General features: G+C 34.7%; 2 long non-coding RNA genes across 2 annotated transcripts; one reads left to right on the top strand and one right to left on the bottom strand.

The window, feature by feature from the left end:
* The first annotated feature begins 39,107 nt into the window (after positions 1 to 39,107).
* On the top strand, positions 39,108 to 42,983 carry LOC149794424 (uncharacterized). Its single transcript, XR_016423028.1, has 3 exons — positions 39,108 to 41,295; positions 41,984 to 42,154; positions 42,864 to 42,983. It is a non-coding gene; the product is annotated as an uncharacterized LOC149794424 (long non-coding RNA).
* LOC149794423 (uncharacterized) lies at positions 42,191 to 45,211 on the bottom strand. The gene is made up of 2 exons (XR_016423027.1): positions 44,513 to 45,211; positions 42,191 to 43,188 (listed from the first exon to the last, which is right to left on the bottom strand). It is a non-coding gene; the product is annotated as an uncharacterized LOC149794423 (long non-coding RNA).
* Between the last annotated feature and the right edge of the window lie 26,878 nt (positions 45,212 to 72,089).

Genomic DNA, 72,089 nt, shown 5'->3' with positions numbered 1-72,089 from the left:
TTTCTTTTTCTGTAATAGTTCATCAAACTTCTGTATCGATCTCCACCGCAATTTTTACAAATCTGATATAATCCTCTAACACCGTTGTTACAACCAACACAACCTCGTGGACCAGCATGAGGATTTTTCTTTATAAGATAATTATGTTTCTTGCAATATTCTCCACGGCACCTTTTGTTGCATTTATCTGTTGTTCCTTGACGCAGCCACGCACAGTTGTTCATTATATTAATGATATCTGTTTAATTAAATTTAATTTTATCATCACCCCTGTTACCCAAATATTTTATCAATACCCACACGATATCTTGTTCTTGGATCATGTAAATTTATTGTTATAAATCCATGCGGAGTAGCTTGCGCTCGTGAGAAGAAATTTTTGAATTTAATTATATCCATGTCACCACCACACCAAGTTTGATGAATATTTCGCAACGTGTGTGTGTCTACGCCATTAAACACAACTAAAATGTTGCAGTTGTCTCTGATCACTTTTGGTATTTGTGTATATCGTTGAGTAACATAGATCACGTCTGTATTTTTGTGTCTACCTCGGGAAAATATTCTGGCTGGATTTGATTGTTTATCTAGCATCACATCGTCGTATACAACTAAATTATTAATAAATCCGTCTATGGAATCTACGGATGGTGCTTCATCAATATCGGTTATAAACTCTATAACATCATTATCTTCATCCAGTAATCGCGCGTTTTCATTGAAATCTTTAAGTACATCATAACATCGTTGATCATCAACGGATGGTGCTACTAAATACAACTTATCCCATTTCAACCATCTCATTATCAGATTAAGTAATAATTGCGTCTTACCCGATCCAGATGGTCCTATGATAATCATTCTGATGGAGTTCGGTAGCGCAGGATGATGCTTAACTGGCTCTCGCTGCCGAGTTGCTGAGAAATCAATTATATCCATATATATTATAACATGAATTTATATTGTTTACGCTGTAAAGTTAAAACTCCAACTATTGATTTAGCTACAGTTACAACAAAAAACAAAAAAATAGCGTACGGTGGAAAATGTTCTATGTGCTGTAGAAAGAAATTTTCATTTTTACCTAATAAGCGCGGTGGTGATATTGCTAATTTGATGTCAAAGTTTCCAGGTGCTCCATGGGCTAAATACAGTGGAGAAAAACATCTACCGGGATATAATTATTGCGGTCCTGGTACTCGACTCGATATCAGGCTCGATAATCAAGATCAACCAAAACCAGGCGAGGAACCAATAAACGCTATTGATCGAGCTTGTCATGCTCATGATGTAGCTTATAAAAGTAAAACTCTACAAGATAGGCATATTGCAGATGTAAAATTAATTCATTCATTAAATTCTATAAAAAATAAAAATATTAGAGAATCATTAGCTAATTGGTTAGTAAGATCCTCGATGAAAGGTAAATTAGCGATTGGGGCTGGTAATTAATAATGGAATCAATTTATTATTCGCCGAGAGGATACTGGAGAGGCAAAGCAGCAATTGGTAAACTCGCTGATGCAGCGGCGGTTAAACATTCTACTGCTAAAACGTGGTTATCTAAACAAGCAATATGGCAAATTTATCTACCACGTTCTAAACAAATTCAGTACTCGTATTTCGATGTCAGTGTTCCTAATGAAGTTCATCAAGCTGATATTCTGTTTTTACCGCATGATACTGTGCGTGGAAAAACGTACAAGTACGCGTTAACCGTAGTTGATGTTGCAAGTAGATATAAAGAAGCAGAGCCGCTATCGGCGAAAACATCATCTGAAGTAGCCGATGCGTTTGAACGAATTTATCAACGGGGACTTGGACCACAAGGTGGTCTACGATGGCCGCAGCTACTACAGGTTGATCCTGGCAAGGAATTTCTTGGTCCAGTATCATCGCTGATGAAACAACATAATACCAAAATACGACGAGGTCATACTGCAATTCACCGTGATCAAGCAATTGTTGAGCGATTTAATCGAACACTTGCTGAACGGTTATTTGGATATCAATACGCGAGGGAATTTATTCAGGATAAAAGATCTCGCGAATGGGTTGCAAGATTACCAATCGTGATAGCTGCATTAAATAATGAGATCACACGAACAACCAATATGAAACCCATTAGCGCGGTCACAAAAAAAAATATACCAACACAACGAAAAGATGCTGGAAAACAAAAAATATTAGGTGATGTCACAGTCAGATATTTATATGAGCCTGGTGAACTTGAAGGTGGTAGCGCGAGAGCAACTGATCCTATTTGGAGTGTTACCACACACAAAATATCTACCGTGACAAGATCCACTGGAAGAAATGTAGGCGTTTCCAGACCTGCAATCTACAGATTAGATTCAGCTGCTCCTCAACGTGGATTTACACGTGAACAACTACAAATAATTCCCGCGGATACACAACTACAGCCGCGATCACTTCGGTGATTTCGATCACTTAACTAGCACTAGCGCCTCTACGTCGATTACACTCAAGACAGGTTAACATGGTATTTTCTCGTGTATGACCGCGACTATTATCTTTTCTATCTACGGTAAATTGTCTTGAATCATTACTCGAATACCGCCATAACATTATACAATTACAACTTGCGCAATGATTGTTCTGCTGTTGTTTTAACTTAATAATAAATTCAACATCAAGATCAAAGTCACGTTTATTTTTTTTTTGTCAGATTGTTTGTATCCGATTAATTTTTTTCTTATTATATCATCATCGATGATGTTAAATTTATCAACGATTTCAGGAATTATAATTCTACGTAATTGAGATATATTTCTGACCCTCGATACCGCCAAATAAACTAAATTTGACCACTCGATGCGATCGTCTACAATCCAAACTCGTGTATCAGAAATAGTTAATCCCTGTGACGAGTGGATTGTCATAGCGTATCCCAACACCCATGGAGATTTGTCAGCGCGTAATGCATCTTCGACCACACTGATATCAACGGCGACAATATCATTTAATACGAGATTCTGTTTCCTTGACTCTGTCTGTCCTGGAATATCAACATTAATATTCTGTTTTCGTGTATCTGATGGTCTATAACACAACGGAACGGGTAGTTCTGAATATTGTTCTTTATGCAGCTGAAATAACTGTTGTTGTAAAGTGTCTCTGATTATTTTTCTACTTGCTACGATCAAATCGTTGAGCCTCCACGAGTTCAAAAAATCACTCATTGATGTCTCTGAGATCACTCCACGTATTATTTCACACTGAATTTTGTTTGATTGTAATCTGATTAATTTTTTAAACTCCTTCAAATTTGCATCAAGAGCTCTATGATCATCATCTATTTCTTCGTAATAATCAACGAAATTTTTTAACCAATCATGTGGAGATGGTCCAACAAAAGGCGGCGGTTGACCATGATCGCCACACATTATTATAGCGGTATTTTTCGTCAACAACCAATCAAGAAACGTTTTTAATGTATTCAATGACACCGTGCATATCTCGTCCCAAATAATTATTTTAGGTATATATTTTTCTCCCATCCGTTCAGGAGTCCATGTATCTCCGCGCCACCGAAAGAAACTATGATACGTGCACGATTGTACTTGCCGCTGTTTCATCTCACGTGCGAGTCTATGTGTGGGTGTCAGCACGATTATATCTGAATTTCTAAAAACATTAATCGTTCGAGTTGTTTTGCCGCATCCACCAGGTCCATTGAGATATACTGTCTTATATCTCGTTATTGGATCACTCAACGATGGTGCCTTCGACATTTCGGATATTTTATTACCCTCACGATAAAAATCTCTCACTGGAACATCTGCTGATTCTACATAATTGTGTAATAGTTCCTTTTTTATTCTCCACGAACCCCATCGTTCATCATTACTTGTAAATTTCATAACAGGTTCTAAATATTTACTTGAAATATAAAACGAATCTGTTGCGACTCTGACTGCGGTCTCAGGAAATCTATTAATCATCGATAATAAATTTATAGAAACACAAGCCAACATGGAAGATCTTAGATGAGTATATTGCGGGGATACGTCATTTATGTAACTAACGATCGTACCTAATTTTGTTCCGTCGGATAAATAAACACTCTCTCGATTTACAAATATATTTTTCGCCGTTGTATCAGCGATTATAAAATCGTACTCGGCATCATCTAAAATTAATCGTGCGTGATGTCTTTTATAATCATATGCACCACCTTGAGTAAATTTACCTATAATTTTTCTACCGAGATCTTTTGCGGTTTTGAGTTTATTAGGAATATCATCTTCGGAAATATCAGGATATTTTTCCTTAAACTCGCTAATAACTTCAGAATCTGACATGGGCAACCAAACTTTGGTCTGTGCATGATATGATATAATTGCCTCACTGACCACCAACGATGTCAGTATCGCACAATCTAGCATATATCGCAACAAAACTATAGGTGCCCAACGTTTTTCACAAAAATGTCTGCCAAACCAAACATAACAAATCTTGTGAAGATTTTCGTTAAACTCGAACGACTCAATACAGGCGAATCCAGTCAGATCAAAATCAGGTAATGGTCCATTAATTGCCACTCGCGTCATCTCGTTTGTTGGGTGACCAAATCTTTCAAAGTACACAGAACAATCTCCGTATCCCAGAAAACTTCCTGGATAACATGCAACCATATCAACCGAAATAACATCATTGTAATTGTATTTGGTATTCCATAATCCGCCATGTCCATATTCGACGCAACTTGCGCGTACGTCCTCGAGTAAATCAAATCGTGTTGGTTTCCATGAATTTCGTTCTCTGGCGAAATGAGCCGCAACAGATGGAACGGTAAAACAATTAGTTAGTAATTTGTCAGTATTTTCCGTGTGCTTGCACTGTAAAAACGTCGCGAGATTTTTCATCTCGTCATGGAGGGATTCTGTGCGATATATTTCACCGTTCGGTTTGACAAACTGATCAAATTCACCCTCCTCATTACTTTTAAATAACCATACCGATACAGGATCGGTTTTACTTATTTCGTTGATAAAATCAAACATACTATCTGCCACAGAATTATCTGTGTGATAAAATCTAACAGTTCGATCACGTGGAAATATTGTTACTGCGTTAGTCCATGCGTGCGCGTTATGATCGATAATATTTATTGGAGCTCCTTTCGATTTATATTTCGACTGGTACAGTACTTCTCCCGTTATTGTCGCCACGGCTATTGGAAATTTTAATATTTTTCCTAACTCAGCAACATCTTTTATTGTAGCACCGGTGTCCTTAACTGAATCAGCCCACGAGTTTATTTTTTCACGCCTTAAATCAGTTAATCCATTTCTACGCATCGCGTTTGTAAAGTGTTCTATTACTCGTTCAGCCACACAATTTAACCTTGAAAATTTCATCGGCGCTAGTTTATCAACGTTGGGTTTTTTATTTATCTCATAAATTCCATAAATAACCGCCGTTACAGGATATGCTCGCTCATAATACGGTTTGTCAATACCAGTCAATAGACCCGGTCTGGAATTTTTACTTAATATGATAGTTTTATTATTACCAAGGACAGGATCATATTTGTCACGGATAATCCAACTATCTGTTTCTGTTAATACAATAAATTTTACTCTGAAGAAATATTTTTGATTGCCCTCGTATTCAGCGATGTAGTTAATGATAGTTGCCGCTCGTTTGTCATTCATTGTGGCGTCCGTGACAGCGTCCTTGACTCCGTCAGTGCGTATAATCTTGAACGTTGACCATGTATGAGATGCACCATCCGTGTAAAATTCTTTCTTAGCGTCGTGAATTTTCGAGATCAAACTTTTATTTTTCGGATCAACCAGATCTCGTACTGGCAAGTCAGAAGATAATCTGTCAAGGTTGAATTTATACTTAACAGGCCTAGTTTGGGATAATCTCTCAAACTCGTTCATATAATTAAAACAAATATTTAAATAAAGAAAATTATATATATATATATATATATATATATATATATATATATATATATATATATATATATATATATATATATATATATATATATATATATATATATATATACAATGTCCCAATGCAGATGGTTGATGATCGGCTCAGTAAATCGATGCAACAAATCCTGTAGAAAGGAATTTTGTTGGATGCACTCACAAAACATACGACGAGGAAGTCTAGGACCAATACCATGTCTACGGTGTGGTATTGGAGTGCGAGGAAAGACAGAATTATGTGGGAAGTGCGGCGGAAAACGGTTCAGAGAGCTTAAAAGATATTATGACAAAAAAAATAATAGCGGTGAAAACGCTATAAAATCCGTGAGGGATTATATATCAAGATTTCAGACAAACAATGATTTAAACATATAATATTATTATAATGGAGCAAAATATATTTGTCCCACATCCTGTCATAACAAACTATGAATCAAATATTAATGGTATCATCAGACACTGCAAGTTGAAGAAACAAGTTGGTTATATTACTAATGCTGGTTATCTAATGTTCACATGCGGGGGGGAAAAAAAACATTATCTGTGTCATAGATTTACGTATGAATGTTTCTTCGGAGTGATCAATGATGGTCTTGTTATTGATCATATTGACGGGGACACTCAAAACAATAATTTATCCAATTTACAAGCTATCTCTCACAGCGAGAATAATACACGCGGTAATACAGGAAGATGTAAGACAATCGGAAAGAGGGCGGTAATTTCGTCAAACATAGAAACCGGTAAAATAATTATGTTTCGTTCAATATCTTCTGCTGCGAAATATTTTGATATTCACCCGCAATCAGTACAAAAAGTCGCAGAAAATATATATAAAACAGCTTTATCGAAAAAATATAAACAGAAAATTATCTTTAAGTATCAATAACTATCATCACCACATTATTAACTATCATCACCACATTATTAACTATCATCACCACATTATTAACTATCATCACCACATTGAATTAATTTTTTAATTTATGTCACAGTAGGTCCTCCATACACTACTGAATTTTTGATTACATAAGGGGAGATTACTTTGTAATATATAGTTTTCTTCGTAGATGGTTGGTTTTTTATGATCGTAATTAGTCAGTTTAACTAATTACATCGTAACTAATTACACCGTAACTAATTACTCGTAGAAGTATTATTTATGTTTTTTAAATATTTTCCCATCATACAACACATGATAATGTTATTGATCCGTAGGAAGCTGTGTGTGAAACAGAAACCGTTGCTCATTGTAATCGACCTGCAGTTGTGTGTTCACTGAACTTACATTCTGGAAAGTTCTTTGACTGGTGCATAAATGCCACTGTTATTATTGATTTTTAGTCTGCTTAGGAAACCCGCTACAAATACAGAAACTATTATTCAGAAACTGTTATAAATACAGAAACTATTATTCAGAAACTGTTATAAATACAGAAACTGTTATTATTCAGAAACTGTTATAAATACAGAAACTGTTATTATTCAGAAACCGCTACAAATACAGAAACTGTTAAATACAGAAACTGTTATTATTCAGAAACCGCTGTTTAGTGTAAATATTGGTTCCTTAGCTATATATTAACTTCCGAAACATATGTTCGTAACAATGTTTGATAGCTCGATCAGTATGGTATTGGACTGTGGCGCTCGCGGTCCAGGATCAAACCCCCATGGCTGACAATTTGTCGGTGGTGTACGCATAATTGCGATTTTTATAATAGTGGGGGGAACCGCAAGAACCCCTCCGCTCAGCAAAATTCACCCACAATATTGACTTGTGGTTGATACCTATTTTTCGTATCACCCACTGGATTAATTATTATGGGTGGGTTTTTGCTGAGCGTACCTTAATTAAGTTATATGTTTGTGCTGTCCCAGAAACTTCCCGATGAACTCGAAGGGGTTCTGGGATATTTTTTTATTTTAAAGATTTATATATTACACAATGAACCATGAAAATATCAATGATGTAATTGTCGCTATTAAAAAATTGAAAAAAGATGGAATTAATATATCTGATGAACTTAATCCTGAAAAAATATTTTCTGACTTTGAGATTTTACAAGAACGTAAAACCATGGGGACACACACACTATCATCTGAATACAGGCTCATGAAACGGATTCAATCGGCAATGTTTCAGTCGCTAGCTACCGTAGAAGATGATCATGTGAAGGAGTTCGTTCCTCTTTCTACCGCCGTAGAAAGAATTAAATCGTTATTATCCCACGAGTATGAGGCAAAGAAAACGATTAGTACCCGTATAAGACTATTAAGAAAAATAATGTTAGATCGTGAAACGATCCAAGGTAACTTCGTTACTGGTGAAACGATCCAAAGTAGTAATTTTGAAGATGACTGAGATCTTTGATCAGAAATATTATTTCTGAATTTGATGCGTTAGTAATTTGTTTTTTTTTTACTGAAATTTAACAAATTTGTACAAATTTCTTAATTTTGACTACCATTTACCCCATCAAAAACATAAAATTGTACAAATTTCTTAATTTGAGTACCATTTACCCCATCAAAAACATAAAATTGTACAAATTTCTTAATTTGAGTACCATTTACCCCATCAAAAGCATAAAATTGTACAAATTTCTTAATTTTACAAATTATTTATTTCTGAATTAATTTATTTATTTACTGAATTAATTTATTTTTTTACTAAAATCAAGAAAAATGCACAAATTACTTGATTCTGACGGGGTAGTTGGTAGTCAAAATCAAAGAAAAATGCACGAACTACTTGATTTCTGACGGGGTAGTTGGTAGTCAAAATCAGGAAAATTGAGCAATTTCGTTGTATTTTAGTAAAAAAATAATAAAAATCTCAGTAAAAATAATATTATTAATAAATAAAATTAATTTATAATAAATAAAATTTGTTAGGAACAATTTGACAAGGTTAGAACTACTTGATTTTGACGGGGTAGTTGGTAGTCAAAATCAAGTAGTTCGTGCATTTTTATGTTTCTGAGGGGGTAGTTGGTAGTCAAAATCAAGTAGTTCGTGCATTTTTATGTTTCTGAGGGGGTAGTTGGTAGTCAAAATCAAGTAATTTGTACAATTTCAGTAAAAATCAGGAAAATTAATAAATATTATTTTTTTTTGTGATAGAAATTTTAATTTTACTTTCATCGACTAGCTTTTTTAGTTGCCTGGGCCGATTAATTTGTACCAAACACAAATTTGTGCTAGTAATAATAAAATATTTTTTTAAGTTGATCGAATTTGATTCTGATCTCTGTTACAAATGTTCTTCTAACTGTTAAGAAATCCTCGCGTGTAAAAACCCTCCACATAAAGATCTACGACAAAAGTCCTTAGACAGAAATCCTTACGACGGAAGTCCTTACGACGGAAGTCTTACGACTTTACATACAGATTTATTACAAGCTCTTCTTCACGTATGTCAATCAAGCGATTAAGGTGGTCTGTGAGTTTAAAATTGATTCGTGTTAACATATTATTGTGACACCGCAGATACACGGGATTAGTTGGTTCTTGCACGATTAAATTTCCAGGGGGAACTTGTGGTGTGAACGTGTATAGGATGTATCCTTGTTGAGCCTGATTTGATCTTCCGAGATCTATTTGATAGCTGCCATCGATTACGTCACAAACCAGATTGACCGCGACCGTCGGTGTTATATTAACGATCCGCGGGGATACGTGTCTTCCGCCGCCATGTGGATCATTATCATATCTGAGAACAGTTGAAGGTGGTGGCAGTTTTCTCCATGCATCGAGTATTTTAGGAATGTTTTCGTTGATAATTCTGTCTATTTCATCCCTTTCATATTTTGGAAATATAAATTCGATACTTCTTATCCCCTCTGAATACTCTTTTTCTGATATTGCATAATGATCAAGAAATGGTCTTCTAGGACGGGGGAAGGAAAGAGCATGTTTAGATGCTACTTCAGAAAAAACATCATTAATATAATTAAGATCTGATATTACTTGATTTAGATGCTGTATTGACTCAATAATTTGTTGTTTTATATCCTCAGAATAATGTTGCGATAACGATGAAAACAGATTTTGTATTTTGCCGATTGATTGCTGGAACTCAAAATTAATGGGATCAGTATACAGTCTAAAAACATTTAAGTAGGTTATATCATCACTGAAATTATAAACCCGATACGCATCACCGGCTCTATTCCATGGAAATTTTTTTCTATATTCTGGAGTTGTTATAAACCTAGCTTCATCCGTGATAAAATCACCCCTCGTTGGTTCGGGTGGTCCTTCATGCACCGGGGGAATTTCAGGCCATCCTAGCACGGATCTGATTGAAGATTGATAAATATCAACTGCATAATCAGGCGAGTTTATTTCAACCGTCGAGGACAACGTCGGCTCATGAACGTTTATTGATATTTTTGATTCTTTTCCCGTTATTGATTTTATTCTACGCGCAAATTCCTCACTGATCTCTTCAATCTGGTAACTGCCAGTTGGTATTCCAACAACAACCCAGTCAGGTGTTTTATCGGGTTTGTTCTTGTTAGTAAATACAAGCGAATTATTTGCTGGTGTATCATGAAATGATTTTGATCTGATATTTGGCCAGCTGTAATATACTCGTAATTGTGCTAGTGCTATTTCTTTTACTGGAATTGCAGTAGGAAAATTAACACTAAATTCAGGATTAATTGAACTTACCGAGATCATCGTTATCTTTGGCGGAGTTGTGTTGGTCACGATCTGCTGGAGTAATTCTGTCATTATTGATACTTGTATCTTTAATACCTTCGTCGTATATTTTGGTCATCATTGAAAATTCGAAATCAGATATAATTCCATCACTGAGACTCGCTGATAACAACGAGGATAATTTCGAGTATGCTACCGTCGCTGTATGTAATTTTATTTTGTAATCGGATAATTTTTCGTTCGTACAAGTACATATTTTTTTTGTGATGATACCAAGCACACCTGCAATAGTTGTTGCTGCTGAAATACAGATAGTTACAGCTACTGGTGCCATCGTTGTCAACGCTGATAATATTACACCGGTTCCAGCAACAACAGCGGATACTGAATAAACAATCACATCAACGATAACCAATCGTCGTCGATATTTTTTTACTTTTACTGTATATTGATCGACTTGATCTTTTAGCGCCGCCTGCCATTCACGCGCTTGATTGTATCTGTATTGTGCACCGTCCATATATATTTTTATGCAGTAACCAATTGAGGTGTTTCAGCTACAAATTCCAAACACCACCAGAAGGATGTTGCGGTTAATTTCTTATCAGCTGCGTCCAGAATAAATATTTCTTCGGTTCCGATATTTAATACAACAGATACAACTCCGGAAAACCTGTCGGTGGAATGACGCCATGGAAACGTTGTAAATATTTCAAATTTTGCAGCACTAAACACAGATAGCCTGTACACGCCAGTGACTGTTGCGGTATATTTGATAGTATTATTCTGCTGCGACCATGTTGCAAATCCCGATGATACCGTGCATACGATGTTTGTGATATGCCCGGGAGTTATTGCAGCTGAAATTTTAATCAAATTTGTTTTGTTGACAATCTCAGGAATTCCCGCTACGATGTTTTGCTGTCTTTGTTTGATCGTGTCTAGGTCAGTTTTGATATCAACGAGTTTTATATCAGCGGCCAACGGATTACCAAAAAAATCTTCTGCGATTTCATTAATTTTTCTAAAATTTCTGCGAAGATTTGTGAACGCGTTTACGTGAACGTCATACTCGGCCCGTAGCGTGGATAGTTTTCCATCCACGTCGTCGACGTATAGTTTGTTTGCGACGTCGTTGTCAGATTTTGGAGCTGTTACAGCTACTATTTTGTTCCCGCTCATGCTAAGTCCACCTGTCATTGTGTCACCGGTGTTTCTCACGCGATCAGCAACACTTTTTATAATTTCATCTCTGATGGTTTTAAGTGACATACTTGAATCTCTGATTCTACCACCGTCAGTAAACACGGGAATATTATCTGCAACTGCACCGAGTACTCGCCGGACTATATCATTCCATTTGATATTGCTGGTTTTTAGTTTACCATATCGATCCTGAAAAATAACAACTTCATCTGGGTCAACTCCAGCCAGGTTCATGATATCAGCGAGGTCATCTTTAGTCGCATACTTTGACAGATCAACGTCGGATTTTATTTTCTTACTAGTAGAAGATCTTCCGTAAATGTCAACCATTATAATAAGATCCGTTGTTTAAAATGCTTTACGCGCAACAAATCGGTTGCTTGTATAATCGTGCACGACTTTATGTGGCGGCCTGGATGATTTTGATATAGCGTCGAGTACATTAATTACTTCACGGCCGCATATTGGCGGATCTGTCATTGTTTGTGTGGGTAGCGTTGAATACCAAACTTTATAACCTCTAGTTGTTGCGTGGAGTGGTGCGACATACTTGATAAATTCAACAGGTGGAGCTAACCCGTACGAATCAAAATAAACAATTCCACGCGGATCAACCGCGTATGATACCCAATGAGTACCAGGTCCGGAACGTTTGTCAAGATTAATAATACCTGTTTCTAGTTTGTTTGGTTGTTTCGGTAATTGATCTCGCATAAAAACACCTCTAAAGGCGGATATTTTTAATTTTTTAGCAGCATCAAGTAAATCAAAATTTGATGCTGGAACGTCTAACGAAATGACCCTGGAAGCCTTAGGCCTCTCCCCCAACGAGATCCCGGCAATCTTAGACCGCGCCCCTTTTTTTTGTATCCCTTTCCTGCTGCTTTCTTTAGTGCCATTTCAGCGGCTGTTCCAACAGCACCTAACGCGGCCGCTTTTGCTACGGCTGGAGCAGCCGCAGCTATTAATGCCGGAATGGCCGCAAGAAGTGGAAATATACCACCCGTTTTAACCATGTCTTTGATGGCGCTCGGGGAGAGATGGAATTGAACTCCAGTTTTTGATTCTAGGGCTTTATTGAAATGTTTAATCTGATTATTTGTCAACGATAATTTGTTTGGACCACCACTAATATGATCTCGTTTTAGTGATATTTTAGTTCCGCATTTGTTGGCGGTTTTTGATTGAAGCTTTTTTACCTGACCAGGAGTCAGAGTAACATTAACATGACTATACGACATTTTTATATAAATAATATTTTTCTAAATAACACGATTAAAGATTTTCCACCGGTGCATCAACGATCCTCATTCGACCACTGCCACCTTCAAGTAACATGGCCTTGTCGCTAAGTATGACCGCGATCGCTCTGTAGAAGCCGGGAACAATTGGTGGACCGGGTATATCAGGAGGAGGGTTAGTAACATGAGCTCGAAAGTGTATATCAACAACAGATTGTTTGGATAAATCAAGATGTTCTAGTGAAAAATAATAAATCGGATATAGACCTGTAAAATCTAGTTGTGATATTTGCAACCCGGTATCTATATTTTGATCACGTCCCATGAATGACATTAAACGATGATATGCGCGCGCTACATGATTTTGAACAAAATTTAGTTGTATATCCTCGGCTGGTTCTTGATGTCCATTTATCCGTAAGGAAACTTCATTAACTCCAAGGTTGTCAAATATCATATGTGAACGTTCTTGATTATTCGTCCGAGCATTATCTTGTAGTGCAATAAAAATATGTCGTGGTGCAGAAACACCCTGTTGTGATGCTATATGCCATGTAAATAAACCATTAATATTGCTTTGAGCAGCATCTGTGGTTACTGTTAACCATGATAGCAATGATTTACCGCCTTGATCCATAAAAGATAGTAATTTTTGTTCCTCAGTAATAGATGGAGTCATTACTGGCATCCATAGTGAAAGTTTTGATATATTTACTTTACCCTCGGCAACACCAGCACCTCGCCAGATTGCATCATTATCATCACCTTTTCTTACGAGCACAATTGTGTGTTTAGCTCCAAAGATGACTTTTCTAACATTTCTGCAGAATCCAAAGATGTGAGATAATGGAATTGCACATGAAAAATTTCTATCACCTCCTGACAGCGCTGCTTGGCGTGTTGCAAATCCTAAGTTGAAAGTCGTGCTATCACCTTTTACAATATCAAAAGCAGCAGCTGGTCTGGCTGCGTGTTCAAAGTCAACTGGTTGTGGATCAGATGCAGTATCTTGCGGTGTCCGTATTTTAGCATACCTGATATGATCAGCGTTGTCGGTGATATCCTTAGCAAACATCATTGTTGGACCAGCTGATCTTGTAAAGTCGTCAGAATATCTCGCCAGACCAATTATTGTTGTAGCAACGTCGACATCATTCTGAACTGATTCAATATTTTTTCCATCAATCATATATGTGGCGCCACTAAATAATGCCATAATCCCGTTGTTGACAAAACCAACACGTAAATTAGCAGCATATGGCGTATTAGCTACAACATTCGTTACAAGTCTACCTTCTACTTCAATAAACGCTTCAGCGGGCAAGAAATATCTACTTGTATCATGAACCTGTAATTCGAATCTCCCCCGCTGATTTGGTAGTCTTGCGTCATAGGAATAAAATTGATAATCACGTACTGACTCGTACTTAAGGACAGGTGCCTCCATATCAAATGCTGGGTCTGATTCGCGCCTGAACATTTTTATTATAGTTACCATTTTTCCAAATGATGATCATCGTCGACGAAGACCACTTCCTGCTATTAAATTTGCTGTTATATTTTTTTCTGCTTCTTCAGATATCGCCGCTAGTTTTTGATTTGCAGCCTGATTTATTATTTTACTTACGTCTGCGGGCATCACCTCAGTACTTGCCAGTTTCACCGGTGGTTGTTGTTTTCGTCGCAATAATCGTGCTAGTCTTTCCTTGATCGCCGAGAACGCCTTACCAGCAACATTGACAATTGCACCAGGAGCTTTATCACGAACAATATCAATAGCCTTCATCGATAATTGTTTTGCAACAGGTGCTACTTTTGGAGCTATCCTCGTGAATAATCCCCGAATGACATCACCAAGTCCATCTCCGTAAATAACACTATAGATTGGTAATCGTGAGTTTACCGCTCTAACCTGTGTGGGTTTACGATGATTATCATGCACAATCATCTTATTTTATTTACCATTTATCTAACAACTAGTCATCAACGAGCTCATCAATAAGTTCTCGGTAAACGCCGATATCCATGATGCCACCTTGAAATAGTCGCCGACAAATATCAGCTGCTTCATTGGTTATTTCTGGTGAATTATTTCCAGCTCGTTTTCCTCCTATGAGAACTTCTAACCGTGACACGTCATTGATGATATTATCAGGACATAAACCAGATCCTGTTTTAGGTTCATCTTGAGGTGTTTTAAATACTGGTGATTGCATTACCGGAGTAAGTACTTCAGTGGTGGCCGGGGGTGAACCTTCTCGAAATCCATGTGGTGAACCTGTCGGTGTAAATGTTACATCCGGTGCAGGAATTTTCTTCGGGGATAGTAATTTAATTAGCTCTTTAGTCCTTTTAATTTCCGACTTCAACCTTTGCTGTGGCGAAGAAGATCGCTGTTGTTCTATTTGTTGCAGAGGTGGAGGAAGCTGATACTGGGAGGACTCTCCTTGTTCTAGTTGTTCCCGTCTCCATCTAAGTTTATTTACTTCTTCTTTAAGTCTTTCAAATTCTGGACCTCTAGCTTGTTTTCTGTTGTAATATACGCGATATATCCATTTAATGAAATTATCATCATTTGTTTTTTCATAACGGGGTTTTAAAATACTAGATTTATTAGATATACTATTTAATATTGCTTCAGGTAATCTCTCTCTTTCAGTTTTTCTAATTTCCTCAACAACTCCTTCTTTAAATTTTGCAATTAATTCTACGTTTTCTCCTGCTGGTTTGGATTTAGATGCAAGTTTTTTTCTCACATCGGCGACTTCGGTACGAAGTTCTTCAATGCCTTCAAGTATTTCCTCATCAACAGGTGGAGGTTGAGCTGCAGCTATGTCAGTTGGAAGGTCTCGTAAAATCTTCTTTGTTTGTTTGGTTCTTCTTGCTATTTTTTCAGCCTGCGCTGCAGTTTGTTCTAATACCGGAAAAATACCCCTTTTCCTCTTCTCATCTTCCTCCGCAATATCTCCCCATATAGTTTTTTCAACAGCCGCTGCAGCTTTCTTAGTAGCTGCAGTGACGGGTTTAAATAGTTTTTTAGTGTCTTCTTCGTACTCAACTTTTGATTCTTGCTGCGCTTGCAGATTTTTTCTAAATGAGTCTCTGACAGGAAGAAATTTTTTAATTGTTTCTAATCGTTCTCGTGCTGTTCTTGCAGTATGAGATTCTGGATGTATCATTTTATTATAACATAATAATTTAATTAATATCAGCAGAAGAGGAATACAGAAGTTTGATGATATATTATAAACACAGAAAGAACATAAATCCCAAAATAGAAAAACCACCATCAGAACTTGAATATTACTTGGAGCGGACACTGAATCATTGGTTTTGCTACGGTGTGATAGCAAAATTACTACAACATTTACATATATACTTTCGGTCTCGACATCCTCCTAAGAACTCTTACTCGATGATGAACATACTGGGCTTGTGGCGTATCACAAAAAATTGTGCTTCTGGCAATAATGCGAGTAATTGTTTACTTGGCAAAATAAGTCGTCTTAACGCATTTGTTCTGATTTATCTGTACTATGCAAATGTTCATTTGGATATTCCAATAGTGTGTAACACATCCAAATAAACTCGTGTTCATAGACAGACAGACCATCGAAGAGACTGTAAAACTACAAATTCGTTATTTGTAAAATAGCAAGCCAATAATGCATTAACATTTAAAGAAGCAGTCTTAACTTTCACAGTTGCGTCCGGTAAAATGAAAAGTATTAGGTTCTTGTAAGTTTACGCAGATTATACTACTTACATACAATATTCTACGTAGATAAGAGGCTGACAAGTTTCCATTCATCACCACCTGGCCTTGTGTGTAGGTCATTTAATTAAATTGTTTCGCATCATGGCCTTGTGTATATCTGCTTAATGAAACGCGATAAACACAGGCATCCACATTCATGCACACATAAAGACACATACATACACAAAGACTGCACACAAAGAAACAATCGCACGCACAAAGACAGATTCCTGCATACACAGAAACACACATACACAAAGAAACAATAGCACAGACCCGAAGGTGCTGATGAATTGCCTGTTTATTTGCTGTGGGAGGGGGGATTTTTGCAGTTGTTTGCATTTGGTAAGGGGGGGGGGGTAAAAATGTCATGAACGTGTAGAACAGCTTTAAAAAAATTTACACATCAAAACTTGGAAAAAGGTATGCATTTTCAAACTCAACAATCCTGTTACTTACTTTGGCTACATATTTTCTAAACTTTCATAATAGCCAATATTTGGGTTTTGGACGGACAATATTTCTAGTAAGAAATCTAAAATTAAAGCTAATCAGTTTGACATGTTTTATACACAGTTTAGGCAAAACCAAACAATTGTTCATTCATGATTCATCTACACTTATTCCACACTCTAGCTGTCTGGACTGAATGTTATGTTTACCATATGCCTTTTGTGTCTTAGTTTTTTCTCATCATGTTTTTATTTTTTCCTCATAAGCTAAGGATTGAAGTGTTTCGAAAGCGACAGGAAAACCATTTCCTCATTCAAACTTTTCCTTTGCCAGTCCAGTGATTATTCTTTAGGTAAATGCAATGATTTGTATGAAACTGATATTTGTTTTCTTTTATTTCCTCAAAGCTTGATTGAGGTCCTTGTGTAGATGTTGATTAAGTAAAACACCATTTGTTCGTCATCTTGTGTAAGATAGAAAATATTTATGTTAACTAAAGTAAGAATATCTTAAGACAAGTATTATTGAACACTAGGCGGTTAATTTTACTATCAAGATAAAATAACAGTACGCCAAAATTATTTTAATGTATTTAAAATTTCATTACAATTTTTTCATAATTTAAATAACTGTACATACATTTCCAAATATTTGTTCAAACATCAATTTTTGTCATAAACCATCTTCATTTACAAAGAGAGATCTAATCCAGGAAAATGTTCTTGAGCACTTAAATGAATTATGTTTTATTTCCCTTCCTTTCTTCAAGCTATTTAATTAATGTAGCTCTCAACAGAAGAAGAAAAAAAACCTCAAATTATCTGCAAGTTGATGCATCGTAACTTGAGCGATGGCGGCCATTCAAGAAACAATTTTCTATATGGAGAAAGTCTCTTCGATATATTTATTTCCGATTTCCCGTTAACCAGGGCAAATGAGGGCAAAATTAAATTCATCTTCAGCATGTGAATATATTGTTACTGACAAACTGGACATATTCAATTCCTTCTTTCAAGTATTTTTTGCCTCCATATTTCAATCAGCTGATCATGATTCGAGAAAATGATTGTGCAAGCATCTTTCGAAAAATTTATGTTTAGTTTAAAGAGAGTGTGTGTTTGTGTGCGTAATAGGATTGAAACCGAATGGATTTTTGGACTGAGTGATAACAACACAAAGTGAGAGAATGGAAGTTTATGAAATGAAAAATAAATATTCACTACAATACATACGCAAGTAGACTCACAAACCCACCCACTACACATGATATAAGACTACCATACCGAACACGTTATAAGAAGAAAACAGATTCATGTATTTAAAAAAATATATGAATATGATTTCATCCACAATATAATTAATGAAAAAGATATATTGAAAAAGATTACGATTCACAGAAACATATGATACGAAGAAAAAAGTATGATTCACACAAGCATATGATACAAAGAAAAATAAGTATGGTTCACACAACCATATGATACAAAGAAAAATAAGTATGGTTCACACAACCATATGATACAAAGAAAAATAAGCATGGTCGACACAACGATATGATACAAAGAAAAATAAGCATGGTTCACACAACCATATGAAAAAAGAAATATAAGTATGATTCACACAACCATATGATACAAAGAAAAATAAGTATGTTTCACACAACCATATCATACAAAGAAACATAAATATGGATCAAACAACCATATGATACAAAGAAAAATAAGTATGGGTCGCACAACCATATGATACAAAGAAAAATAAATATGGTTCACACGACCATATGATACAAAGAAAAACAAGTTTGAGTCACACAACCATATGAAACAAAGAAAAATAAGTATGATTCACACAACCATATGTCCTTGTAAACAACACCGAGTATACTGCCCTTATTCAGAATTTGGAGTTCACATCACTATTCTTTCCTCTTCTCTAGATTCTGGGATTCCAATTCCAGTCATGTAACAGATACACTGTCGGTTGAATTTAATCCAATGGCTTCGCTGCTACACTGCAGGTCATGCCCTCACCATTCTGGTTCTTCCATCCATCCACCCATCCATCTATAAATATACCAAGCTGATCATAATAAATAAACTAAATGCAGAGAGGAAATCCATAAATACATGCTACCACATTGCTATACGTCCAAATAAAGCCTTTAGCGATGAATTATAACATATCAACAATTTTCTAGTGTTTTAAATCCGAAGAATGACAAATATGGACAGTATATTCAAGGGAGACAATTCATATATATATATATATATATATATATATATATATATATATATATATATATATATATGGTTGCAAAATTGACTTGTATATTAGTTAACCTTTACCCCTATGACTGTTGAAAGTCCTAAGAGTATTGACAATTCTTGACAAGATCCAAGCGATCACCGTACCTTTAAGATAATACGTCTCCTATAAATACAGAGAAAAAAATGCACACGAAGATGGGTAAAGTACCTGAGCACATCGTGCTATATGGGTATCTCGCCGCGATATTGCCCAGTCACCAAAATAAAACAAGAAGAAATATATTAACTACGCTATTAAACGTTGCATGCGTCTAAGTAAGCAATTACCCAAATTGTTCTAAGGCATTATCAAATTATTTTCTTGTCTTATTCTGTGACAGTGTAAAAGGGTGTGCGTGTGCTCTGAAAGTCATATATATTTTACCATATTCCTATATGATTCAAGACGGAACATAGACTGTGATGCCTGTCTCTTGTTCAGTATGTATAATTCATTCAAAGAAAGGATATAATCCCTATGGAAGAACTGCCGTGTTTACCCCCACCCCCACCCCCGTCTCTCACTCTCTCTCTCTCTCTCTCTCTCTCTCTCTCTCTCTCTCTCTCTCTCTCCCCTCCCCGTGCACACAATGCACCATGAACTGGTAAGGTGCCTCATTCGTGAGTCACAGTATATGGAAACCCATGCCAAATCGGTGTTTTGTCATCGCGTTAAGGAATGTGACACTTCTTTCTTGTTTATTCAATAACTGAAGCACACTAAAATTGTTCAATAACACTTACATATTTATTTGTCATGTGACCGTTTGAAGACCACGACAAACAAAATACAACTATTTAGCTTCGTGATCGGAATTACTAAAATTAAACAGCATTTACAATGGAAGGAATTCGATCGTTTTGAAACGAATAACACCTACTTTTAGCCTGTGTCCTACTTCTTACAGTAACTTCGGTTTAATCCTATTCCATTTTATTCTCTCCCATCTGCGTCATGGTATATGTCATTATTATGCACTTTTTGCACGGTACAAATGCTTGTCAGGACATTTAGGCAATATGACTGTCTCTCTGACATATTAAATTTCTAGTGTTCAGAGAGGGGCTTAAGATTCACATTTAATGGTATATATTTCACACTATACTCCTAAATAATATACATTATTAATATATTTCCATCATATCAATCTCTCTATCACACACACACACACACACAAACACAGCCAGCTAGACAGACAGACACAAACTACTATCATAACGAAACGTAGATGGAACTCTTTCTATATGTATAGGTCTATAACAAATCAGCTGTAGGTATAACCCATTGCAACGTAATCCATCTTCGTGATTGTTTAACAATGTGGGCTGATTTTAATTTTCCATAAGTGCTGAAGTATCTACTTTTCGCCCTGGTAGCTTGATAACCTTGCGAAACACTGCGTCTACTCGTCGAATTATAATCGTGAGCAAGGAATATTGACCTACTTCCGTCATATATCCAATGTCTTAAAAACTAGTTCAACATAATTCAATTTTTCTGTTTTCTACACTGCACAAAACAGTAAGCAATGATGCAATGGAAATTGCTGATATGACAATCTCATGAAGATGGACAACCATGTATTTAACTACGATGAACTTGGCTTTTTTTAAATAAATTAGATAAAACATTAAGATCATGACAAAGCTAATCTGGAAAAAGAAAACTGAAATAATTATCCATGTTTTCGCTTCCTTTTGTTACGGCCACGGAGTGGTACCAGGCACTTTTTCTGAGGGGGAGGAAATATAACCTGCGTTTTTTTTTTTTACTTTAGAACTCCGGGGTTAGTATTCCAATTATTCATGAATGTTTTACAACTAGCTGAAACGTAGTCAGTTAACCGCCCTGATTTGTTTCAAATAAAACAAAAATGCCTATTATAAAGAAACATATATGTTAACCCGAGAGATCAGTTGCCGCAACCAGAACCCCCAACGGCGAAAATCAAACTGTCTTTAAGCCTGACACCTTATTATCATTGCTCAGCAAAGACTAATCATGGCCTCCTGTCAAAAACACCTTAATGCACGCAGTCATCATGCGCGAAGCTAGGCCTCATTGGTATGCATCTTTTCAGAAACACAATCAACACTTGGTTTGTACTGGCAAGCCGGATTTAAACTCTTTTTTTTTTTTTTTTTTCTCTCTCTATAGCAAAGTTTCAGTTCACTTTACTTATTGAAGTGGACTCGGATATGAAGGGCTTTGATTTCGTGGAGGAGCCAATCGAGAGGGCTTTTTGACCCAGACTGTATTATAGATTGAAACAAAACGCGGCAATGTTATCGACATCAAAATCGAAGCAACTAATTTGAATTTTGTCTTATCATGGGGACTTGGATTAGAAGAATCCTTTTAAAACGGTATTATTCTCCAAAACAATTACTCATTTTCGTTGCTATATCGTGTGTTGATTTCAAAATAAACAGTTTAAGATTGTATTTGCTTATCAATTTGTTTGTAGATGACTAATATGAAGCGAGCTAACTTTGGAAAGATTCGTAATTGTATCTTGATTTACTTCCCCTTAGCAAGGGTGGCTTTATCCATTTGCCTTTCCTCCGTCATCAACAATATTAAGTCTTAAAGTACAAGTCAACATTTTAAGCAATTCCAACATACGTCTCAAAAGTCATTAGAAAACAATTAATAATAACGAAAATATGTTCATAATTCAATCAATCTAACACAGATCATATGTTTAGAACTATGACAAAGGACCAGTAAGCCAAGGAGAGAGAGAGAGAGAGAGAGAGAGAGAGAACGCACCGGCAAGGGGCCTTGCACTGTCTGAAATGAAATTGTCGTGCCCTAACCATTGAACCTCCTCCGCCTCCTTTTTTCCTCCTCCTCCTTTAAATTGCCCTCTAATAAACTATACACATGCAGAGGGATACACCCGCAGGGATAACAAAAAATAGTTCTTACCTTGACGGCCTTCATTATTGTTAATACACATAACCATTTTTATTACATGTGACTAGCATAATATAGTTGAAAATAATATGTAATTTAAAACAAAATGATTCACAGAATGTTTGAAATATTATGGCATACATTCAGAAAGAAAATTTTAACACGTTAAGTTGCAAATATTACATTTTTGAGAGAGAATGTATATTGTCACTGCTAGAAAATATATGCGTATGATCAACCAATTATATATCCTCGACAATGCCATATCACCCACTCAGAAAGTAGATGGTAAATTTAGCATTCATAACATTTGTGATCACGTGCTCTCATTACAATTAATAGCCGTTTGGTGTATGTAAAGTTTGAATTATTGGTGTGTGTATAGTTTGAATTATTGGTATGTGTATATTTTGAATTACTGGTGTGTGTATAGTTTGAATTATTGTATTTAGAGCGATACCCATTGAAGATTCAACCTCACGATCTGCTAAAATCCTTATTAACGTTCCTAGCTTATTAATCGAAATACACATCTAAAGGAAATACATTAAAATATTGGTAGCAATTGCACAAAATCAATATGTATATCATTTTCAAAATCACGAAAGACATTCTAAAAAGAACATCAATCAACAGATATGAAAATCTGACAAGAAATGGTTACTGTAACAGGGTAATTTTTGGTCATGCAAATCGGCACTTTTGTATTAGCCAGATTCCCAATTTTTCCACAATTTTAGGGTCAGGAATACTTCAAAAGTATTATACATACTCTGATATTAATTGCCCTAAAGAAAAATAAATAATTATATATATGTAAATTACAATCAGATTTCAAATGACATTATTAACGAATTTTCGTGTACACTAGCTCTTTCTTTTGTGAATCATTATCCCTTGGTCAACAGTTGTCATTTTTGTTATCTGACATGCATTGTCCATTTCATTGTTTGTTCCTTGCACGTTTGTTACACAATTAGTAACCTGGGATCGTTTCAACTACGGTCATTAAAATCGATATCTGGAAAAATAATTACCCATTTGTGCATTTTCAAACGTTTATTCATTATAATATTAACATCTGAGATCCTAATTTTTTAAATCTATCAAACTTTCTTCATGTATCTTAACTCTAGTAACTCAGCCATGTCATGATTGGACACCATATTCGTTAATATTGGAAACGACCCTTGAAATGTACATTGTGTAATCTACAGTTATCGCTATAACTGACACGTACATTATGTAATCAACAAGTATCCCTATAACTGACACGTACATTGTGTAATCTACAATTATTCCTATGACTGATATGTACATTGTGTAGTCTACAATTATCCCTATGAATGATATGTACATTGTGTAATCTACAATTATCCCTATGACTGATATGTACGTTGTGTAATCTACAATTATCCCTATGACTGATATGTACATTGTGTAGTCTACAATTATCCCTATTACTGATACGTACATTGTGTAATCTACAATTATCCCTATGACTGATATGTACGTTGTGTAATCTACAATTATCCCTATGACTGATATTTACATTGTGTAATCTACAATTATCCCTATAACTGATATGTACATTGTGTACATTGTGTAATCTACAATTATCCCTATAACTGATAATGTACATTGTGTAATCTACAATTATCCCTATGACTGACATGTACATTGTGTACATTGTGTAATCTACAATTATCCCTATAACTGATATGTACATTGTGCAATCTACAATTATCCCTATGACTGACATGTACATTGTGTAGTCCACAATTATCCATATAACTGATATGTATGCCAACATTTTAAAGAATTTGTTTTGCTGGTTTTGACGGCATGTTTATCAAATTATTGGTTTCATCATTCCAAGGAAATGGGAGCTGGGTGCTTTTCCCAAGGGCAGATTGAAGCAGGCAACTCCGGCTGGCCTCAGTGCGAATGGAACCCGCGATCCTTGATTAGGAAGATCGACGCTCTACCATATGATAATGCATGTTTTGAGAAATAATTCGTACTGGATGTATAGAATACGTGTGTTCATTAAAAAATTGCAAATGTGTGTACGGAGTTAACTATGCTTTTGACATGCCACAAGAACTGACTTATTCAATTTCTCAAATCTTTTTTAACAGTAAGAAAGAATGAGTGGAGTGGCATAACGTGAAATGACTGAAGCAAGCGTATATAGATGACAACGGATCATCCAATTAACTCTTCTTCTTGATTTTGGTAATGATAATGAGAAGGAAGATGATGACGACAACGATGACGAAGGTTCGGTCAACCAAAGAATTGAAGAGTATTTTCAGATTTATATCGGTCAATATGTAACATCCAATTCTTCAATCTGTAACATCAAAAGAAAATTATTCAGATGACACATTGTATCTAACAGCGTCAGAACCCCCACAAACTCCCCGACACACACACACACACACACACACACACACACAGACACAGACACACCGTTTGTTATATGCCTAGTGTCTGATCCACAAATAATATCAAACGTGCAATGCTTTGTCATGTTATAACAGGTGACAGAAGCAATGAAGTTATTTTCACATAATTGTTTCTCTGTTGGTATATGAATTTTCAAGCCCATGACCGAATATCATTAATTAACACATAGACCACCATAGCCCATTACCAAATATCAATAACACATAGACCACCATATCAGTTTCATGTGCTTTTTAGTACTTATCTGATGCATAGCACTGTCTTCCATATCTTAATTACTGTCTACACTCGCTTATAAGACGAGTCCAACTGCAAAATGCACAGACATAGATCTGCCGTCACATAAAACGCCGGCAGACCTGGGTCTGTGCAGTCTGATAGGATTAATCACTATAACAAACAACATAGAACCTGATCCGCAGACACCGTTTGCTACCGCAGACCACGATCTTTGTTGTTTGCAGTTTAGTTGGACTTATAAACGAGTATATACAGTGGCTGACAATGTTCTCCTGTAGATTATGTCATTTACAAGATATAATGACAATGATGCATTGTGGGGGACTGTCTTGCTTGGCAGGTGCTTGAATTTTTAACTCTCATTACTGAGAATAATTTTCTTTCCTGAAAATCCTCTGCAAGACAAGAGTTGAAGATATTTGGATTCCGAATCGATTTTTAAAGATCATTTTTATTGACTTTGCATCTAACTTTGGAAATCCGTAAAATATTTCGTGTTGCACTTGGATTGTGTGCAGTACTTCGCCCCACCTTAAAACAATGCCTTTGAACAAACGCCCATAAGTGTACGGTAAACAACGAGGTGCAAGCTGTGCGCATTACACACTTGTGCAACATTTGGCCTGTCCTTGAGAAATGAAGGAACTGGCTGGAAAACGCCACATTTTCCCTGTACGTTTTTCGTTTCTTTCTCCGCCCTCATCGGTGTTTAGAGTGGTTAAGGTCGATGCTATGACCTCTAGAACTTAATAAAATGCGAAGTGTGTTGACAACATTACGGTATTCTTTGATTTAATTACAATGTGAAAATCGACTTGGATATGCCATGAGTCGATACAACTTTGAAAACATGGAAAATCTACTACACACAAATACTTGTTGAAAGTAAAGTTGGTCAGGTCTATCATAATTTGATTGTTTGCTTCTACGGCTGTTCTATACCATTTTAATCATATCTTTACATATTATATCATATCTCTACATTGTTACGACTCTATTGTCAGAAATTAAGTAACAGAAAGAAGAAAAACCAACAAGTTTTGTAAAACTTCACCAATCATTTAATTATCAAAGTTATAAATGAAAATGTGCGAGAAGCTATCAAATAAGTAACAGAAAGAAGCAAAACCAACAGTTTTGTAAAATCTAACAAATAATTTAACTATCAAAGTTATAAATGGAAACGTGAGAGGAACTATCATTAAGTATTAGGTGTTATGAAGTGAATCCAAAATAATCCTGATAAAGTTATATGAAAGTCCAAAAGAATGAAAAGTTCCGTATAAATTTCAAAATCGGAAATTACTAATGTGCTAAGAATTTTGACGCTGTATATATATTATAGTCCAAATAATGAGCACTTAGTATTTTCACTGAACAGTCCAAACAAATGATTTTGCTCTCGAATAATATCTAAGAACAACGTAAAACACGTCTATAGTCTATAGACTATAAGTCTTACAAGAGAAACTCAAAAAATGAGGATGACTCCAAAATAGGAATGAATTTAATTGCTCAGTTCTCATTTTATAAACGCCTTCTATTACGCCTATATTTCACAACATACCCCACGTGACAAATCTTACTACTCTGTTTATCTCGAATTTGCCTATGCATGTGACCTAGCCAAAGCAATGGAAACTATTGAGCTCTTCTTGAACCGCCCTAACCCCATCAGACAATGCGAAATTAACCCATAGTAGTCATTACGTTTTGTTACTTATGTTATTATTAGTAATTATCGGTACATATGTAAGTATCTATTTATAGATCCCATGTTATGTTACTGCTCCTAATATTCCTAAAACAGACCCACGTCATATAGGCAAACTCTAACTAAAGATAATCTATACAATTTACAGCCATGAATTAGATAAAACCATGTATCAAGAGTTAAGAAAATGCATTTATACATAACAACATATTCTTTAAGGAAACGTTCATACATATTAACCATAGTTGAGGTCATTTATTTATTATTCTTTCACTCATCATTTTTTGTCTTAATTGTTTGTTTGGAACCATTCATTGTCATTGACATACCAATATCTTTTTAAATATAAATTTTCATTGGGATTAAAGCTGTCATAAAAACAAAATAAATATATGTAGTTTCTCAATCATCATCTAGACGTTTAAAATCCGGTAGAATTCTTTTGCGAAAGGCATCAACGGTGTTGTTATTCAACTATTAACAATTCTAAGTCTATTCAAATTTTCAGTTTCATTTCAATGTTTACACAATAAGACAGATATGTGTGATATAAAGAGTAACTCCCCATATTTCATATTCACATAATGTTAGCTGCTCAATCATACCCAATCTCAAAATCCTAGTTCATGTACATATCCTTAGCCTTTCCTATATTGCTGCATAACGGCAGTTCAATTTATCAGTCTTTCTTGTATTACTTCAAAATGCAGTGTCTCTATATATGATTGTAATCCATACTGTACATATACTTTACGAAATATTGTAACAAGCAAACAGCATTTCTATGTGTGTAGTATGGAATGCACCATTAACAACTACAATTACAGTTTAAATCGTTCCTGCGCATAGCAATGTTGGTGGATCGTGACTCACGAAGGTACAAACAAATGTCTTCATCCAAAGAGACTCGTCTATGCAACCAGACTGTGCATGCAATGTGGCCATAACATTTGGTCATGTTGAACCTATCCCAATACTAACCAAATTTCTGTAATAACCTATGTGAGACCTATGTTATCGTTCATTTTGTTTCTTGTTACGTCTTTGCTATTTCACATGTTACGTGTTTAGGCTCGAATAAGCAGTAACACAAGAAAGAGTGAAAAAAAAAACAAGCTTTAAAAATATACTAATTTATTTCCCTGGATACTGTAAAAATGAAAAAATATGAACTTACGGTTTTAAGAATCAAATCTAAAAATAATCCAAGAATAATCCACTAATAAATTTTTAGAAGTCCTAGTAATAAAATGTTCTAATGATTTCAAGTTCAAGTCCCGACGAAGAATCCAAGATGGAAGACGATGACGTATGCTGTAACCTGTAGTGTGTTGAAGTCTACAGTTCCTTGTAGAAACAAGAAATATCACTCCGGTTTTGAAAATCCGAATAAATTTTTTTGTTCAAGAATTTTGTATGAACACACGTATATCTCCAGGAATAAAATAATGAATCCTTTTGACTCGAAATAACTTGAAATAACTCCAAACGACACAACACCTTCCATTGTAAAAGCCCAAATGAGAATATTTCTCCAAAACAAAAGTTATATCGTATTCTAAAACGCAGTTTCGAAACTTCCCAAGTTGCGAAATCCAAAGGGGGTTCACGTGATTGTGTTTACATCACGTACGCCTAACATGATCCTGACGAAAACCAATTATTTTACTCTAAGAAATAAAATTAAAAAAAGTATTTACATCTTAAACCACGTTGTCCCATCATGACCTCTACAGCAACCAATCATTTTAAAATAAAAATAGAACTTATTTACGCGGATGCTAATAATTTTGAATCAAGGTCTGGATCTAGGTCAACATTTGGTGTTTATTAAAATGAACAGTCACGGTCAAACTATTTTCTGGAAAAAGTATGAGTTCCTAGCAGATATTATTTTGACATATAATGAAATTTTTTAACAAAAATGTCAAACCTAAAAACAATTACATCAGATATAATTAAATCAATTATACATAACACACATACACGTTTCACAGAAATTCTGGAAAAGATACATTTTTATTTCAAGAGGAATTGTTTTAAAATGGTTCGTGTACTCACTTTGGAAATCTCTTTCTTAATTTCATGCAATACACTAAATCGTTGTTTTCTTTTTCCCTCTAATGAACCGTTCTGAAAACTTGTAATTGATTTTATTATGTGCTCATATTTTCTCCGTCAACTTTACATTGTCAGAATCGTGCAATATTTTACGATATTGCACATTAATATTGCACTCACATGTAAGAAACTTGTGCCCAGTAGTGTATTAGAAATTACTTTGTAAACAAATCATGTACACTCGTGTAGAAGACGCTTTACGTTTTGGTTGATTAAATTTGTTTCTGAATGAATAAAGCAGATGTTTCGTGGACTGCCTCATACCGCCTGCTTTGACGCATTTCGCGTTGACATATTTGATACAATGTCTCGGATTTAGGCTAGCTATGGATGCTAGACAGGGTCCTTACAAATAACGTGCAAGTGACAAGGCATAAACTGTCTTCTTTAGCTGATAATAAGAATGGCAAATAGTATACGTACAGTTTTACATTCTTCATTTCCTCAAAATGTACATTCTAAGTTCTGCAAATCCAAATTACGTAAGCCATATCATGGGTTGTCAAGTTTGATTACGCATATCGAAATTGTACTGTAGTTTCGACAATATGCCTTGTGCAATTACATCCTCCTTATTGCACTCAAAATGAAATAAACATTATATTTCATAGCGTCTTTTTGATAATTGCAATTGAAAGACGCCGTTTTTTCCCCACATTATGATTTCAAACATTCAATGAAAGAACAGCAACACACATGCAGGTGTCAGCATGCTGCTGAAATCCGGTGTACTTCATGTAGAATTGGCACAGATAAATCCAGTCCATAATCACAAAATTATGAAGATTCGACAAAATTACCAACATCTATTCATTCCAGATTAAATGGAAAAGTTGCTGCAATGCGCATTCATTCACAATATGACTCCAAATTTTAATTTTAAGTAGACAAAAAACGCCATTTTCTTTCGAAAGTTATGTCTAGAGCGCGACTATGTTAAAATTTATCTGGGCGGAGTTATATGCGCATCAATAATGTTGTTGTTGTGTAATGATGAATCTGCGCTTGTGTATTTAGTTTGGAATACGGCATACATTCGGTTACTTTGTTTCTTGTAGTGTATTTTTGTTTATACAATTAAACCTTAGGTAAAATAAGAAAATGAGCATATAATAAGAAGGTTGCTGCATTTGTATTGGAACATATGAACTCGTTTTGTCGGATTGATATACTGCATTCCCAAGGTCCTGCAGTATTTTCATCCGATAAACTCGTTCATATATTCCCATACAAATGCAGTAACCTATAGTATTATTTTAAAATAATGTTAGTAAATTTCAAATGAATGATACATTATTAGAAGAATTTTATTTACGCAGACTTCCAAAGATAACATTGATAAAGACGGATTTAGCATCAGCCACTTCTGGACCTGCGTACTTAGACCCCAGGACGTCCTTTCCAAACACCAACCGTGCCTCATTTGTTTGAGAAGTGCAGATCAATTACAATATTTTCGGTTATCAGAGAGGCAAGTACTCCCATAAAGTACTGAAAAACAGAGGCTGTACATATTTAGATGCATGCATAAATACATACATACATACATACATACATACATACATACATACATACATACATACATACATACGTACGTACGTACGTACGTACGTACGTACGTACGTACGTACATACATACATACATACATACATACATACATACATACATACATACATGTCTACTGTTTCAGTTTAGGTCACTGCTTTCTCCGCCTGTTTTGAAAAAAGAATATTTTTAAGAATAAAAGGTAATATTCAGCTCGTAATAATTATTTATTACAATAATTTATTGATAATTTATTCTTTAAATTGGGCATGATGCAAATGAATTCGTCTGAGTAAAGTGTGGCTCATTCTTAGCAGAGCTAAATTTCCTGATTATTTTGTGTCACTGATAGATGTGATTTGTGATGTGATTTGGATTTTTAACGTAGCTTTAACAGTTTTTCAGTCATAATGCTACGATGTGCCAATGTGGCAGTTTATAGTGATATCTAGCACTGGGGCATCACGCCGCAGACATATAGCATGATGTCCCACCCAGTCACATTTTTCTGACACCAGGTCGACCAGTCCTAACACTAACCTCTTAATGCTGAGAGCCAAGCGAGGCAGCTGTTAGTACCATTTTTGTAAGTCTTTGGTATGACTCGGACGGTGATCGAACCCACGACCTCCCGCATCCGAGGCGGACGCTCTAACCACTAGGCCACCGGAGCGGTTCAGTGATAGAAAATTATACATTGTGTATGTTTTCGTTAAATATAGATCACTAACAGAAACTTATACTTAGCGTGTTTTCCTTAAATGTATGTCACTGATAGAAAATTGTGTATGATTTCCTTAAATATATGTCAATGATAGATGATCACACGCTATAACGTACAACATATCTTCCTGACATTTTTTACTAGTATATATAAAAAAAACTATACCTAAATACACAAATAAACATTCATATTTCTTGGCTCCTCGTGAATGAGCTATTCAGATTTGCATGAAAATATATTAATTTGATGTATACTTAGTTTTTTCAAAACCTAAAGCAAAAAACAAATATATAAACATTTGTTTTTGTCATAATCCACTAGTCAATGACCCTTCAACCCGTAGAAAAACGAAAAAATTAAAGCATCTTTTTTTATTGTTAATTTTACAAAATTTAAAGGGCTAAAGAATTAAATTATAGTATTTGCTTACAGAATAAGGAATTAATGAGCAAACTAGACATGTTTTGACAAATGTCTGTGTAGTTAATTCACTCTCAACACGAAGTTTAATATTTCAAATTATGAACAATATCGTTACGTCTCGTCAGCTTTTGACACCCAAACAGACAAAACTGTTTTGTTACAAATCCACTCCTTAATTACCCCGTGAAAATTAGAATAAGAGAGCATATTATACATGAAAATTGTCAAAATACACCATTTTCTGTCTGAAACAGCAGCACAAATGTAATTAAATGAAATGAGGAGAAAGCGTAAAGAAAAATGTCAGATGAAACGTTAATATTCGTAATTATCACATACAAAAATACTTTTCTGGGAAGATGTTTCAAAGACGTCCTCACCACGTAATGTACTTAAATTATACAGTATTAAACTTTGCACACAAAAAAAATAGATGCAAATAGAAGCAAAAAATCTTAAAATTATTATAATTATTTTGTTGGGGTTTTCTATATGTTGGATAAAATTATGCCAGTTTTCCCTACAATGAAAGATAATGGGTTGCATGACAACTGCAAAATCATTTGTATACTATTTCCTAAAAGCATGTTTACAGTTTCAAGAGTGGGAATCCTAACCTTAGCTTCGTCTCTGTTATTGGACTTAGAGAGTGTTGATGGTCCTTACATTATTCTTTCTGGCAATATGCATTTCGTTCATTAAGAAATATTGAGTCCCAAAATTGTGGTAAGGCATAACTTAATTTAATTAATCCGGAAACGGCGCATATGGTCCAGAATATTGTAAATGTTAATCGATCAATCATTTGATTGACGAGTCCCACAGTGAAACAGGTGCGCGTTTACCGTTTCCATAAGAGTCGGCCTCTTGCGCGCTAATTAGCTCCCCCGGTAATACTAATTGTCAGAAATTACAAATTGAAAAGGACGGTTTCCGTGGACAATTATTAGTATCTTCGAAATCTTTAGATTTATCACCTTCTTCGGGCATGAAACAGACTTTAAATTAGTTCCATCAGCGATTGAGTATGCGACAAGGAGATTCATAAAATAGTAGAACCATGCCGCTGTCATCTGATCCTATTAATTGCCCCCATATCGTGTGTATAACTGTCATACAGAGTAAAGTATAAAAAAGCACATTCAACAATAAGAATACAGAATCTTGTCCCAAGAATTTATTGGATTTTGCAAGTCACAATAGCTAACAGTAAACTGCTCTCATCATGATTAGGTTTTATATTCTTTGGTACATTTGATGTCATTGAATTGTAAGCTACCTTAAATTAATTGGATTCGAAATGTTCTCCATAAAACTAGCGAGACGAAGGAGAATACACAATACTGTATTGTCAGTACAAAGGAAATTTTAAAACCTTATGCAAACATAATACCTGTTAATTTCAGCTATACGTATCAAAGACAAAAAAAAAACAACACTGGCATGTTCTAAAACTAGTATGCTGTATTTATTCAAAATTTATATAAAAAAATAACCATGTCCTTTTCGATAACTGTAAATCACATTTTTCATCTTCAAGAACACAGTATGGGTAGATACTGCAGTTAGAATTTACGTATGGTTAATGTCTTTGATGAATTGATTATGAGACGTCCTAGAGAGACAAGATAGGTAATGTATATATATTGACTAATGAAATAAATCAAATTAAGCTTGGTTTAATAGAGAATGTAATAAAAAGTTTAAGAAAATTATCGCATGAGTTATCTATTTTAATTAGTTTTAATCCAAAAAATTAGTAAATTTAATGAGAGAATACAAATAGTGACTTCAACTGAGTGCTTCGCTATAGATGTTTTTTTCCACTCTTTTGCAACTGAGCATAACCAAGAGGAAACCTTTTATAATTAGAAAATAAACGATTTTCGATGAGATATGTATGAAAGTATTAATTATTGAAGAACTAGACAAGTACATTATTTCATTCGATAGTAGTCATTTAACAAGATGAGAGAGAGAGAGAGAGAGACAGACAGAGAGACAGAGAGAGAGAGAGAGACAGAGAGACAGAGAGAGATAGTAGTCGTGTGTATAGTCAAGTCTGATGACTCTTGTGATGCAAGAATTTATAGGGGTATTACTGTACCAAGTGGATTTTGAAAATTATTTTCCGTATTTCAAAAGGAAGAATGTTGAATCGAGTAAAGGAAAGTGCCCATTGTTGGATGCATAATCTGATTTCGAGACAGGACTTGGTTTCTCATTATTCAATAATTTATATTTATATCAAGGTACATGGTTTTATGCAGTGGTTTTATTTTATTTAGTCTTTAGATGCATTTGTTAAAGGTTCCATAAATGGTAAAATGTGAAATGATCTTCCTTCTAGTATGGTGAAATCAAAACATGATTTCAAAGTTGAAAATTATTGGGAGTAGAGAGATGGTTTGATACAAGGTGAATTTTGGTCGCTGATACATTTTTATATTAATTCTAGATCTGGGAATGAAATTGTAATCCATGGAATATATAGGTACAGAGTTAAGAGGAATCGTCTTTATTTTCGTCACTGTTTGTTAAATTGGTTCAATATTGGTTTACAAATATACTTTTTAAATTATTATATATAGTACTGCATGTAAACAACTGTTGATTGAAAATGAATTGAATATTGTCATTGGCTGATTACGATTCATAGAAAAAATAGATAGCTGAGTCAATGAGAATTCATTTCGTATGAAGAAGTAATTCCTCGCGCAGAAGAATGGATATTATTTGACTTAAATTAAGCATGTCTTGCCATCATCGATTATTAGCAGTAGATAAACAAGACAATTGTAATACTAGTATTATTTACGTAACTCAAAGCTGATTTAAATAAAGCTAATCTAATCTCACCATTAGTCTCAATTCATGTTATCGCGTGTTGTTTACAAATCTCATTTTTAAGAGTTATCCAAGCAGTTAGGAACATTTGGCTTAATTGATTTTATGATCATCCCACTTATTTCCCAAATGCTTATTTTTCACATTAATTTTAAATCCGACTTCTCCCGATTATTTGAGATTTCGTACTAATTTGTCTTACGAGTGATGCCTAGAAGCCGGTATAGTCGTTACACGTTACCTTCCTCGTTTTTGTCTGCTAAAGGTACAAAAATACTATTAAAACATAACTCACCTTCAACAGTGTTCACCATGACTTCTTTTCACTCTAATCCTCCTGTCAATTCGATTTGCATGCCATCAGTCGCGAAAACATGCAAAAGTGAGTCCATAGTTGGTAGAAGCCTGCTTCAAATAAGTTTTGCAATCGCTTACTTTGACAGCATTTCAATAACTACGAGGTATCATTTACATTCCACATTTATTTTGTTTATTTATTTGGGTGAGTGTGGGCTTTTATGTTTGTTCGAGAGGTGTCTAATTATTTTGAGGGGTTGCATGTTCGTTGTTTATTTGTTGTTGTGTTTTTTTCTTCTTCAAAAATACATCTGGTAACTTCGTCTAAACTAGCTTATCCATGAATCAATAGTCAAATCAAAGAACAAATTATTTTGAAACCAGGTGGAAATGGATATTTAGAAGGTGTCAATATTCGTTCACGTCGAAAATGGAATCATAATGCCAAAACTACAATATCAAACAACCTGAAAGACAGACAAAGGAGAAGAAATGAAGCATCACCAAAAGAATCTTCCCGAAGAAGGAGATATGTTACCGCAAGGACAAATACGAATTCAAGATAACCTAAGTCGGTGATCATTTCTTCTTTCACTTAGTCGGCTTCTCCTCCGTTGATTATACGGGTTACACTTGATTTAAGACCAGTGCGTCCCAATTTGATGACGAAAATGGCAACAAGTTCTGAGGAAACTTCGTCAATATCTCTTTCTACTGCTCTACTTGCTTTTGCTGCAGTCACGAAAGTGATTTCTCCTAAGACATCTTATAAAGTGTACTGAATTAGTCCAATCAATAACTTGCATTATGTAATCCGTTGAAAACACCAGTACCTAAAGCCGTGTTTATACAAAAATCCCAACAATCAGTGGAGACGTATATCAGTATAAAACATAAGCCGTGTTTATACAACATCCCAACAATCAGTGGAAATGTATGTCAGCATAAAACATAAGCGGTGTTGATACAAAAATCCCAACAATCAGTGGAGACGTATATCAGTATAAAACAAAAGCCGTGTTGATACAAAAATCCCAACAATCAGTGGAGACGTATATCAGTATATAAGACGTGTTGATAAGGTTCACTTAAGTTGCTATCACGTGAAACAAAGATGTCACAAAGTTCACACCATCAACCAAACACAACTTCCAAAAGTTGAAACGAGCGATCCATCATTTAGGTTACCATTAGGATATCTTGTCAATACTTTACCAAATCAAATGCCACAACCACTTTGAGAATTTTAAAACATATCAGGAAAAGTGAAGAAAATCAAAAGCAACAGATGCGATGACAGAAATGGTAATATGAATAGAAGAAGTGAAAAAAGCAAGAGGAGTGTTTAAAAATCTGCTTGTTCCATTTTCCGCCGCCTCCACCTAAAAGGAGAACTTTGTTGACAATTCACCGACACTCAGACAAGAAGAAATGAGAGCTTGGGTAAAACAAATGCAGGCACCTTTTTCATCAGGTAAAAGGAAAGAATGGAAGACAGAAGTGACAGAAGTGGAAAAAGTCGAGAGAAAAGGGACCAAAGAACCGATTTCTTCTGCTGATATTGTATACTGGACACGTCAAACATCGCAATCCAAATTTTTCACGTGAAGAACATCGAGCAGTATTGAACTGCGATGACCACTTAAAGAGCAGCCAACATATATACACACTTCAGCCGAATTTCTTAACAAAACATTTCCAGAAATATTTTTACTACTGAAAATCCTGCACCAAAGGCTGGTGTCGTGGAACGTTTGCAAAGATGTTCGAAGGAACTGACGTAGAAATATATTTAAACATTAAAAATTCTCAAATACATCGATGTCTTTCCATGACTAGTCAAAACAGTTTCAAATACGTGATCCTAAACAATAAAAAAGACAGAAGCTATGGAGAAAGGCGAAGATGATGTTTTCTATCCAGTCACAGACTGCAACAAGATAACCGAGTTGGGTTCGGATTTATAAAAGAACACGTTTGATGGTGACAAAAATACAATGTTTATTGATGAATGACTTGAATGGAAAAATAATTATGATTAATACGTGAGTGTATAAGATCCACATATTGGACAAATTAACATGTTCAGCACGTACCTAATAATGTAACATAAATGTGAATACAAGTAAATGACCCTACACAATACAAGGACAAAAGTTAATGATTCACAGTAATTTCACACGACGAAGAGAATGATGTGTTTTCCTCAAATAGCCAAAATGATGCACGGTAATTTCACACGACGAAAAGGATGATGTGTTTTATTCAAATAGTAAAATTGATGTAATTTACTCAAACAGTAAAATGTATTCACTCAAATAGTGAAAACTGATGTACTTTACTCAGATTGTAAAATGATGAAAACTATGGGTCAGATATCATACAAAATATCTTTACAGTCCCAAAACACTGGGTATAACAAACCCAAAAATTAGCCCACGGCTAAAAATTTCATGTATGGAGTTACACAAGACACTCCGTGACCAGAGTCACTCCAGCTACCAGTCACACTGGTCAATCAAGCAGTCAGCATTACAGGTAGTCACCGACCACCATACAATTCCTTGGTCAATCAAGCAATAAGCACCCACCAATTGGTCAGCAACGCCCGATCATCTGCTACTCTACCAGCAACGCACTGTTCAATCAGCTCTTCGGCTGCTATGATCAGCTTTACAGTTGATATTTTGTCAACTTCTATGGTCATCTCTACAGCTGGTACCCCTTCGACTCTGGTCAGCTGAAATTAAATCGAAGACCGTGTACTAAGAATGACACGGGGATAAACGATCAAACGTAATGACGTTATATACGGTAAGCTATCCAAATTACATTATCAGCACAACATTACATAGCAATAAACAGGTTCTCAGATGAACCTACCTGTGTCCGATACGAATCCTATGGTACTAAACGTTTCTTTAAAAAATGCAACTTTATTGCTAATATATATCTCCTGTTAAGTCACATACAAGAATATAAAATATATGTAAGCCGTAGTTACATAGAAACTATACAAAAATAAACGTGGTAGTACAATAGGTATAAGAAATTAATAAATAACTCACATACCTCTACAGCTAAAGATTTGCAAGTCCTTAATAGGCTGTTCACTGACAAGACGTTCCGTAAAGATTTCGTCCTACGGTGAGGCATTTATACACAGACAATGTAGCCCTACATCGTCTGTGCGCTTGATGAATATCGCTTTTTCCCCATCGAAAGCACTTCGCATGTGTGGCATAGGATGAACCGAACTCACTGTTTCGAAATATTGTACAATATACATAAATCACCCTCGGGTATCGTTGTACACAGAAAACGAAACCAGAGTACATGTATTTAATAAATAAAGGGATTTATACAATTCCGTGACACAGACCACAGGCGAAGAAGATAAAAATCTAGGAGAAAAAATACTGTCATTTTGTCAAGATGATCAGCAAAAGAATAATACGTAGTCTCCTGTTTCACTCGTCACTTGGCTTAAAGAATCACACAACTTACTAGAGAACAGTGTCATTTTTGTTAAATCAATGTTCCTTGCTAGGAACAAAGGAGTCTGGAAGATAACTTGGAAAAGGATCCGGAAGGTATGGACTCTCATCTCAGAAGAGGTGATTTTAAAAGAGTGGCATAAAAATTTAGCTTGATGCCGTAGTGTAACCATTTGAAATCAACAATATCTAACAATGTGTCGATGTAACTGAGTTTGTAAATTGCCATTAAAGACTACACTATTGAGGTCGCTAACGTTTATCAATGCAATGCAAAATATGTAACCTCATTGTTAAATTCCCATCTGAGACCAAAGGATCCCATTTGATGTCAACAACTTCTAATAAAAAATAGTATGTGCCATTTTGAGGTCAACAACGTCTATCTATGCAACAATGCATAAAATGTACTCTTGATGGCACTGATGTAATCTTTTTCGCCTCAGTGTTAAAGTGCCATACCAGTGTCGATAAAGTAAATACAATTCAATAATTTTTTAATAGAAAATCAAGTCTGGAAGCGGTATAAAAAAAAACAATGAAAAAGTTCGCCATAATAACTGAGAAATACGCTCAGGTGTGTTTTCGAAAATAATACACATCGGACCAATTTTATCGCTCGGTTATTTCCGGAGCGTGTAGATCGCCTGACGTCATATTTTGAACACGCACATTACTTCCGTTTCTATCGAAACATAAACAAAGCACTTGTTCCGTTCCATATTCGCTAGTTTGAAAAGTTTTATCATCACAGTCATGACAAGAGGAGATCGTGGAGGTACAAGCAAGGGCAGCTGGGTCAGGTGTGTTACAGCAAATTGTTGGAATTCAAATGCTGATGGGTTTTCCATGCATTCCTTTCCGAAAAGCCAAGCACTTCGTCGCAGGTGGACAGATTTTGTAACAATCAAAAGAGCAAACTGTGATGGTTTGACTGAGTTTTCTGCCCTCTACCTCTTTCATTTCACACCAGAATGCTTCCCATTTACTAGATTTAGGTAAAGATTTGATGTTGTGCATATGGGTAGGGCACCAAAGAAAGTCAAACTCAATGATGCTGCTGCTCCGTCATTCCACTGAGTGAAGGAAACTGACAACCAAGCCAAGGTAACTGCAAATGTATCAGAAACTTCAACACCAAAGCATCAACTGTGTAGGCTTGAAATGTTGTCACCATCTGTCATGTTTACCCCGACCCAGAGTAGCCCAGTTTGAAACATGTATAATCAAGGCAATTCTGACGGGTCATTGTTTGATGTCGAACATTGCTGAAGGCTAGCACTAATCCGTTACGTAAGATTGTTGTGGCTAGAATCGACGGACCGGACATTGGAGTTGCGAAGTCACAGACAGCCAATTATCACCTAGGTGTCGAAATGTTTCCAAGATCAAAAGAAATTGCCTGAAGAAGTGGGAGTGTCCTAACTTCTTTCCCCTGCAAACAGACAGACAGGTTGAACTGGCCGCTAAGACGATTGGACAGGGGCACAGCGCCACCCAATCAGAATCGAGATAGGAGGGAGACCTTGATTTGGGTAGAATGATATCCTTGCGTTTTCCGGCAAAAGTTAGTTCGCTGAGAGAAATTACCCAGAGAAGAGGTTAGCGTAACTCCGAATAGCCATTCGTTATTGGCGGGAAAATCTTAGAGCGGGAAGGTCTAAGTACAGAAAGCTTCAAAAGGTCAGTAGATATTTGTTCGGTCTTTGTGGAATGCGACTGCATTTTAATTGTAGGTCGTATGTATACTTTATTAGTACTAGAATCGTAGTATGAAGAATTACTTTGTTTTGTTAATATGTTTGCATATTTTGAAGAAATGAGTTGATATTTGTAAAGAATTATATAGCTTGCCAGCCGTCATAAGAGTTAATATTGTAATTTACTATGTGGGTATTTTATAGTAGACTAACACATATGTTCATATGATTATAGATTTTGCCATTGTTGAATATTTGTAATGTACAGACATGCGTCTGATTTTGTCAGATTGTAGTACGATGAGATTAAATATATATGTGTATATACTGACGTGACGCAATGTATTGATGTCTGTATAACAATTCGCTGATACTGTGTTATTACGCCATTGTTTACCCTGCAAGAAGTGTGTGGGAATTTCGATGTGTATGCATGCGTGGCCGAAACAGTGACAGCTGTCTGATGGTTAATTGTCGTTATAGTGTGAGGTGAGGTTCGATTAAACATTTGTTAACGCCTTGTGGTTTTTCACAGGAAGCTTTGAGGGACAGACCAGTTAAAGTTTGGTCCCATTGTCTCGGATAGAGAGACGGAGGAAAGGAGAGAAGGAGAAGAGGGTGGAGTTGAAATCTGGGAGTGGAATTGGAGGAGATAATAGAGAGGGAAGGGAGAAGAAAGGAGAAGTTGAAGTCTGGAGCGAAGCTGGAGGAGATAGTAGAGAGGAAACAGAGACAAAGAAGGAGTTAGAGGAATGGAAAGAAGGAAGAATCAGCGGGAAGAAATAGATGAGTAGATGCAAGGACAGGGGGAAAATCGAACTCACACTGTAAATCACGGGATGAATTAGGCTGTCACTTGGTCGAGGGAAAGACGAGTGATTGGAAGTTATCGTTTTTAAATTATCACATTTATTAAATTGTTATTGATTGAATTTCATCTTTGTGTTCTCTATAATTTAACCGTCAGCATTGCTGACTGGGGGCTCAGAGCTGTAAATCTACATCATCACTAATTTAACTTTCTAACCTAACGAGCCAGGGTGGAACTTTCAATTTAATTTAATTAAATTATATTGGGAGAACCCCACCCCAATACGACAGAACGCCACACCATCAGAGGAAGTAACTTGTTAAGTGTCACCACCAAAGAAAGTAAGAAGCGGCTATTCAAAGAGAGAAGTTGCAAGGGTGAGTTTTTAATGACATGTACCATATTATATATATATATATGATATTCAGCAGATCAGTCACTGCAACATTTCCATTTCTACCCTGTAGAACGTTCTTTCATAGTTTTCAAAATAAATGCATTAAATATCTAATCAATCAAGAACTGAGATATAAACAGTGGATAAATAGTCACAATTTTCATGTTGCCTTCAACTTTGTTTGACCATGTGAATAGAAAAATCTTTCTGCTGGTAGATTTAGAAGGCCTACATATATTTTTCATTGTCTGACAAATGTGTGAATCAGATTACATATGGATATTTATAAACATGACGAGGTTTATTTTCCCATCCGCAATGAATAAAAATCAGAATAACACAAAATGTAGTAGAAATTTTACAATATTGTGTTATGATTTTTTCAGTGGTGGTGTTGTTATGTTCAACAATTATTCAGTCGTATCTTGGCAACAATCATTTAAGTCCATCAAGTTTTTCAATTAGTAGATATATTTCTTATTGATCAATGATATTTGGTATGCAAAAGCATCTTATGGAGCACATGTCATATAGGTATGTGACTTTGATTTAACTGTATTGGTCTAGTAATTTATTGAATTTAGACACATTTTTGTTAATGCACACTTTAATTTTCATGCAAGATAGCATAAAACCAAGCTTTGATGAATATATTTTATAACTTATAGGATCTAAAGTATTTGATAAGCTTGAAGAGATTGTGACAGCAGACAAATGAGAAAATATGTACCAATGCTGTTATCTGGACAACAAGCTTCAGCATTGGAGGGATACAACTCTGTGATCAATTATTTTGCACCAAAGATGATTGGTTTCTCCTATCATGGAATGCTTTCAAGGTAAATTTTAAATTATTGCACACACAAAAATTCTGATTCAGGTTTTTCAGTGTTTTATTTATAGTCCAGTATATTCATATTCAAATTAAATCATAGATATCAAGATCTGATCTTTTGATATCCTACAATGTAAAATGGAATAACAGTTTTTAGTGTTTTGGAATGTTTGCAAATAAAGTATCTATACAAATAAATTATCTGTATTCTGATAGAATTATATACTGTATTTTGCATCTTTATTTACTTTGAAATACGCTTTAGCTAGCTGCATTGCATTTTAATGAAAACAGCCAAAGAGAGAAAGCATGCACTAAGGATGTGAGAGCCAGATATAAAATACTGTATCCAAAGTACAAGAAAGGAGAATACCCTGTCAGGAAAATCCTTGTTGACTCAACGTATGGCAAAAATATACATTAGTAATTAATGAACATAAAGGCATATATCACTTAGAAACATAAACACTGTTGTGCCAAGTGTAAGTACGTATATTATTTTTTTAAATTATTAAATTCAAACAGTAAAGGCAAAATATTTGTTAAAGTTGACACTCCTTTAATTTTAAAGGTCATGAATTTTCCCTGTGGTAAAATAATAAAAACATGCAAACAATTGTAACGACAAATACTTTTAATTCATGTATTAACTTCAACAAAAGGTTGCAGTTTTTGGCTTGTACAATACAATGCATTTTAAATTTAATTTGCAGATTATGTTGAATGTCTGATGAAAACAGCATTCACAATTGGACAGGTGTCTCACATGAATGATGAAGGAGTAAAACTAATGGTAGACGTATCACCACCATTATGTAGTCTGTATCAGAGGCCTGACAAGGATATTGCTACTCAAAATCTTCTTAGCAGGTTTAATTGCTGTCAGCCTAATGAAAGCCAGTGTAGTTCAGGTTTTGATCAGGAAAGGCAATACGGATCCTCTGAACAACACATGATAAAATGATGACCCTCACTTCCTTGCCCAAGAAGTGCCAACACCACCGAGCAAATTGTCTATATGCTGTATACCGATGTCTTCTGAAATAATAATTTGAAAACTGAGTTGAAATAAAATATGCTTAATGCATTAGATCAAATTTGGAAATCAAAAGTTTTAGTAGATAGTATTAGTAGTGGCCCAGTGTGATTTATCATTATTTTGTATATCAATAAAGTTAAATGATTCCAATATATATATATATATATATATATATATATATATATATAAAACCATCTTATTTTGTGACACAAAAAATGAAATAAAACAATATTTGTAAATGTATATGTATTGTTTTTTGGCATGATTCATCAGTATCACTGGTATAAAGGTTAGACAGTGTAGGCCTCCAGAACATGGGTTCAATCCAAGAAGATGTCATAAAATGACTTGAGAAAGTGGTTTATTTATTTGCTGTATTAATAACCCCAATACTATGCTGTCATGCATAGATCATGAAAGCAAAATTTATGAAAACAAAAGAACATTTCCTTGTTCTGGATGTTCTCCAAATTGTGGTCTTTACTGGTAGTATGCAACTTTTAAAACATGGATGTCAAGACAAACTGCAATGAACCCTGGATGGTGTGCTATACACTGTATCCCCATGGTGTGCTATACACTGTATCCCCATGGTGTGCTATACACTGTATCCTCTGGTATCCATTGCGGATACTTGTGACCTTCTCTATGTCACAACAACATACACATTCCTTTGCTGTAGGCATTACCAAACAATGTTCACAATTACACATAAAACAGAGTTTTCTTCTTTAATGCATAGTGCTGTGCTTGTCAAATTTAATCTCATATTTATGAACACATCAGTAGCACAGTACAATGACACAAACTGACTAAAGTCAGGAACAGATAAAACGTTTAGTACAGCACTGTAAAATTAAATTAGATATGAAAGAAAATAGAAGTTGCAAACAGATGCTTACCACAGACAAAAAATGTTTATTTCATAGTTTATCAAAATCAACTATACATATGAGAAATTCGAAACTTTAACTTATAATACAGCGTACAGAATATGAATTCAATTTTAATGTCATAAGGGTAATAATATCCTGCCTATTTCAATAGTTGTGCCAAAGCGGCCCTCCTCTCCTTGAAATCTTAAGTACTTCTAAATCATATCAACTTGTTCACGGGTTTTCAAAGCTTACAACTGTGATCCGATGTACCTTTTACTTATCAACGTATAGATACGTCTCTACCCATAAAATGCTATACACTTGTGCAGCCTTTATTACAGGTGAGAAAAAATCCAGATTTGTAAAGGAACAGGAGACTCTCAGTATCGTCGGATACACATATTTATCGTAACTTAGGCCGTACACGTATTCAGAAAACAATTACCATGAATTGTCCGTCAATCTATCTTGTCTTTCTTCTTCATCATCTTCATATGGGTGACGATACCAACGGAGCCTTTGTTTACAATGTGTTCATAATGTGACGTCACGCCTTGTTTTCACTAAATACCGGAAGTGGTCGGCGGTTGCATTCGGTTATTATCGTAAACAGGTGCAAACGCGATGTTAGGTAGGCTCCCAAGCAGTTATTACTGAAAATTTTTCAATCGGATTTTTTACATTCGTGTTTTGAATATATAATCTCTTTCACCAAGAAATGAATTGAATAAATGTAGATACACTGTTGTGGCACTTTAACTTTCTGTTGGGTCTGTAGTGACGTATTATGTAAACCTACGGCGTAACATGAATCCCCGCTATGTCTCAAGTACAAGATATTACTGTTTATTTTGCCCGAGAGACCACATCATATCTAATGCCGACATCGAAAGCAGGTTCTGACATTATGTGCTATGTCTCTTTCTCGTTAGGTTTGCTTTAAACTGGCGATCTCGCAAATTTCAAACGATTTGCCTTTGATTAATCAAATACTAATTAACTAGGTTAATTACCCGTCCAATGACTGGAATGAAAAATAAAAAAAAAAACATTATAAAAAGTGTGATGAGCGAGTTTAAAAGAGAGTTTGAACATAAAAATACCAAAAAGTGTTTGTAAAAAAAATATTGGGATTCAGCCGCGATTTTCGTACTCGTTGCCTCTTGTATTGCAAGCCTGAGACACAGAAAGAAAGGCAGAAAGACCCATATATATGAATGATTAATATATTAATATATATGATTAATCAAAGTTAATTAAATAAAACCTGTGGTTTATTGTTTTAACTCCATTTCTTCAGCACATGATAGTCCCTATATATTTGGTGAAGGAAAAACTCGGGGAACAAAACAACCGTGAAGAAACACTGACCAATCAGAAACCACTGGCAAGCTTTTTCACATCCCCACGTTGGCCGAGTCTGAGACTCTAATCCAAGTGGATAACGAGTGAAATGTCAGGGATCTGTAAAGGAGAGCGCCTTAGACCATTTGGCCACCCCAACTATCATTATGTAATTTGTTTAATATGTAAAAACCCGCAACTCATGACTATGCTATATATGTATGTTATCAGTGAGAATTTTGATATTCAAAGATCTAGACAAAAACGTATATATGTATATTTACTACAATATGTCAATTGCTTCTATTCCTAAATACGCTTGTCAGATTCATGGAGGGGGACATCATACCATCCGCTGTTACTGTCACTCTTATTGATAAGCATAGATAGTTCTTGTTTAAGAAAACTTCGATTGTTGCTTTTAGCATTAGGTGTACGTATTCTACTCCAGTTTGGCACTATGTAACAGCTTTATACGTCAGTTGTAAGGTCTAATGTTACAGATCCATTCACTCAACAACAGCAAAATAGGAGATAATGGCACGGCATTATTTTGTTTCTCGCGATGAACAGTGGTATAATTATTTTAATACTAATCAAGAGTCTTGACAAGGAAGGCGAGGGTGGCGTTCAAGCCGCGATCTAAAACGTCGTGCAGGCGATTTAGCTTTAACAGGGGTGTTCCCTGTAAATTGTTCGTCACGCACGCGTGTCACGATGTCAACAAAGTGGTCACGAGGTCACTGTAGCACGAGCATCTGTACAAAATTCAACCCATAATTAACTCAAGGGGTGGTAAATCAATGTGTTGAGAGCACGTGCTCTCGCAGTCCTACTGTCGATATAAAACTATTGGTGTCTGACTTAAAATATGGACTACCTTTGAAAAAAGTGTAATATGACCAATACAAAACTCGAGAGAATATGAACATAGTATATATATATATATATATATGTTATTTAGAGATGTCAGTAAAAGTTCGAATCTAGATTAATCTAATTTATTACACCACAACACCATGGTTTTCAAAAATGTAAAGAAAACATATTTGACAATTTGGATGCATTTTAGTGGCATGTCTATCGTTTTTGGTTTAAATGTGCTGTATAAATTCCAGGCTCGTAACATTGTTTGAAAATCGGTTTTGGGACGGAATGCAGATTTAAGTCAAAAATTGACTAGCTTGCTTGAAGACAAAGGATTCATTCGTAGTTTATCAATAATCAGACCGTTAAATGCGAATATTGTTCTTTCGCCAAGTTGCGAAGTTTAATGAAATCGGGCCAAGGGGAGATTTAGCAAACAGCATTACCCCGAATAGAAGTTTTAAAACAGTGAGTAAAGGACTGGAAATCATAAAACTCTGAGTTCGAGTGAGTTTGAGTTGAGTCAGTCGTAGTATCAATGGCCTTTTCAGAGGTAGCCATTATGAATTTTATTCATGGACACGAACATACCCTTTGACTGGATCACATGATGAATTTTTACGTCACTGTTTATATGAAACCTAAAGTCTGCGTGCATTTTTAACACTGACTGAAAAACTGTTTTCAGTAACAATATATGTCTTAGTTTCAACATGTTTAATGACCCGTTATTTACTTCGTGTAGGACTTGTATGCATTTGTCTGTTTGTTTATTTAACCCACAATGGGGAATCAATCCGCCTTATATATATTTATATATATATATATATATAGAGAGAGAGAGAGAGACAGACAGACAGACAGACAGACAGACGTTAATACTGGATATATTATATAGTATGGTACCAAAGACGAGTGTTTGTTCTTTTTTGTCTATCTGTTATCATCGATATATATGCATAAACTTATTTGATTTCAATTAAATTCTTTATGTTCTAATCTTTAAAATGATCTCATCGTTCCGTTTAAAACTGTTCTTCTATATCTTTTTCTTTACGATTAAAATCGCCTGCTAATAGTATGTTTTATATAAAGTAATGTTTCACATCATTATTGATATACTTGACTTAAAGTGTCCATATTTAAATGCACATTTGTAAAATGTTATTTATTAATGTTTCCCTGAATTAGTCTCCACTTGAATTTTTCTTTAGTATTTGTAAATTTCACTTTTATTTGCCTCATTTTTTCCTGTTAAAATCTCTATGCCTGATTTTTTTTATTGCAAAAATCGTTTCCTCCCTACATGTTATCTTAGATCACTCGACATAGTGTTTCCTGAAGAAATATAATAACTTATTTTTCAAAAAAAAATTGTATCTATTTTTCTTTAATCTATAGGATTATAATTTATAGAAGGCTTGTATTTATAATAGTCATATGACTTGTATTAATTTCTAATTTGTGCCATTCTTCAGAGTATAATGTTTTTATTCTAATAATCATGACACATACCACGTGCGATATCTTGCTTGTTTTGTTCTAAGTCGTGTATTAATACCGTCTCATGGCTATATTGATCTAATCTTTACAAATTAAATAAGAACGCTCTACCATACGCATTACTTGACTGGTGTTGATTTTTTCCTGTCTATACCGTTCATTTCCAGAGGGTATTACTTCTTTTTTGTTCATTTCTCTTAAAGAAATGTGCTCTACACTTAAGCTTCTTCCTTCCAAGTCACTTCCTGAAGGCATCAGGGTAATTTCTCTCGGATTCCTGTACTCTCTGGTTCTATATCTTGTGAGCTATGTTCTTTTAGGTTGTTTTTTTTTTTTAACTTCATGGTTGTTTCTTTTTCCGTTTTGTTCTATTTTCTTGATTTTTGTCTCTTTCTCTCCTTTTAGTTTTCATGGATTCTCTTCTTTTTGTCACTAATTATTCCACTGTTCTAGAAAGCGAAGATTGGCTTCTCTAAAGAGAAGCTGAGAGAAAGTGCGGTTCGAGTCCCTCGCTTGATTTCCATGTGCCTCCTCCTCGTTAAAATCTATTTGCAGGATAGTCTCTACTTCCTCATAATCACTCCTCTGTAACCTCCACTATGATCACATTATTGGGCACCAATTCTGCAGAACTATCAGTGTTGTCTAACCAAGCTTGGCGGTGCTGTCTCAAGCCATAGGGTTTGCCTTTCCGCAGCTTCTACAAGGTCTCTGTTGGATTTAACCATGCTGCCAGGTTTTATTGTGGAAACGCTTGAAATAGGAAAAGTGATTACTTTCGGAGCATCATCCGTTGCAATAGTATAAATTCGAATGCCTGTGAGGATCTTATGTAATCCCTTATGTGTTGTTATCCTTTGGGTTTTTCCAATATCTGGTGGCTGGTTGATAATTTGTTTAACCATTTCCTCACTAGGAACCTCGATGGGCAGATCTATAACATGAATACAAATTAACTTTTTCGCTACCTGCCTTTCAACATGGGAGGGGTCTTCATCTACTTCGATTTATTTTCCTCCGAATTCTAAACACCCATGAGGGAGAAGGGTTGGTTTTCCTTTTGTATATATGACAAAGCTGTCGTTACCTATGTTCTGCAAAGCTTTATTTTAGTGAAAGGTAACCCCTCTTGTAATTCAAGTCGACATATTTCTGCCGGTCTCTGTTTGTTGTTGTACTGTGTGTGATTTGGATTTTAAACGTAGCTTTAACAATTTTTCAGTCATATCGCTACGATGTCTGCAGTGTGACAGTTTATAGCGATGTCTAGCACTGGGGCATTATGACATTATCCTGACTCCAGGCCGACCAGTCCTAACGCTAACCTCTTAATGTTAAGAGCCATGCGAGGCAGCTGTTAGTGCCATTTTTGTAAGCCTTTTGTATGACGCAGCCGGGGATCTAACCCACGACCTCCCGCATCCGAGGCGGACGCTCTAACCACTAGGCCACCGAAGCGGTATCAGAATGAGTAAAACGCTACAGGTGAATCAACATAATAATTTCATTTATGTTATATCAGCAGAATAATTCCATTTTGGATGTAATACATACACAAAGCTGCACACGTGTATTGTTCGGAACACGCGGAAAAAACGAGTTTGATGTTCGTAAGGATACACAGAAGCTTCCAAAGTTGAACTAGTGAACGCAGACTATACTTTTATACAACTTTAAATCAAAGAACAAGTATCCAACCGAATAAGCAGAACATTTTATAAAAAAAATGTTCGACGCGTATGATGTCACGTTGTTTAATAATGTATACAGTACCGGTTAGAGTCCATGTTCACCTTAAAATTTCACTTTCACAGCTAAACATTACACTGTTGCGATATTTCTGTGAAAAGAAGGTTACTGTATGCAACAATTCCCATATTCACTGTATTATTTGTGACCGGATATTTGTAACTATAGACTGTACAGAACATATAAACAAGTTTCTCTTTGAGTCGGATTTGCATCATTTTTTACCGCGTAATTATGTTGTTGGATCAAGTTCTGTCCAGATGGGAGACCGGTTTATGTCCACATTCTTAACTGAACAAAGGTGAGTTCATTTACTTCTGTAAGTTAACATGCAAACGATGCTTATATATAGGGTGGCTTATATTTTACAGATATCCCGCCCCTTCTCCCACCCCACACACCCGCTATCAAATAAGACATACTCTTAGTGTTACAACTAGTTGTTGTTCACGTATTGGAGATCACACCATTTTTCACATGATGATATTGTTATTCATTACACAAAAACCCATGTTGTGGTAACTTGGCCATATTCAGACAGAAGAAACAGTCCCACCTACCCCCACCATTTCCTTTCTTGAGTCGATACGAAAAATTTCTCAACCAAAACGTTCATTGAGAGCAACAAAAAAAAAAAAAATCCGGAAGGCAGAGTTTATAAAGTTTTCCCACGATCGCAGCCATATCAGTAAACAGAATACTTCGCAAGAACTTCGTGGACTTGTTTGGACCAATCAGAATCACATAAAGTAATATGAAACACGTTTTGATATAAAAAATATAAAACTGCACATACTATAGGAAAATTATATGAAGTATGTAATAAATTGTTCGACTATTTCAGCGATTCAGTCACTGCTCGGTTTGTCCTTATTACATTAGAATAATAGCCTTGAACGTACCAGTATCGTGTGTTGCTGTCATAATTATAAGTATACCGCGTTGGTTACAACGTTTTGCTGAAGTCTTTGAGAGCTCAGTTTTACCATCATGTTGTAACGATTTAGACTTGAGACATTTAATTGGCCGACTTAATCCAGATTTGAATCACATTCAATGAGCCCTGGATTATGACGAACAACATTTTAGTCTGGATTTCAACGTAAGCCTAGACTACAATAATTTGATTAGCTAAAATTTTAATATAATGTAAATTGTATTACTTGACTGGCGTTAAGGACTTGTGTTGGTAAAATGGAGTCATGTTTGGATTTTATGACAATTCGAATAACGAGTTTAACTATGACTCGAAACTTCGACATATATAGTTTCTTTTTAAGCGAATGACAACCATGAAATAAAGATGAGTTTTGGTTCGAACAGCCTCCTTATAAGACCGATTCTCTACCAACATAGCTACCGCAGTTTCCTTTCAAGAAAGACACTTGCAGTCATTTTTAAACAATTAATTAAAATGACCAGGATTTCCTACACCCGCTTATTTGAGATTTTTAGGAAGTTCTATATGTCTTTTAATTTGTTAATTTAAGTATTCGGCTTAAAACTTAGAAATTTTGAAAGTGAAGACAAAATATTTTGGCATGCACATATTTTTTAAATCTTCCAAAAGCAGGTTTTAGTCACTACGTTTTAAATTATTAGTAAACCTATTGGCACCTTGTCTAATTCTAAGCATTCTTCAGAATGCTTTGAAGTTGAAAACTGTCCGCTAATCAAAATGTATAACCTTTAATTTATTCACAAAACGCGATGATATTGTAGTTATAGGGTTTATATATGTACTGAAGAAATCTCTACCTTGGTCGAATAACTTTGTAAACAAAAAACAAACGCAGAAAAAGTCAAAACAAAACCTTTCAACGCCCTTTTTAATTTCTTTTTGCAACGAGTAGTAAAAAACCTAACTTTAAATTTGCGCAGATACTTATGCAGTTAGTTTTCACAGATAAATATTAAAGAAGGTGACAAGAATCAACAAACAACAAGGGATCAATTGACTGTTATTAGAGAGAGAGAGAGAGAAAGAGAGAGAGAGAGAAAGAGAGAGAGAGAGAGAGAGAGAGAGAGAGAAAGAGAGATTTGGATTTCTAACGTAGCTTTAACAATTTATCAGTCATATCGCTACACTGTCTGAAATGTGGCATTTTATAGTTATGTCTAGCACGAGGGAATCATGCCGCAGCCAAGTAGCATCATGTCCCACTCAGTCATATTATCCTGACACCAGGCCGACCAGTCCTAACACTAACCTTTATTCAGCACGTGTGCATGCATTGGTTTGCCAAGTAAACGCTGGTTGACAGATAATACAATTTTATTTTATACGAGTACTTCACTAAGAAACATCTATGAATATTTTAAAACATTTTAAAAATCGGCATAATTGAAGTTAATGAACTTACACAAGGCAGATAAAGTTCACAATCAATCGTCGTTATAACATAGTTAAAGAGATTCGTACAATAAAAGACTGGGGGAGTTACAAAAGCCAAATGACACTTATGACAGAACCTGAAAATACATTTTTATAACTTGCGCGAAAGAATGCATAAGTGATCTTAGATATTTCAGATGAAAATTATATATATATATATATATATATATATATATATATATATATATATATATATATATATATATATATATTCTTTACAAATAAGGATTGTCACATTGTGCATTAATCTCTCTCTCTCTCTCTCTCTCCTACACGTATGGACAATATTTCATGAACTGAGTATTTTTAAATTGTAAAATTCCAATCTTATATTTTGCATGCAATATTGTAGAAATTAAAGGCAAAGTAATATCTAAAGAAACTTTTGATAACTGCATTGAAGGCGAAAATATAGAGTGTATTAATATATAGATACCAATTTGTGTAGTCTAGACTTACCTAAGTACAATTTGTGTAGTCTAGACTTACCTAAGTACAATTTGTGTAGTCTAGAATTACTAAGTACAATACAATAAACACAGACAGCGATCTTCTTGTAAGAAGTGCCCTGGCGTTCACCGACACAAAAATATTAATCGATATGTATGATTTGGTGAACCTCTTCTGCATTTTGAACATGTGTATACTTACCATTATTCATTTCATGCACATATTATTGTCCACCCAAGTGGTCTTTATATTAAAGTCGAAATGAGCAATATCAAAATGAAAAATAACAGTCATGCAATTTTATCAAATAAATAAAATACACTTAATATGAATCCATGTCAAAGTGAGACATAATTTATCATACCTGTCAGACATAATTTTATCATAACTGTATTACATAATTTTATCATAACTGTTTGCGGGTTATATTGAGAACACATCATTGTCAATATTGTACTACTTCCATAGTTTGTTCTTTCACACGAAATATACACAGTGAGTTATATGCAAAACAGATTCACTTTTATTTTGCCATTATATTTGATTGGCATACATGTTAATATTATATATAGAGGAGGTGGTAACGTCTAACGTTACTCTTTTCGAAAACTCCGGCTGAAACTAGAACTCCGATATCCTCACAAAGTGGTACAGGTTGAACCTGGTTTCACAAAACATTACAATAATTCACCGTTTGGTTTAGAGATCAGCACTCGTTGTAGGTCCATAATTAACACATCTATATATGTTTGTTTCCAATATAGTCCCGCATGGAATGACTGAATACCTTTTAGCCACAAAAATATCTCATTCTCTCACGTTCATTGAAAAGGAACTCGGTGAGACCTTGTGCGAACCACCTTTCGACGAAAGCGAACAAAATAATGTCTTATCTTTCTCTTGCTAAGGCATATGCTTTAATTCAGCTCCAACACGTGATTCAGATAGGAAATGTAGCATATTGCTAGTCTTAATATCTCAATCTTCGATAGCTTCTTGTCTGGTGGTAATGTTGGCAAGAGTTTTCGTAACTCCGCAAAGGCAACATTAAACGCCTCAACTCTAATTCTCTCCCTTGTCGCATGCGCAGTACGATATTTTTGAGTAGCACGCCTGCGTCGTCGTCTTTCTTCCCTGCTCAAAGAGGAATTCTCTTGATTTCCGTTTCTTCGCCCTCGAGAATTTCCGTGCAAGCAATCTCTGTCATGAATCTGCATCGTTCTGCTGTGACAGTCGGAGTCTCCGGTGTTTTCCGTTCTAGAGAATGTTATGGTCATCAACGTAGTATCTCCGTGCATCGTCACCATGTAAATACGTAATTTTCAGAGAAAATCCCAATCCGCGAGGAAAATTATAGAGACATAGCCATTAAATAAGTGAGTAGTTTAAAAATATTTTACGATGAGATAATGAACGTATATTATCGATAAAGGTGACAGCAGTGCGTGCGGGACTTCGTTTCAAAATAAGCCGTATTCAAAATAGATTCCTGCAAAGATAATAATCGTTATTAAATATTCATCCTGAAATTTGCATGTAAATCGCTAACAAATAAGACAGTTTTTGAATAAGTGTAATTTGTAAATTAAACAATAAATAAGAAACTGGGAATTTAAGACTCTCAACTCAGCAGATGTACTAAAGCAATTTTTTTTTCTTCATAACCCGTGAGGTACAATCTAAACTTTATACACGAATTATTCAGAGGACCATCTAGCAAAGATCTGATTCAGAAGATGGCCTTCATGCCCAAGAAAACGTGCATTCATTTATGGGTACATGGAACCGTGGTCCTTATGGAGTAGGTTTATATACGAGGTGGTCGATGCTATCCGAATATAAAACTTCCCATCTTTAATGTTAGACTTTCCACACATTAAAATCATCTTCGATTAGGTTTAAATGAAGATTGGTAGAATGACTGGTTTGCTCTGTGTGTGTGTGTGTGTGTGTGTGTGTGAGAGAGAGAGAGAGAGAGAGAGAGAGAGAGAGAGAGAGATTTGGATTTTTAACGTAGCTTTAAAAAAAATTCAGTCATATCGCTACGATGTCTGCAGTGTGACAGTTTATAGTGATGTCTAGCACTGAGGCATCATGACGCAGACAATGAACATGATGTCCCACCCAGTCACATTATCCTGACACCGGGCCGGCCAGTCCTAACACTAACCTCATAATGCTGAGCGCTAAGCGAGGCAGCCATTAGTACCATAATTGTAAGTCTTTGGTATGACTCGGTCGGGGATCGAATCCACGATCTTCCGCATCCTAGGCGGACGCTCTAACCACTAGCCACCGGAGAGGTCGGTTTGATGTTCATGTGTTTCACTAATTCCCATCCATTGGTTAAATAATGTATCTTAAATTTACCATCTGTACTCGCTTAAAAGTCTGCTCCAACTTCAAACTGCACTGATGCGGCGGTAGATCTGTGCCTGTGCAGTTTGTTAGGAGTAACATAACAAACAATACAGATCCTGATCTGCCGGTGCATTGTGCGACGACAGATATGGATTAGTGCAGTTTGCAATTGGAATCGACTGCAGATTATGGGTAATATTTTGTAGTTGAAATTGACTTACAAGCTAGTACTGATTGCCTGTTTTGTTTTAAGAAAACATAATGTTGCCATTGTATCAAATACAGGAATAAGATTTAATATAAAATTGATTGTGATGATGGAAAATATATATTTCATAATTTATTAATATTTTTTTCCCTGTGAAGTCCACATTAAGAGTATTGCAACCGCTAATCTGCCCCTTTTTACATTTATCAAAAAGATTACATCACCTTTAAAATGACCGTAAATTCAGTGCAGTCTAATTACACACACACACACACACACACACACACATCATAATTTTATATCGAATAGTCGATAATCTGTGAATCTCCCAGCAACTTAAAATTATTTATTTACTATTGTATTTATTTTTTTATTATTTATTTATTTATTTATTTATTTATTTATTTATTGATGTTTGTTGTTGCAGTAGTAGTGAATATATGTTTTCGCATGTAACGTACAGTATAAGCCCATACTAAACCTCATGCAGCACATAAAAATACTTTTATTTAAATAAAATAACAGAGAAAAACTGAATGGCGAAATGGTTTCTGGCTCTTTCACTTTGCAAAATAAACCATTGTATTATCAATCTAATCAAATTTGTTTTAAAATATTATGGTCATAAACAGTGCATGTTAGTCTCACATTCTGGACTTGATAGGTCTTTCTCAGTAGTTGCACAGGAATTTGCGAACAAAAGTATGTACATACGTATGTATTTTGGCCTCTAAGGTGACGCGTCAAAGACATTTATTTAGAGCTAAGATCTTCTCCATTCCCTTCCCGAGTTATGCCACCAATGAAATTTTTCAGCGAAGTTGCGATTGTCACCTTTAGTTCTGAGCAATATAATTTAATTAGTTTCGTTCATTTTTAACTCATTAACTCTCAAAACGAACTAGTTAATATCTATTTTAAAGAAGCTAAGGGTGTCGATCTGCTGTGAAGGTAACAAATAGCAGCCCTACATGACGGTGCAAAAAACCACAGTGGCCATTTTTATCGACAAAAAAGGTTCTAAATGATTTGGATTTCAAATGAAAGACGACAGTCAGTAGTTTTTTGTAGGAATCTCGCGTCACTCACTGAGAGGACGCCAATCCATCTGAAGTCATCTAACTCTAATTAACGCCGTTATGTGTAACATTTTAACGATAAACGTAGCGATAATGTCATTACTCAGGCAATAGTACGGTCAAATGAAAGAAAAGGCTGCCGAATTCTATTAGACAAAACTCCCATGTGGGCCATATGCTGCGGACTCACGTAATGATTCGGTAATTTAGGAAACCACTACTAACATGCGCAATCGTCTAAAATTTCCAACTTCCAACCTCATTTTGGAACATGGCCTCATGTGTGTAATAGATATTTTCATCAACTCTTATCTCGTATATTGTGTCAATGCGTCCAAACCTTTCAGACGCTGCTGGAAATGTTAGCCATTTTAGTCACTTTTTACTCCTGTTTTTAAATATATGGCTATCATCTTGTGTAAGCAAGCTAATTTCTCCGATAACAGTATGCAACAAAACAGATGACGCCCAACAAGTCTTTGAAAGCACAAAAAATACGGAGGATATGGGTAGAACAAACAAGGTGGACCCGAGATCTGTAGGCGCATTATACTACGACAGATCAGGATCTTTTGTTGCTTGCAGTTTGATTCGCCTTAAAAGCGAGTATAGAGACAGTGCTGTGCTTCTGTTAACCAAAGGCATATATACGATCGTACAGACGACCAATACTATGGAAGAAAACGCAGAAATTTTCCATCACATGACATCAACAACTATCTATTCATATTTACTTAAGCTTAATCTTAATATTAGAGTGAATATGTATTCAATAGGTTTGTAGTAGAGTTGAAACGCGTGTCAGCATAATAATGATTATGCATTAAGAAATGGCATATATATATATATATATATATATATATATATATATATATATATATATATATATATATATATATATATATATATATATATATATATATCTGTTGGTAATACTGTTATTAATCGAAGCTTGACTTAATGTCTACTATTCTACTGTAACATATAGTGCCCGAACGTATTCGATTTCACTCAGGTACTTGATATGTCACAAATATTGCTTGATTAATAATTTACACACACAGCTACACACACACACACACACACACACACACACACACACACACACACGCCCACATTCGCATACTGGAATGTCTGTATCTGACAATTGTACACAAGTTGTAATGTTCAGTGCTTTGTATTTGCATTTGTTGTCAGTTTGTATCACGATGTACATATTCATATGTGTAACATACAGGGTTGCCAGTATTAATCACTTTGTGTCACGTTGTACATATTCCTATGTGTAACATACAGGGTTGCCAGTATTGATCAGTTTGTGTTATGTTGTACATATTCATATGTGTAACATACAGGGTTGCCAGTATTCATCAGTTTGTGTCACGTTGTACATATTCCCATGTGTAACATACAGGGTTGCCAATTTTCATCAGTTTGTGTCACCTTGTGCCTCTTCCTATGTGTAACATACAAGGTTGTCTGTATTTGTCAGTTTGTGTCAATCTGTTCATATGCCTATGTGTAGCATACAGGGTTGCCAGTATTCGTCAGTTTGTGTCAAGTTGTCCATACCATACTCCTCTGTGTAACATACAGGGTTGCCAATATTCATCAGTGTGTGTTACGTTGTGCCTCTCCCTATGTGTATTATACAGGGTTGTCTGTATTTATCATTTTGTGTCACGTTCTTCCTCTCCATATGTCTAACATACAGGGTTGTCTGTATTTATCAGATTGTGCCACGTCGTGCCTCTCCCCATGTGTAACATAAAGGTTTGTCTGTATTTTTCAGTTTGATAGATATTGTTATATATTTGTTTGTGTCAGTATATTTACATATATGTTGAAAACATTTTTCTATCTCTTTATTCTAATACAAAAATGAGGTATGTATTAGAGTTGAATGGCACGTCAGTACAATAATGGCTATTCGAGTAGGAAAAAACATTAAACTTCTTTCAACCAGAAATAGTCTCAAGTTAAGAATCCCAATAGTCTATAACTTTTACTATCCTGAAGTTAGAATTATGGAATGTTTTATTTTACCTTCTTTACTCTTCTAGAATTGTTAACTTGAATGAGGTAGAAGTTCCCTAAATATCCAGCTTAAGTCTGACTTGAACTGCTTAAGATTAAAACTAGTGTTCTAAGGATCCGGACAACTATGGTCCTATACGAAATTGGTGGCTTCTCTTTCTGCAGGATACTGTTCTGCTATTCAGCTTCCAGAATTTCAGAACAAAAATCACAAAGCACGGCACTTATGAAATATGAAGAACTGAATGACGAATGTTGTATTTGTTGTTATGTGTCAGAAGTATTATCTATGGACAAAGATGTTACCAGCTATATTTTATTCGCATATGTAGACTTAATTATTCTAAGACTTAATTATTCGAGGGAACAAAAATATTTACAAAAAAAACATTAAGAAATAGTTTGTGTATAATTGTTTGAGTAACATATCAGGCTGACAAATGTTTGAATGATACTTTTGGTTGACAAATGTTTGAGTGCTATATTAGGCTGAAAAATGTTTGAGTGATATTTTAGGTTGACAAATGTTTGAGTGCTATATTAGGTTGACAAATGTTTGAGTGCTATATTAGGTTGACAAATGTTTGAGTGCTATATTAGGCTGAAAAATGTTTGAGTGATATTTTAGGTTGGCAAATGTTTGAGTGACATATTAGGTTGGCAAATGTTTGAGTAATATATTATTCTGAAAAATGTTTGAGTAGCATATTAGGTTGACAAATGTTTGAGTGATATATTAGGTTGGCAAATGTTTGAGTGACATATTAGGCTGACAAATGTTTGAGTAATATATTAGGTTGACAAATGCTTGAGTAATATGTTAGGTTGCCAAATGTTTGAGTAATATATTAGGCTGACATATGTTTGAGTGATATATTAGGTTGACATATGTTTGAGTAATATATTCGGCTGCTTGAGTGACATATTAGGTTGGCAAATGTTTGAGTAATATATTAGACTGACAAATGTTTGAGTGATATATTAGGTTGAACAGGTTGAATGATATATTTAGTTGAAAAATGTTAGATGTATATTTTATGTTAACAAATGTTATATATTCGGTCGAAAAATGTTTGAATGATATATTAGGTTGACAAATGTTTGATCGCTACATTAAGTTGACAAATACAAACACCTTTGATAGTCATACATTTAAACTGCTGTTCTACTTGCTTCCACTCCGACCCCCACAAGACTATATACAAACATATGTGTGTGTATATATATATATATATATATATATATATATATATATATATATATATATATATATATATATATATATATATACATATACATATATACATACGTATGTATGTATGTATGTATGTGTGTGTGTGTGTATATATATATATATATATATATATATATATATATATATATATATATATATATATATATATATATATACATACATACATACATACATACATACATACATACATATATATATATATATATATATATATATATATATATATATATATATATATATATATATATATATATATATATATATATATATATATATATATATATATATATATATATATATATATAACAGGATAAAATGTATACTGTATTACATGGTTTCCATACTTTTATATACGTAACTTCGTTACGTATCTCCTCCTCTTTCAATATAATTTGAAATGGACTCTGACTCTATAGTGCTACAAGTATCTGAGGAAATGCTTCATACTACATTGTATTTCTCTAACAACCTCACTCCTTCAGTGTCATTCATAGTTTGCCTTTATAATTCGTTGTCTTGGGTGAATTTTTAAACATGTCATCGATGCTGTGAAAAACTTAATGGCAACCCTTCAAATATAGTGTCAGTATATACACGACATATGTTCAATATACACATGACTTAATGTTCAGTATATACACAGCTTGATGTTCAATATACACACGACTTGATGTTTAAAATATACACGACTTGATGTTTAATATATACACGACTTGATGTTTAATATATATATCCGACTTCATGTTTAATATATACACGACTTGATGTTCAATATATACACGACCTGATGTTCAATATGTCTTTTAAACGAAAATGCAAATTGATCCTTTTCCTAAAACTATGTAAATATAATTCGTCTTAGACTTAATTATTCAAGACCAAAAACCCATAAATTAACATTATGCGCCTAAAAATTACCAAGGAATTAGATAACAGTTAACTGTTACTTTTTAAAATGTCAAAAACCAAACCATATCGTAACAACAGAAATAAGATCAGAGAAGATAAATGATTAAAATATTGATCGATGGTATTATGTTTTATCAAATTGTATATAAACAATTTGCAAAATATATAATATCATTATCTGAGAATTGTTCAAATAGTCAAAAATTAAAGACGAAGTAAGCAGGATGGCGGAATGAGACTATGCTATCCCCACAAAGTAACAGGGGTATCTGTAGCCCACCAATTATGCAAGTAGCTTAAACACAGTAATTAATATTTTCAATGAATCCGATAACGCTAATTTCGTCAACAAAATACCCCCCACCACCACCACCAACAAAAAGATAATTGCAAACAAATGCAAAGGAATTTATTTCCCAAAAGAACTAAATATTTTACCGTCACGCTTTTTCTATTAAAATAAAAAAGATTACATATTCTTGCCCATCGTGACGTGTGTTGAGTAAGAAACCAGACAATTCAAATACTGACAATGTAATTGCCTATGTAATTTTCCTATTTTTATCATAACAAGCTATTAAATGAATATATAACGTTTTTATTTTATACTTGTTTTAAAGTACCAAAGATAGACACTTTTGGGATGCCCAGGTTTGAAAGATTGAAAGAAATCCACATTTAAGTTTCTCATTTAAAATACAAGTATGAAGAGTGGGGTTTCAGTACGTTACTGATTTAAAGATACAAACGGCGAACTTTTATGCAAGTCAGAGTACATTGTGGAATGTGGGATGAGAGAAAAAGTAGGGGTGGGGTTGGCCAAGAACAGTCGTATGTTGGGGATTAGATATACTGTTCTTTGGACACATGATCCCAATACAACCAGCTCTTCCACACCCTTTAGAATGTGTCACTCCGTCAGTTATCTTAAATATCACCGATAAATTGGCCACTTCTCACAGATATAATGAACGTTGCGTTAGTTTGGATACAATCGACCTTATGATGCCCTGTACACAGTCATACTTGCACTCAAAGAAAAATCCCAAGTTTGATTGACATCCCTTGGAATAGCAATAAATTCTATTAGTTTAAGTTGTATGTTCATTTGGAAGCGGGGTGCCTGTTTGTCAATATTAATTCACTAGAACGCCGTTTGAAGAGGGTCGAACGAAAACCAATTGCTCCCAAGGACTGTGCCTATTCAAGCAAATACGAATCGACTCAGAGACTGTTGAAAGCGATCGCTTAATTCAATTTTCCTCACTCTCACCAAATCTAAATAATACGGCATACACTATCCTCTGATGAAAGGTCATTTAAATAATCAAATCTAGCCCCATAACACGATAATGCAAAATTCATGATATAATGCTGTGATGGTTCTGCCGCATAAGTCCGTATCTGTCGTGCTCTCTGATGGCAAACTTTGTACCGATGGAATCGCTACATCTTTTTAGTACTGTATATCCTCACATAAAGATATCCTCACATAAAGATTCAATCCAACTGCAAACAGACCTTAGTCTGCCGTCGTATAATGTGTCAGTAGATAAGACTCTACGATATTTCTTGTACTTTTGAATCCTAATAAAACTGCACAGACTAAACTCTGCATGTGAATTACGAAATGGCAGATCTGGATTATGTTGTTTGCAATCAGATCATACTTTCACGAGAGTATATTTGGTGGAGAAAGAACCCGAAAAGACCCGGGAAAAAAAACACCCAACCCACGGGAAGCACTGGTAAGCTTTCCGCATACCCACGTTGGTCAAAGCGCGACTCGAACTCAGGCGCACAGATGTTACATGTGTAAGTGATATATGGAGGAGAACGCCTTAGACTGACTAATCGGCCAGCCGGGACCACACGGAGGCGTGTAGACTGACTATTGGGCAAGCCGGGACCACACGAAGGCATGTAGACTGACTATTGTGCCAGCCGGGACCACACGAAGGCGTGTAGACTGACTATTCGGCCAGCTGGGACCACACGAAGGCGTGTAGACTGACTATTCGGCCAGCCGGGACCACACGGAGGCGTGTAGACTGACTATTAGGTCAGCCGGGACCACACGAAGGCGTGTAGACTGACTATTGGGCCAGCTGGGACCACACGAAGGCATGTAGACTGACTATTCGGTCAGCCCGGACCACATGAAGGCGTGTACATTTGTCTCGGACCTGTCGTTTTATAATTCAGATCACTGTCTACTTTGTTCGTTCTGCATATAATTTCAAATTAACAGCACATATTCCGATCTGCCATGTTGAATTACTGCAGATGATGTGTCGATGATGTTTGCATTTGGATGTATGTAATATGCAGCTAATACGGTAATTTTAATTCATGATTATATAGTCAGACTTGGTTTGGGTGTAAAAACAAAGAAAACAAAGAGGTACGAAATACGAACATTTCCGAATAAAAACCATTGTAACTTCACGTTGGATGAGGCGACATGGTATCAAGCCGACTTTAATTCTCACAGAATACTTACCGAAATTGACGAGTCCCTCAAACAGACTGACGCTCTACAAACGAAAAAAATTAATTTAAATCCAAGATAAGAACAGATCTTTTTTATATCTGTTGAGTGTTGAAACCATACCTGAGCAATAACAATATTTGTAATATGACGGAAGACATATTGGATGTCAGATTAGTGCCATTTTCGTATAAGACCAACTAGACATCATAAGCTTCTTGGTGAAAAGCCGACATCGATATGGAGGCATAGCAATAACAAGATTTTCAAAATGGCTGACACGGCAGCCATATTGGACGCCAGATTAGCACTATTTTAATGTAACACGATCTATATATTTCATACGAAGTCTCTGAGTGAAATCCCAATGACTGTATATAGGACGTTTTGTTTATGAGGAATAGTGATAATATTAGGACAGAACGTTTAATAAAAGTACTTGTATCATAATAATAAGAGATGGATGTCATATTTGTCATCAAAACCGCACCATTTTTATTGACTAGATTTTGCAAGAAGTTTTCAGATGAAAACCTCCAATGGTATATCACTTTTGTTCAAGAGGAGTAGAGATAACAACATTTCAAGATGGCTGCCATAATGGACATATTTGTTGTCAGATCGGCAATAATTTCTTTGAGGACCAACTAGACATAATAAAAAGTCTTTTGTTGACCACCCCATACTTGTATGGTCATTTATTTAAAACGAGTGGCGACCGTTTTAATTTAAGACCAACTAAAGAAGGGATAAACGTGTGTGTGTGTGTGTGTTTGTTTGTTGTTGTTATTGTTGGTGGTGGTGGTGGTGTGTGTGTGTGTGCGTGTGTGTGTGTGTTTGTGTGCATGTGTGTGCGTGTGTGTGTGTGTGCGTGTGTGTGTGCTCTCGCGCGAGCGAAGATTCATTGTAATCCTTTAAATAGTTTAGGACAAGTAGTGATGCAAATTACGTCTGCTAACGGACGAACGACGAACGACGCACGACGGGATATTGCATTAGCTCTCTACCATGATCGAAAGAGCTAAAAACTTTATGGCAAAGTATCAATAATGATTTCGGTACTATGAATAATGGTGTTGTCCTTGGTATTAATATTGGAATTATCTGTGCTTTATGCTTTATTATTATATTAGTTGTAGAAGCCTCACCTTTTTCATAACTCTAAAACATTATTTTTCTTCTTTTTTTACAAAGCATTAAATAATCTCTTCAGCTAAAATAATACTTTCCGATTCAAGGTCACTGACAAATGTTATCAGTTGTTAATACATGCAGACTGTTTCCTGAGGCAATAACAAGGACGGTTTTATTATACAACATATGAAGAATACAACAGCGTAAATAGTTCGCCCTATATCACCAAAGGTTATGAGGCAAGAAATCAAGCCAAAGACAACAGTCCCCCAAATCTGACAATCTGTAACTTTATTTAGAATCAAGGCAAAATCTTAGAACTTTTGGATTTGTCATTAATAGACTGCCGCCTTTCCGTAATGTAGTGCGTACTTTTAGTACCGTATCTAACTTTCGCTTCTCTAAGGGACTGCTAAATTTGGATATTGCAGGGTAACTTTGGTCCACCTGCTAGCTGTCGAATTACCACGATGTAGTACCAAGCCTTAGTACCGTATCTAATTTTGGTTCCTGAAGCAGACTGCTAAATTTGGATATTTTAGGGTAAGTTGGGTCCACCTGCCTGACAGTCAAATTTCCGTAATGTAATGCGCACTCTTAGTACCGTATCAAACTTGGTTCCCTCCACGACACTGCTAATTTTTATATTCTGGGGTGTGCCCTTAGTGCCGTCTCCGACTCTGAGGTCTTGAGCTTGACTTAGAATTTTGCACTCAAATGTTTTTTGGTATCATCCACCACCACCTCAACTGCAACGACAACCATTCCTTTCTTCTGTACCATCGGATCAGCCCCGGTCAGCTACCGTAATGTGTCCTTGGGCAAGGCACTGTACTCAATTGCTCTGTACTAAACAATCTACTCGCGTTGCTGTGCCGTAAAGTATCAAACCAAATCTTTTTGTATGTCTTTTCATACTATTCTTAAAAATTCCCCTGTCTTGTATAGTATTTTACTTTCCACTTCCTATGCTAGTTGTTATGTTCTGCTCGTCACCTGCACGCCAACCACTAAACTCTCTCTCTCTCTCTCTCTCTCTCTCTGTGTACCCCATAAACCATATTACTTATAGCTAGAAAATATGCTTAAAGTAAGCTAACTGAACTAAACAAAATATTTATTCCAAATTGTTTGTCAGGCTCATCTGTATTGTCCAACTCCATCCTACCCCCAACCCCCATAAACAAACAAAAAACAAATTGGAAGACAATAATATGAATCAAAACAATTTACATAATCTTTCCAAATTAAATGAGAAAACTCGTTTTTCGAAGCAATGTATACAATATCTCAACGGTGATAAAATTATTCGAGAAATATTAATGTCACGAATTCACTCGGCTATTCACGTAAAATGTTATAATGTCATATTATTAAGGGTTATGCATCGATTTCAGCTGTAGGTGTCTGTATCACCATTTGATATTCATAGCTTTCCTTCCTTCCTTCCTTCATATTTAAACGTTGATAAGCAATTGCAGCTGAAGAATTATGAGAAAACTTAAATTGATTTAATGAATAAATCAATAATTGAATTTAAAAAATGTCGGTAGATCTATTTATAACTAACTGCGGGTACACGTGAAAGTGCGTGTAATGATAACAATTCATACACCTTGTAGTTTTAGTAATTCCTTACTGTGAATACACCTTGGTTTTACTGTATCCCATTTTTGTTTGTATTTCATCCGATATAACTTTGAAAATGGCTCCCTACGAGTGATGAAAATCATAACAGATGCTTAAAACTGAGATTTGTTTAAGTGCGCTTAAATACCACATAACTCAGGGATAAGAGGATTTTGATAAATACTCCCTGATGTTGCATTGTGCTTTAGCTGTTCGAATTGTACTAGCCTTTGTTATCTTAAGCCGGCAACAAAATTGTCGCGTGCAGCGCGCGTGACTTTGGCGCACGCTCAAATGCAACTTATCAAGTTTCCTCATCATGATATTAGTAAACTGACTATGCCAAGTAATTCCTCTAAAGGAGATTATTAGCTTCTGTGAAACAAATTTATCCTTCAAGATGAAACGCTCTTTGAAATGCTATTCCTTTGAGACATGGAATCTCGGATTTCGTACTCGGCATTTCTAAGTCGGTATTAAAATCACAGAACCATAACTTGCAGTCTAACATATTGCTTGTACGCTCAATTATTGAAAATCTTGTGTTATGAAAGGAAAACTGCTTTATTATTAGTAATAACCGAAATTGTAATTACCTAAAGAGCTGGAGCTGTGCTTTGAAACATTTGAAAAATTGAGGTTTGGATTAAATCGGTTACCGACAGTCTAAAATTAGTGGCTCTAAAACATAATCTACTGGTTCTTTGCCTCAGGCTGTACAGATTTACCTAAATTAAACTTGTGTGGCGTGTTGGAGTGGATATATATATATATATATATATATATATATATATATATATATATATATATATATATATATATATATATATATATATATATATATATATATATAGACAGATAGACAGATGTATACTTTATATGAGTAAGTCCACCAGTGTCTCAAAATGTCACATTCCCAATATGTCTCCAGTCTAACCAAATGCCTCAATTTTATTACGTGTACAACTGAAATATAGGAAGTGAAATTATAACGTTACATATTGCTCACTGTGTATGTACAGTTTTCCTATTGCTTACCATGCATATATTGTTTTCCTATTGCTTTCTATTTATATATTCTACCAATGGATTCCTTTTTATATACAGTTTCCCTATTACTTCCCATGTATATTGTTTCTTCTCTATAGACAGTTGATTTATTGCTTTCTATGTATATAGATTACCTATTGCTTTCTATGTATATAGATTACCTATTGCTTTCTATGTATATAGATTACCTATTGCTTTCTATGTATATAGATTACCTATTGCTTTCTATGTATATAGATTACCTATTGCCTACAATGCATATATAGTTATCCTCTTGCTTTCTATTTATATAGTCTACATATGGATTCCTGTTTATATACAGTTTACCTATTACTTCCCATGTATATAGTTTATCTATTGTTTCTTCTCTATATACAGTTTACCTATTGCTTTCTATGTATATAGTTTCCCTATTGCTTACTATGAATATACTGTTTACCTTTTGTGTTATATATATATATATATATATATATATATATATATATATATATATATATATATATATATATATATATATATATATATATATATATACCTATTGCTTCATATTTATATATAGTTTACCTCTTGTTTCCTATGTATATAGCTTATCTATTGTTTCCTGTGTATATACAGTTTACCTATTGCCTCATATTTATATACAATTTACATATTGTTTCCTATGTATGTACAGCTATATGAAAAACAAATTAAAGTTTTAGGTACAATATTTGTATTCGAAGAAGAATTTAAAAAATAGTACTTAGAATATTCCCTTTTGTTGTCGCAAAATTGTTAACAGAATGGAACGAGACAACAAATATATGATATTTAAAACAAATGAGTTCTTCATGTTTTTATTGTTGTTGCTACTGTTCTTGTTATTGTCGTTATTATTGTCGTAATTAATTTTATTTATTTATTTTATTTATTTATTTTATTTATTTATTATTATTATTATTATTATGATGATGATGATGATGATGATGATGATGATGATGATGATGATAGGTAACGCCTGTGGATTTCCAAAAGGAATATTTTTCCATAAGAAAAAGCTCGTACATCCTTCCTGGAAAGATTTACAAAGTTAACTGCTTTTGTGCATCTGTTGATAGTACATATTATGTATTAAAAGGTATTATCATGCTAAAATAAATGTAGATGTTTAATGATAATGGTAGTAGTGGAATTTAGAAAACAATTATTGTAAATAATAAATATGGAAAATTTATTTTTATGCGCTTAAAGATTAAATAAACTTGCAATTGTTAAATTACCCACGTTCCTTATGAATATTATGATGTCCAGGATAACTGCGGATATGAATTATTGTCTTCAAATTTAAATTTAACTATAATGCGTAAGCTGTCTGGCCCATATCATGAACCGAAAATATATCCCCACAAACGTCATTAAATTCTTGCATTGAAATGATTAGATAAGAACATTCATACAGTCAGAAACTGAATTCATCTCCAGCCAGAAAGAGTTGGAATCGTTAGAGTGACAATGTGCAAAGTGCAAAACAAACAAAGAAACAACAGAATGGACCAATAAACAATGAACAAAGAAACAAATAGTTCTGATAAATAAATTGTTTCTTGTTACGCGGCAAGTCTATTTTTACAAAAGATTCCATACAATATAATGATTATTAACAAACGTTGAATATGTAATAAATTACAATGACAATCACGAAAGAATAAAATTTGTTTTTTAAAACAATAGTTTTGGCCGAAATGATTCATCATTCACTGTCAAAACAAAGTTGTCAATTCAATAATAATAATAATAATAATAATAATAATAATCATCATCATCATCTTAAGTCAAGAAAGACTATATAAAGTTCAATCAAACATTTGGAAATAAATGGTACATATTTTTTTGGCACATTCAGTAGAAAGTGTGAAGCTTTTACTTTTAATTTAATTGCGACTGTCCAGTTTCGTTTACGCTAAAAATAGTTACATTAAATAAAGCCTGGCATCGTATATGAATATTAATCGAATAAAAACTTTATTAATTCAAAGTATCGAATTACGTAAAAGATAATGGAGACATCAGTAAACATATTTAAACACGGTTTCAATAAAATATTTAACATAAATTAACTTCAATTATAATTTAAATCTCTAGACTTGATTTATACATTTCATCATCCGATTATATTTTAAATCAATGTAGATAATTAGGCTCAAACAGTCTGCGTTGTCAAAAAAATACTGTCTTCCCACGCCCGTAACAGATTTGGAGACATCGGTCAGACATGCGTCAGCGTCCAATTTTTAACTAGCATTCCAATACTTCGAAATCCCCGTCACACGTAGCTTGTCAGGCGTTCGCTGAGAATGAATGGCCATCTTCAGTAAATATTGGTTCACTCAAATCAGATGAAATGTATAGAATTACAACCGGAACAAAGCCCGGTCCTATGTCAGGTCACGTGTCATGAATCGTAGAAATGGATGCAACGCAAATTGTGTGTAATGAGACGAATCATTCCCCCTTAACAAAGTGTTTAGTCATTGAAACACTGACAGGAGGCTTTTTTAGACAGGATTCATATTGCTTTATTCTTCTATTGTATTCTTGTTATTGTTGTTTCAGGTAAAGTGTGAACTGTTCTAATTTTGAAGTGTTTTCTAGTAGTAAATAATAAAAACATCTTAAGTATCAGTCTTTTTTTAATGGACACCGAATGATTATTTATTAATATGCAAGTACCGAGCTTAAAAATTTCTTCTACATCAAATTTATGTATGAATCATTCCATTATGAACTTATTGCGGTGCTCCAACTTACTGATGTGCTCTATTTCATCATATACGTAATGCTGCGTCCTATTTTATCACGAGCTTATTGATGTCTTCTGACTATTTCAACATGAACTTATTGATGTCTTCTATTTCAACATGAACTTATTGGTGTCTTCTGTCTATTTCAACATGAACTTATTGATGTCTTCTGTATATTTCAACATGAACTTATTGATGTCTTCTGTCTATTTCAACAAGAACTTAATGGTGTCTTCTGACTATTTCAACATGAACTTATTGATGTCTTCTGTATATTTCAACATGAACTTATTGATGTGTTCTGTCTATTTCAGCATGAACTTACTGATGTCTTCTGACTATTTCAACATGAACTTATTGATGTCTTCTATTTCAACATGAACTTATTGATGTGTTCTGTCTATTTCAACATGAATTTATTGATGTCTTCTGACTATTTGAACATGAACTTAATGGTGTCTTCTGTATATTTCAACATGAACTTATTGATGTTTTCTGTCTATTTCAACATAAACTTATTGATGTCTTCTGACTATTTCAACATGAACTTATTGATGTCTTCTGACTATTTCACCATGAACTTATTGATGTCTTCTGTCTTTTTCATTATAAACTTACTGATGTCTTCTGTTTCATCATATGCATATTGCTGCGTTCCACTCCAGCTTGAAAGAATTGCTGTGTTCTATTTTATCATGAACATATTGCTGTGTTCGGTCTATTTCATCATGAACGTATTGCTGTGTTCTGTCTATTTCATCATGAGCGTATTGCTGTGTTCGGTCTATTTCATCATGAACGTATTGCTTTGTTCGGTTTATTTCATCATGAACGTATTGATGTGTTCTGTCTATTTCATCATGAATTTATTGCTGTGTTCTATTTCATCATGAACGTAATGCTGTGTTCTGTCTATGTCATCATTAACGTATTACTGCGTTCTGTCAATTTCATCATAAACTTATTGATGTGTTCTATTTCAGCAAACGTTTTAATTAGTACATAACTATTAACCAAAATAAACGGTCATTGTATATAAATTCTTGCCGCATATCAAACATATCTGCATTAAAGACAAAGTTCTGAAAATCGCTTACTATCAAACAGCAGGATTTTTTAGTCGTTGATACGAAATCACTATGTCATTCGTACTGGCAAATGTTGAATTTACGTTTAAAGATATAATTTATATCTCACTTACAAAGATGAATTTTCTTTCTTTGCACCTTTCGTTGAAATTTTCAACTGCTTCTTTAAACTTGCCAATTTTTTTTATAGATTTAAATATAAATTGTACACTGAAGTTATCTACGTTGTCCCGGCCGCTGATTTGTTAAGTATTGTTAAATTCAGGTTCGTATCTGGGGCCCTAATATTATTATTCCATAATTTGACCTTTCCGAACTCGGGACCCTTTTAAATCCCTGTCAGGTAAATTCATCCAGGAACAATGTTGTCATGTCCGATCAACCATAATGCTCAATTCGAAAATGTAGTAAGGTGTAGGAAAGTAAGGGCTGATGAGATTAACGGAATATGGTGAACACTAATGGTAAAAAAATTCTTGAATGGATAAAAAGTTCCAATAATTTATTGGAGATTCAGAAATAAGAAAAACAAAAGCTAGCTAAAACTGAGAAAAGCGACATCTTAACAATGCTTGCATGAAAATGAAACACTGCTTTCGCTTTGGAGAAAATACACCGACATTATTTAAAGCTAAAGTAATTAAATTAGCAACAGAAGCCAAAGTGGCTCACCTATTGAAGAATTCCAAATTCTGTCTTTTATTTTTTTAAATACACGTAGTCCACTGCCTGACATTTCTTTTTTTTTAAATATTATCTTATTACATATAGGTATTTCTGCTTTTATTCGCAAAGCAACGAATTCATATAAAATGTACACATCAAAATTATTCAAATAAATAGCTAAGACCGTATATTATTACACTATTTGACTAGTAATTTCAGGCTCCAATTTCATTCAGTATGTCTTACTTTAAAATTTGATTGGCCAAACGTAAGTCAGACTTAAAGTTATCCACCGATCGCCGTATTTTAGTGTTATGTATATTTATGTGTGTGCGTAATGTTTGTCCATGATTGTAAGATGTACTTTAGATAACGTAAACGGAATGTTGTAAATAACATATTCACATAGTACTTGAACTCGGAACATTTTATGCCCATTCTTGTTACAACTGTATTAGAATTTTCCGTTGGAATGATTCATGTCTGGATCAATTGAAAATGAGCATAAATAGGGCTTTGATCAGCAAATAATACAATCCTGTTTTAGGTTAGTCTCTGGCAATCCATTTGTGATCATTGTTTACAGTTGTGCTTAGAAATAATTTGAGAGGAATAATGCCTTTAAAATATTTGTTGGAATCACTAAGGTGCTCATTCACTTTTGGATTTCTTTTGGATTTCTATACACCATCTTTGGATTATTGTGAACACAAAGACTTTCTGGGTTGCATCATTTTGTTACATAAGATCATTCAAGACTACTGGAATTTATTTGGAACATTTTATACCTTTTGGACTTGTGATAGGACATTTAGTACTGTAAGTGCCTCTTGAATTTTACCTTTGTATGGTAGAGAAATAAAGTGCTTCTTAATTTTACTTAAAATTGTTGGTTTCACTTTCTTTATGTTATATAATTTAAGACAGAGATTCGTAAAACCAGACCTAATTGAATGTCACGAGTCATACTCAGTAGGAAGAATGATGGTGACATAGTGGTCCAGTCTATTTATATGAAACTGTGTGG

Source organism: Sinohyriopsis cumingii, chromosome 8, assembly GCF_028554795.1.
Source record: "Sinohyriopsis cumingii isolate HCF-2022 chromosome 8, ASM2855479v2, whole genome shotgun sequence".
Classification (NCBI taxonomy): Eukaryota; Metazoa; Mollusca; class Bivalvia; order Unionida; family Unionidae; genus Sinohyriopsis; species Sinohyriopsis cumingii.
Note: the sequence above shows the minus strand (reverse complement) of the source record. Positions and strands in the feature narration are given on the sequence as shown.